The 71,819-nt window shown below is 38.8% G+C and overlaps 3 protein-coding genes and 2 long non-coding RNA genes across 8 annotated transcripts in view; 3 read left to right on the forward strand and 2 right to left on the reverse strand.

The window, feature by feature from the left end:
* The first annotated feature begins 1,059 nt into the window (after positions 1-1,059).
* sppl3 (signal peptide peptidase 3) lies at positions 1,060-37,998 on the forward strand. 2 transcript variants are annotated; one of them, XM_037752756.1, is made up of 11 exons: positions 1,060-1,619; positions 21,385-21,462; positions 25,612-25,721; positions 25,828-25,947; positions 26,172-26,250; positions 27,467-27,579; positions 28,933-29,039; positions 31,023-31,186; positions 32,186-32,364; positions 32,596-32,705; positions 34,949-37,998. In XM_037752756.1, exons 1-11 carry the CDS (start codon positions 1,594-1,596, stop codon positions 35,018-35,020), a joined length of 1,158 nt encoding a protein of 385 aa, XP_037608684.1. In that variant the 5' UTR covers positions 1,060-1,593; the 3' UTR covers positions 35,021-37,998. The 2 variants fall into 2 exon arrangements, with proteins under 2 accessions (XP_037608684.1, XP_037608685.1); XM_037752757.1 differs by having other exon boundaries at positions 1,061-1,619; positions 25,612-25,703.
* A 14,791-nt stretch (positions 37,999-52,789) lies between these two features.
* LOC119478635 lies at positions 52,790-64,871 on the forward strand. Its single transcript, XR_005204470.1, has 3 exons — positions 52,790-52,799; positions 56,187-56,193; positions 64,663-64,871. It is a non-coding gene; the product is annotated as an uncharacterized LOC119478635 (long non-coding RNA).
* Positions 56,600-66,688, reverse strand: nt5c2l1 (5'-nucleotidase, cytosolic II, like 1). Of its 3 annotated transcripts, none has more exons than XM_037753510.1 (18): positions 66,332-66,683; positions 65,226-65,299; positions 64,998-65,115; positions 63,581-63,676; positions 62,372-62,463; positions 61,220-61,277; positions 61,012-61,105; positions 60,869-60,922; positions 60,712-60,795; positions 60,585-60,620; positions 60,405-60,503; positions 60,266-60,332; positions 59,662-59,832; positions 59,535-59,586; positions 58,978-59,038; positions 57,247-57,423; positions 57,023-57,133; positions 56,600-56,961 (listed from the first exon to the last, which is right to left on the reverse strand). In XM_037753510.1, the coding sequence occupies exons 1-17, from the start codon at positions 66,403-66,405 to the stop codon at positions 57,044-57,046; spliced, it is 1,497 nt and encodes a 498-aa protein (XP_037609438.1). In that variant the 5' UTR covers positions 66,406-66,683; the 3' UTR covers positions 56,600-56,961; positions 57,023-57,043. The 3 variants fall into 3 exon arrangements, 2 of the variants coding, with proteins under 2 accessions (XP_037609438.1, XP_037609437.1); XM_037753509.1 differs by having other exon boundaries at positions 57,043-57,133; positions 66,332-66,681; XR_005204468.1 differs by lacking the exons at positions 56,600-56,961; positions 57,023-57,133 and having other exon boundaries at positions 57,336-57,423; positions 58,978-59,108; positions 66,332-66,688.
* LOC119478634 lies at positions 56,851-59,866 on the forward strand. Its single transcript, XR_005204469.1, has 3 exons — positions 56,851-57,003; positions 58,971-59,101; positions 59,687-59,866. It is a non-coding gene; the product is annotated as an uncharacterized LOC119478634 (long non-coding RNA).
* Positions 66,689-68,092: 1,404 nt separating the features above from the next.
* Positions 68,093-71,819, reverse strand: part of slc2a11l (solute carrier family 2 member 11, like) — a 7,265-nt gene continuing 3,538 nt past the window's right edge. The window contains exons 6-12 of the mRNA XM_037751873.1: positions 70,755-70,903; positions 70,486-70,673; positions 69,467-69,577; positions 69,111-69,212; positions 68,904-68,979; positions 68,673-68,800; positions 68,093-68,530 (exon numbers count right to left, since the gene is read on the reverse strand). Of these exons, the coding sequence (XP_037607801.1) occupies positions 68,315-68,530; positions 68,673-68,800; positions 68,904-68,979; positions 69,111-69,212; positions 69,467-69,577; positions 70,486-70,673; positions 70,755-70,903 (970 nt within the window). The 3' untranslated portion in view covers positions 68,093-68,314. The remainder of the gene's footprint in view (positions 68,531-68,672; positions 68,801-68,903; positions 68,980-69,110; positions 69,213-69,466; positions 69,578-70,485; positions 70,674-70,754; positions 70,904-71,819) is intronic.

Genomic DNA, 71,819 nt, shown 5'->3' on the forward strand with positions numbered 1-71,819 from the left:
CACTAAATTTAATTAATTAATTTATTTATTTATTTATTTAAGGTTTCTACCTTACCACCATGAACTATACTACTGTAGTACTTATTACTTTTAATTCTAACTAACTAATTCAATTATTTAAAAAAAAAAAATTATATTATTTTTTTCTGTAAGGTGAATGTACAGTGGAGAAATAAATATTACAGCTCCTCCAGACCAACAGAGGTTTTCTGTGTCTTGTGAAATGAAGGGGCTCCGCAGCGAGAAACGTTATCGTCTCCGACCGGGTGGCGGTCTCTCTCTGCGGGCGCAGTCGGGAGACAATAACGTTTCTCTTCCTGCTTCAGCTCTGGCACCGACCCGCTTTTCCTGCTAAAAGCACCGGAGGCTGAAGCAGGAAAAGCCAACACTAGGATCAGCAGTGATTCATGGAGAGACCTTTGTCTGGTCAACTAACATTACTGAGAAGCAGGTGAAATATAGAGTGATATTGTGGTTTTAGCTGACGTGTGTCGCCTCACTATTTGAGCGATGCTCGTTCAGGTATATTTGGAGGGAGCAAGCGCGAGCCCGATGCTGACTTTCATTGACTTAACGGCCACAGGTGTCGCTGTTAACAAGCATTTCTGAAAGTTACAAACAGTCCCTTTAATTACTGAGTATTTTTTATTTATTTTTTTAATTATTTGTATTCCCTTTTTTCCCAAACATATATATACATTTTGTATCATGGCACCGGTGTTATGTATGTTATGTTTGTTATGCTATGTTTGGGAAAAAAAGGAATTAAAAGAAAATATATATATAAAATATAAAATAACATATATATATATATTGTATCATGGAACCGGTGTTATGTTTGTTATGCCATGTTTGGGGGAAAAAATGAATAAAAAGAATTTTCCAATAAAAAAAAATGACTCGGTAATTAATAAAAATAGTTTTACCATTTTAATAATTGACGTAATGCTCTTGGCTTTAGTAGTAGGTGTATATATGATAGGTTGCACTGCATGCCAGCTGAAGGGAAAAAACCATTGCGAGCATTTTTTCAGTGCACAAAAAGCGCGTTTCCGTGCACGCGTCCTACTTGTAAAGCTCTACAGCAGGGCGATTTTGCGCGTCCCCGTGACTCGCCATAGAAAACAAAGCTGAACGTCTTCTTCCATAACAGCGAGAGAAGAGAGAGAGAGGCTGCAGACTGGGGGAATATACGAGCTTAATGTGGATACATCGTGCTTTAATATGGATCTACAGTGGCTGTAGCATCGTGTGGAGGAGACACCGAGCCTTCTTGGGCTGAGGGGGTGACGGCAGGACAATTAGATAAAAAATAGCACCAGTGTGTTTTTTCTTCTTCTTCTCGGGGTGCTTTGTCTTGTCCAACCTAACGAGAGCAGAAAACCATCATTCCCATTAACATATCCAGCTAGTGCCTGCTAGCTGCTGCCGGGATGTATCATCATGTTGTCACCTAGAAAGAACTGCTATTGACTGTGGATTTGTGAAGGATAAAACAGTAAAAACCTTTCCCCCATCGGGTTGTCACCGGGACCTGGATCTGTCTGTGTTGAGCCACACAGTCGCAGGAACCCACCACTGTTTGTCGGCGCTATGGCGGAGCAGGGCTACACATCTTGGTGAGTTGCTGCTGCGCACAGGAGGCAGTTAGATAGCTGCTAATCCTGCTTCATATAGGTCACTAAACTAATGAATTATATGTGTGACAATTCACAGAAACACACGGCTTCTTCACACACATGCACTCATCCTGCAGCTCTGGTGTCGCTAACAGCTAGCTTGGAACAGGCTAGGTTAGCTTAGCAGCGGCTAATCACCAGCTGACGCTATGCTAACGGTAGCTTCCAACGGTGCTAACGGTGCTAGCTGCCTCAGCTAGCGGCTTGATAAGCTCATTGAATTATCTGACTAGTTCGCTCACATTATTATCTGCTTTCTGATTATTTTATTCGTGCACATTAAGCACACCGTTTTGTGACAATGTGAGGCACATTATTGAGCGTTAACTGTGCTAACAAATGAGTGTTAGCTGATTAGCATTCGTCGTCGATCCGCCTGCACACAATAACAAAGGTTCTGCTAAGCTAAGCTAACTGGCATCGCAGTCATGTCCCCAAAAATGCCAGTTTTCCAGTGTGAGCTTGGCATTGTGTGACACACGACAGGTTGTCACACATCATATGTAAAGGATTGTGAGGTGTACACACTTGAAGCCAGGTTAATGTTACAGTGTAATGTTAGTGCTTGGTTAAGAATAGATTAAATACAGATGATGTGATCACTGAAATGCGTTGTCCCCCCCATGAATGAATATATCCTGATTTAGTTGAGGCCTAGTAAATAGTATAGGTTAAATTGTGCTTGTTTGATTTCCAGCAACACGGGTTCAATGTTTTTTTTTTATGATCATTTTTTAGAGCAGCATCTTCTTATGTCTGAATAGTTCAACTCTCCAACAGCAGACTATAGGTTCATTGAATGGATGTCCACAGAAATGCTGTGTTTTTTGATCTTATGGGTTTCTCTAAATCTCATTTAATGTCACACTTTTTGTGATTATTTTCTGGGAATGCCAGTCATTTTTTTATATTCTTTTCATATATAGTTGTATGCCTTTTATCAGTTTGACATCAGCTTTTTCTGATTTTTTTTATTTTGACAAATTTATACTGACTTTGTGTCATTGTAGTTTTCCTTAATCTCATTTGCGTTGTCCCCCTCATGAATGAATATGTCCTGATTTTGTTGAGGCCTAGTAAATAGTATAGGTTAAATTGTGCTTGTTTGATTTCCAGCAACATGGGTTGAATGTTTTTTTTTTATGATCATTTTTTTAGAGCAGCATCTTCTTATGTCTGAATAGTTCAACTCTCCAACAGCAGACTATAGGTTCATTGAATGGAGGTCCACAGAAATGCTGTGTTTTTTGATCTTATGGGTTTGTCTAAATCTCATTTAATGTCACACTTTTTGTGATTATTTTCTGGGAATGCCAGTCATTTTTTTATATTCTTTTCATATATAGTTGTATGCCTTTTATCAGTTTGACATCAGCTTTTTCTGATTTTTTTTTATTTTGACAAATTTATACTGACTTTGTGTCATTGTAGTTTTCCTTAATCTCATTTGCGTTGTCCCCCTCATGAATGAATATGTCCTGATTTTGTTGAGGCCTAGTAAATAGTATAGGTTAAATTGTGCTTGTTTGATTTCCAGCAACATGGGTTGAATGTTTTTTTTTTATGATAATTTTTTAGAGCAGCATCTTCTTATGTCTGAATAGTTCAACTCTCCAACAGCAGACTATAGGTTCATTGAATGGATGTCCACAGAAATGCTGTGTTTTTTGATCTTATGGGTTTGTCTAAATCTCATTTAATGTCACACTTTTTGTGATAATTTTCTTCATTTTTATAGTCTTTTCATATGTAGTTGTATGCCTTTTTATCAGTTTGACATCAGCTTTTTCAGCTTTTTTTATTTTGACAAATTTATACTGACTTTGTGTCATTGTAGTTTTCATTAATCTCATTTGCGTTGTCCCCCTCATGAATGAATATATCCTGATTTTGTTGAGGCCTAGTAAATAGTATAGGTTAAATTGTGCTTGTTTGATTTCCAGCAACATGGGTTGAATGGTTTTTTTTTATGATCATTTTTTTAGAGCAGCATCTTCTTATGTCTGAATAGTTCAACTCTCCAACAGCAGACTATAGGTTCATTGAATGGAGGTCCACAGAAATGCTGTGTTTTTTGATCTTATGGGTTTGTCTAAATCTCATTTAATGTCACACTTTTTGTGATTATTTTCTGGGAATGCCAGTCATTTTTTTATATTCTTTTCATATGTAGTTGTATGCCTTTTATCAGTTTGACATCAGCTTTTTCAGCTTTTTTTATTTTGACAAATTTATACTGACTTTGTGTCATTGTAGTTTTCATTAATCTCATTTGCGTTGTCCCCCTCATGAATGAATATGTCCTGATTTTGTTGAGGCCTAGTTAATAGTATAGGTTAATTGTGCTTGTGTGATTTCCAGCAAGACGGGTTGAATGTTTTTTTTTTTTATGATCATTTTTTAGAGCAGCATCTTCTTATGTCTGAATAGTTCAAACCAATAACTCTCCAACAGCAGACTATAGGTTCATTGAATGGATGTCCACAGAAATGCTGTGTTTTTTGATCTTATGGGTTTGTCTAAATCTCATTTAATGTCACACTTTTTGTGATAATTTTCTTCATTTTTATAGTCTTTTCATATGTAGTTGTATGCCTTTTATCAGTTTGACATCAGCTTTTTCAGCTTTTTTTATTTTGACAAATTTATACTGACTTTGTGTCATTGTAGTTTTCCTTAATCTCATTTGCGTTGTCCCCCTCATGAATGAATATGTCCTGATTTTGTTGAGGCCTAGTAAATAGTATAGGTTAAATTGTGCTTGTGTGATTTCCAGCAAGACGGGTTGAATGTTTTTTTTTTATGATCATTTTTTAGAGCAGCATCTTCTTATGTCTGAATAGTTCAACTCTCCAACAGCAGACTATAGGTTCATTGAATGGATGTCCACAGAAATGCTGTGTTTTTTGATCTTATGGGTTTGTCTAAATCTCATTTAATGTCACACTTTTTGTGATCATTTTCTTAATTTTTATAGTCTTCTCATATGTAGTTGTATGCCTTTTTATCAGTTTGACATCAGCTTTTTCAGATTTTTTTATTTTGACAAATTTATACTGACTTTGTGTCATTGTAGTTTTCATTAATCTCATTTGCGTTGTCCCCCTCATGAATGAATATATCCTGATTTTGTTGAGGCCTAGTAAATAGTATAGGTTAAATTGTGCTTGTTTGATTTCCAGCAACATGGGTTGAATGTTTTTTTTTTATGATCATTTTTTTAGAGCAGCATCTTCTTATGTCTGAATAGTTCAACTCTCCAACAGCAGACTATAGGTTCATTGAATGGAGGTCCACAGAAATGCTGTGTTTTTTGATCTTATGGGTTTGTCTAAATCTCATTTAATGTCACACTTTTTGTGATTATTTTCTGGGAATGCCAGTCATTTTTTTATATTCTTTTCATATGTAGTTGTATGCCTTTTATCAGTTTGACATCAGCTTTTTCTGATTTTTTTTATTTTGACAAATTTATACTGACTTTGTGTCATTGTAGTTTTCCTTAATCTCATTTGCGTTGTCCCCCTCATGAATGAATATATCCTGATTTTGTTGAGGCCTAGTAAATAGTATAGGTTAAATTGTGCTTGTTTGATTTCCAGCAACATGGGTTGAATGTTTTTTTTTATGATCATTTTTTAGAGCAGCATCTTCTTATGTCTGAATAGTTCAAACCAATAACTCTACAACAGCAGACTATAGGTTCATTGAATGGAGGTCCACAGAAATGCTGTGATCTTATGGGTTTGTCTAAATCTCATTTAATGTCATACTTTTTGTGATTATTTTTTGGAAATGCCAGTCATTTTTTTATAGTCTTTGTATATATAGTTGTATGCCTTTTATCAGTTTGACATTAGCTTTTTCAGATTTTTCTATTTTGACAAATTTATACTGGCTTTGTGTCATTGTAGTTTCATTAAAATCATTTAATGTTATACTTTTTGTGATTCTTTTCTGGAAATGCCAGTCATTTTTTTTATAGTCTTTTCATATATAATTGTATGCCTTTTATCAGTTTGACATCAGCTTTTTTAGCTTTTTTTTATTTTGACAAATTTATACTGGCTTTTTGTCATTGTAGTTTTCATAAACATCCTGTCGTAAAGCTGCACCGTTGGGATAAGGAAAAGCTCAACCTCTACAGAATTTCCACTTTTATGTAATATGAGGCCAAATATTTCTCATTCACACAGACAATTCACATTTATGAACTGTTTATTCTTCATCTCATTCGCCTGGCATATTGATACAGGATTTCCTTTTTTTTCTTTATAATATGTTTTACCGGAATTCTGTAAGATTTGGGGGAACTGTTTAGGGATGCACCGATATCGGAGTCAGTATCGGGCCGATACTGACTCAAATAGCTGGATCGGGTATCGATGACAATGGGGCCGATCTATTAAATTGAATTTTAAATTTATATATTTAATACATTATATACTGGAATTTTAATTAATGTTTAAGTTTTGACCAAATTTGTTGCAGCATTAAAAAGGTTTACACTGGAATTGTAATTCCTATTGAGATTTTTTTACCAAGTTGCTGGTGTACAATTTATTATTTTAATAATACATTTCAAGACAGTAAATGTGTATTTATGTATTTATTTGTTACATTTTGTTTTAAAAAGTTAGGAGAGCGATGTTTAAGTCAAGTCTGTCGAATGATCCCAGTCACGTCCACACAGTGAGGCGTACAGCTTATTAATTAAACACTGGTATCGGATCAGTACTCGGTATCGGTCGATACCTAAGGTCCAGGTATCGGTATCGGGACTGAAAAAGTAAAATCGATGCATCCCTAGAACTGTTATGACATCCATTCTTACTATCAATATTTAGCATGTAAGGAACAGCAGAAGTTTTACCAGGAAATGCAAAGTGACAGCCATGTTTTGGAAATTCCCATTTATTGGGTTTTGATCAGAGGACAAAGACACAAACAGTGACCATCTATTCTGCGAAGCTTGTATGTTCACGCTGGAAAAGTTTTTGCTTTATAATGTAACTGATGAGTCATGTTTGCTTTTACCACTGCAGCGATTCAGACAGACAATTTAGTGATCGTATTGCCTGCTTTTTGCGCTGCATGTTAACATATTACAACAATATGAGCGGTTGCTTTTTTATGTATGTCCTTACGTTATATTTGAATTTGTTTCAGAGACATTACGTTGTGAGTGAGACTGTAGGAGCTGTAAACCGAAGTTGAAACACTGCATTTGGCGTGGTTGTAATTGTGGTTGAGAATATTGATGCCGTTGCACATGTTTAGTTAACTCTGCTACTACCAACTAACTTCATCACTTCGGCATTTTCATTTACATTACCTGTTCAGTAGGTGGTGGTTTTACTTCACACAAACATCAGTGAGGTAAAATAATTAAAGTTGCACAAGACGTGCTCTGCTATATTTTTCATGTTTAAAATTAGGTTGAACGATAGTGGATTTTTAAAGGCCGATATAATAACGATAGTTTGGAGCAGGTAAAGGTCGATTAATCAGCCGACATCTTCTTTACTTCTGCCGCAGCCTAGTTGGCTACTTTTGCATACGCAGTTTTTAATAAAACAGTTTTTGTCACTCTGAATTTAATCATTTGTTAGAAAATATCCTGAAATGTGATTTGGTGGATTACATTGTTGGAATATTTTCTATTTATTTACAATCGGCAATACGCTGTTCTGTGAATTATGACTGGTCAGAATTTCTTCTGTTGTGCGTCCTGTTACATTGTTAAATGCCACTCTCACAAACCGTTAATGTCGGTGTATATTCCCGGGGTAAGGAGGATCCTTAAGTGTGCAATTTCATTTCATGAATGGATAGTGACATGGCTGGATTATTTGGAAGAGAGAATACCAAATTGGTAAACAAGTTAATGTAACAGAGAATAATTTATTTTCCTCTCTGTCTGGTATTGTGGACAAAGAGCTGATAGTGTTGCGTTATATATTCGAAAGATAACTTTTTTTCTCCCCCTCTACTGGAGCTTCCATCCAAAACGGTGATGTTTTGCCATCGGACACATCGGAGGCAGTTCCGCCAATAACGATAGTTTGTAAAATGTCCTATCGGCACCAATTTATCGATTTTCTACCACTACTTCAAATGTACAGATAGCCGTTTTATATCAGCCTCATCCAGTATCACAAATCAAGTTGTCCTCAGCAAACATAACCGTTATTTGGAAATGTGACTTCTGCCAGTTTTGTCTGTTTTTGTTACTCTACCATCATCACATCACATCTTGAGCTATTGAACGCAACCCCATTCTCCAATTACCTCGAAAGCAAACAAAATACTAACACCCACAGAGTTGTGACATACCTCTCACCCAACAAGTTAAAGTTCTGCTTTACGAGCATTAAAAAAAACAAAAAACATTGTGCATTTTTGAAACCATTATATTGGCAACTACAGGCATTAAATTTGTATCATTTATTATGTTAGTGATACTTGACTAAAGCAGGTGTTAAACACAGACCTCTAATGACAATGTGTGTGCAGACATTCGATTTGGATGCTTTGCTTGGTAGCATTTGCATGTTCTGTTCGCACAATTAGTTTTATAGCTACAAATCACTGCCTGGATAAACTGCTAATAAGTAAACCACAGCAAGCCCTGTTTAGCCTTGTGATGACTAACCGGCTAATGTACTGCTTTGAAGGTGTCTTGTTTGAAAGCTTGTAAGCTGTAGTTTGATGCCACTTTAAACCACCGGTAGGTAACCTTATGTTACCATCACACTGGTACATCTATTTGCTAATGGAGTAGTTTTCTCCTAGTTTCACTTCCTCATTCAATGTCAAACGCACACTGTGTAAGTCACAACTTCACAATCATCATATTTTAGGTGTAATTATGAAAGTAGTGCTTCCTGAGGTGCACACAGCGATATACAGTCACACAGATATATTAGGTAAGAGCAGGCCTACGCATTTCTCGCATAGTGTTTAATTTTACTTGTCCATCAAGGCAAACGTCAAATGCTGTGTGCAACTCTAATTTGTATTTAGGAAACATCGATCAATTACTGCACTTGTTGGTGCCATCATGTGGAAGCTTTTATTCTGTTAATTTGGAGTGAAAGAAGAAATTATATTTATTAATAAATCATTGTTTCACAAACCCAGTGTAGACATTGTAAAATATTGGCCTTCACTCTTTGTAAATTTCATTCATAACTTTTGCTCTAGCCATTGCCCAATTGTTAAGTGCCTTTGCTTTGCTTAAGCATCTCAGTTGAATGCTTTGTTGAACAGCCAAAAGGGTCTGATCTATATTATCTTCGGGGCTGGTGGAGTGGGATTATATGGAAAAGTGCACATAACAAATGTCCCAGTAAGGTTTAGGAAATGGCTGAGAAAGACAGGACTTTTCTGATATGGAGAAGTCAACAGTCAAAGGTTAATATGATGTGAGCGCATGCAGTTCTGTTCAGCTCCATTGGGTGTCTGAAAACATGGACACGTTCACACATGCTTGTTGGTACTGAGCAGAAAACACTTCTTTGTAACACATCGGTAAACATAGGCACCACCTCGCACCACCTCATGACCAAGCTCTCACACTTGGTTTAATAAGGTAGAGGATAGAAATGAGACCAAATGAGGGAGAGAAGGTCATATAGTTGAAACCACTGAGCCCACACTGCCAGGTGTAATCTCCAGTTTGAACACAGCAGCAACCACATCAATCAAACTGAAAGTTTGTCTACGTGTCAAATATAATGACGAATACCCACAAGAAGTTGTAACCAGCGATATTATTTTGACTTGATAAATGACTTACATGGTTAATTGTTTATCAGCTAATTGATTGTTTTAGCACTTGTGTTTCACAGTTAAATCTCTAGATTGCATGGAGGATTGAGTCGTAAGCGTTGCTGTCCATGTGTGGAGAAAATCATTTCAGTAACAAACAGTGATCCCTGTTTTTCAGTATCACAAGCAAAAACTGAGCATTTTACCATATTTGTGCAGCTACCTGCTAAACTCATCAGTGCAGCTTGTTTTTACTGCTTTGCAAAATGTTGTAGAAGCTTATCGTGGTTCTTGCAAGTGTGGCTGAGGTTGTTGTGTTGTGCGTTATGTTTTCAACAGTCTTCTGTACTGAAAGCAGAGGATTTATTAGTTAACGTGTCAATATATTTGCCATCAAGCACTCAAGAAATCAAGAAATAGATTTTCTTCTTCTGCAATCCCATAACACACCGTCCTGTAGTAGATATAGGGAGGTTTAGAGAGATTTTTAGTGCCCTCGTTTTTCGGAGGAAGATCATTAAATTAGCGAAATAAAATAACAAACATCGCCCAACCCCATCGGCTACTATTATCTATATTTTAGGGACCCTCTCGCCTGCCTTCCTGCTTTATCACGCATGGCCGTGCAGTTCAGAGGATGAGTTCAGAGGATGAGTTCGGCGCATGCTGCGCGCAGATACAAATTTCGGAGGCGGCGTTGAACCTGTCCTTTCACAATTACTCACTGACTGCTAAGGTTACTCGCGTTTAATAGCGGTCCACTTCTGTGTTACGGTACGGATGGCTTTCACACCTGATGCAAACCGTACCCGAGTACACATGAACGGTGCTCAAGACCACCTTTTCAAGAGGACGCAAGTACGGATCGCAAACTGTGCCTGAGTGTGGTACAGAGCGCTCACACTAATCAAACAAACTGGACTTTGGGGTCAAGTGTACTCGGATCCAGGCCCAGGCCCCTTATGTGAAAGCACCCTTACTTTTATGGTCCTTTTAATAACGTTTCAGCCACCGCATTCATCGCCTCTATTACAACCCCACCATAGGCAAAGGGCTTTTTGTGTTTCGTTAGGATGTTCGCCACTAAACAAAGCCTCTGTTGCTGCGTTGGCCTTCTTCAGTAAACAGAAACCGTTGTCTTTTTAGCATTGTTTTCGGCTCCTTTACCTTTTCTGTTCGTAGACTGCCACCAGCCGGAAAGTCTTGTGAAAAGTTGCTGTGGACTTTGGTGAAGTAGCGCTTGACGTCACATCTTTTACTGACTGACACGCTCACATTGCAAATGAGACACACATTTGTCATTCACATTTGTGAAAAAAAAACTCTTGTTACTCTTGTTAGTCTTGTTGTGTAATAGTACACTTTTTCCAACATCCGCTAAGTAGTAGTCCAAAAGTATCTTTTTCCTTTCTCTTTTTATTACTGAATTTAAGAAGAATTCTACCTCAGGACACATGATTAATAAAATCTAATCCCAAAATACTATTATTCAGACTATCCACATTGCAATCTCACTCAAGCTCAGTCTTTCTAGGCAAAGTAAGTGATGTTAACTTGAAAATGTTGACTTCTGCACATTTAATATAAGCCGGTTTATGTAGCATCTGTAGTCTTTTGTAATGAGAATCTGTGGTACACCAAAAAAGACAAATGACAGCCAGCACTGTCACATACTCACTTTTAGATTTTCTATGTAGACACAACTAATGCTGCTGTGTTCTCCGCTAAGACACACATTGATCTGTTTGAATCTGACAGATTACTGAACACCTGTTGCCTGCATCTTGAACAAAAGCACCACTTAAGATTAGCCTTCAGAATTTCAGCGGAAGATACAGAGGCCTAATGCATCTTGAATTCTGAGGCTGAGACTTTCCCTTTGTGTTCATATGCTCTGAGGGAATTAACAAAATGATGTGTGACCAGCAGCTAATATAGATCTGCCTTTTCCTTAAACTTTTCTAAAACCATTACTCTGCATGGCATCCGTGTGCCTCTGAAACCCAACCCAGGATCCTTACATGCCCTCTACGCCAACCTGTTCTGTATGTTTCTATGTTGAGACCTTATCGACTCTGAATCAAACAATAAAAATACCAAAGAAGGGTGTAAACACACACCAGAGCAGCGATGCAGGTGAGGTGTACTTACTTTCATGGAGTCAAAAAAGGTCACCGTTGATCACAAATCACTTTGTGGTTCCTGAAGTATGTAACCCATTACATCTGTGATTGGATGAGAAAGTGGAGGCAGATACATGTTAATTCCCAGTAGGGGATCCATCAACAACCCAGTGGCTGTTGTAAACTGAATAATAGTGCGAGTAAAGTTAATATATATGCAGAGTTCTTCAGTTTGCGTAATCTATCTCTATGTGTATAATCTGGTGAGAACAGAGTAAGATATTATTTTAAATATCCACGCCTCACAGGGCAGCGTTTTGTAAAAGTCTTCATTGTGGCCTGGTGACCTGGCCCTTAGTGGTCAAGTCATGCATGCAACTGCTTGGATGGAGGACGGTATTTGGAATTGTGTTATTGAAAACCTAGTCTGTCAGCGAACAAGGACGTCTTATGGCACTTTGGGCTGCCGTCCAGCCCTCAACAGTCCGGGATTGTATTTTGTTTTTAAATGTTTCCATTCATCTATCTCACCCATGTTCTACAGGCTTCTGTGCGCAGAATTCAGACGAACCAGCTCGATACCAGAATATGAATTAGGTCTGTGTTAGATTAAACTAGCTGTCTATCTGCTCGCTGTGTGTTGACAGCGAGGCAGTGACATCATTAGTGTGTAGGAGAACAAGTTTCTTAATCACTTTCTTAATGCTTGAGGCCAAACTGTAAAACATTTAACCTGTTTAGTTTAGAACTCACAAAAAAGAAACACTTGTCTGAATAGGGTGTCATATTAGGATCGTCAGACATTTATTATGACCTACCTTATGGGTCAGGTATACTGGTCCCTTTGTAATATGACGAATCTGATAAGATGATGCCTGCTGAGTGTGTTTTCAGTCGTTAAGGAGAGGCAAACAAGATCAGGGCAGAGCTACTTGATGCAGTATTGTCCCGGTGTCCTGTTTCCACAGTGAACTACATGTTACCCCTCCCCTCCCCTCCTAGACACCCTGTAGTCATTCCTGTACTACTGAATGAATGAATGAATGAATGAATGAATGAATGAATGAATGAATGAATGAATGAAAGAGCAGCAAGATTCTTGCTTTTTTTTTTTTCCCTCAGCATCACAATGAAACCTGTGAATTCCTGCGTCACTTCACTCACATTCACACCAGAATGAAAAAATGATTTGGAGCACAGAGTCTTTTTATGCAAGGGCTGTTGTCTGTCAGTACTTGAAAGAAAACTAGTAATGCAGCCCAGCGATACTCAGAACTGAAATATTATTCACTGCATGCCAGCAGAAAAAAAAAAAAAAGCTGAGTTCAGTTGCAGGCCCTGATATTTCTACAAATAGTGCCTTTTTTAATACCTTGTTAATGAATTAGGCCTAACCTTTGCTGACCAAACCAAAATGCATTGACTCATGAGCCCTGACCATGTTAGTGTTTGTCCTCCATTATAATTTTCCTTGTATAACTATTTTGTGGATTTCTATCTTGCCTAGAAATGCCTTTGCTGGCATTGCCAACACACACTGAAAATGCAGCCTGCATGATACAGTATGTTGCAGAGGAAACCCATTTATATTCACTGTGTGTTGCTTCACTATAACCAAGTAAGGTTGGAGTTGCAGGCTATACAGTTGTAGTAGACTGGGAGACATTTTTGTCTTCAAAAAGATGACCAGGAGCTCAATAAATCAAACTTGAATAACAAAAAAATGCCAGAGAAAGTATTACAGAAACTGTTTCAGTGGTTATTTTTTTAACCTTATCTTGTAGTGTAACAGATGTCCTGTTGAACGTCTTTTGGTCAGTGTTGGCGGGGGACAATGTATGACTATTGTTCCCTTTTATTAATGTAGTTTTCCGGTGTGGTGCATCTGTCATGACTGGTAAGATTCTCCCTCTGAAACTTTGCACCCTCTGTAGCCTTGGCTCTTTGTCTCATTTATTATTCTTAATATAATAAATACTCAATAATTTACTCTTTAGTGAGCAGTAAATTCAGCAATTAAACATTTACGAATACAGCCCAACCTATACTGAATGTTTGAGTCCCATACGGATATGAGCGTTTACTAAATCTGCTAAGGATCGCTTTAAATTAGTGGGGGTGTTTGTATGGACATTTTACAACAAACTTGTGGAGGACAAACTATGTATTTAGTAGCTACCTCAAAGATATCTTTGGCATTTATGTTCTGCAATTTGTTGTTTTCTTACTGGCCGACATATTCATCAATACGATATATCTGCAAACTAATATAGCAGCCTAACTCAGCAGCAGTGTCACACGAGGGCAATTTTGTATAAAATGTGATACATTGCATTTCGATATTGTTAGCAAATGTAGTTTACATGCTTTGGGCACTGTTTGTTTGTTTTTCGCGTTGTGTGGCGTTTTTTAGTAAGGGTGCTCCAATCAGGATTTTTGGGGCCAATCGCTGGAGGCAGCGTCAGCCGATCACCGATCAACTATCACAGGGTCTATTTGAAGCCTTCTATTTATCGTGTAGCATAATTTATTTATTTAACTATTCTTAACAACATTGTATATTAAGTATTGAAATTAGAAAGTATCATGAATTGACAACTTAATTTATTGGCAGGCAGCAAGTGAAATAGGGGTGTAAATTACAAGTTTCATCACGATACGATGTTATATCCATTATTTGGACAACGATACTATACGATATTTGCTGATATCACAAAGTCTGCCATGATATGATTTTGATTCAATTATATTTCCATTTAACACAATGAGTTACATTTATATAAACTCACATAAAAAAATTATGATCTGACAATTTTTTTACTGAGCTCTTCCAGACTTTTAAGTCAAAAATCAATTTGTTCATTTTACTAAAAAATAATAAAAATAGACCTCCTGTTCATTCTGAAGTGCCACATTTCTCATGTTTAAGAACTGTTTGAATGTTTAGGAAGGAGGTGCACTCGGACAGAAATGTTGACACTGACGTGCCATGGGAATTTCATTGCATCAATGATATTGGATCGTTGTTCTTTGAATCGATATAACGATCCATATCGGTGTATCGTTACCCCCCTAATGTGCAACGTATTCCACTCTCTCTTAGAGATACGCTCTCTCATAAGCCCCATTTTTTTTTTTTTTTTACATAGGTCCTGCAATACTGCTGTATAGGAGACCTGTCATTACACCAGCTTTGCTTTTTTACACTGAACCAAACAATGCTGCCCTAGTTCTGATTTTAGATTGCATTCTGGCGTGATGTGTAACACGACAGCGTCGGCGTCTAGTGTGTTTGCGTGTAGTCCCGCCATGCCTTTTACAGAGACGTCGATTAGGCTCTGTGATCTACCTCTCTGCCTACCCTGCCAGCTTAGCGGCGGAGCAACAATGCCCGACCCATTCCGTGTTCGTACCTTTTATACAGAACAGCGAGGAGGAATAACGGCGCAACATTCCCGCCTTGAACAGGCCGTGTAAAAGGGGCTTTAGAGACATAACTCTTGTGAAGCCATTTTAGCGGCGCATAGAGAAATTGACTTGTGTGTTTTTCGTCATCTGATCGGCTCTTCTGATCGGCCTTTATAAAGAGAGATTGATAGGAGCCCCCTTATTTTTTATGGGACAATAGTGACTTCGGACACTCAAATAAAATGGTGGAAGGTAAATGTAAATGCACTAAGTAGCAAAATATGGACAATATCAGACATAGTCCATGATTGTGTTTATACCAAAAAACTTGGTTGAATAGATCTGATAAGCCAGGCACATGGATCTGCTGATAGCTAATAGATTTCAAGACACTGATGAAATTGGGGGGAGCTAAAATGCAGACTAAGATGGTGATGACATTATTGGGGGTCACTGGTTTTGTTTTGTTTTTAACGGCAGCCTGCATTCCTCACCCATAGCCAGAGAGTTTGACAGGAGACATACAGGTCAGGATCGGGGTCAAATCTGCACCTCTCAACTGAAGGCAGCCACTTCACAATGCAAGCCTTGTCTTTGCCCCAGAAAAAGGCCTGCATTATAAGGTTGCATGTCAAGTCTACGCTACGTCAAGGCCCCAGATCATTGATATGGGAACAGTTTGGTGCTTAGACGCAGCATCAGTCTGCAAACTAGAAGCCTGATTACACATGAAAAAAAAACCCTGAAATTTTAGGATTAGTTAGATGTGTAATCTAACAACCTCTTGTATCTGAGAGCCCAGAAAATCGGTTTGTTTGAATGATTAACAGACTTAAAAATGAGCCGGATAAGAAGGATGTTTTTAAGCCATATTCATTATTTTTCAAAAAAGTACATTTCATCTCTCCTGGACCAGAACTAAGATGCCACCATCTTCAATCTGAAGAGGATACTCTTTTTAACAGCAACCATCAGCCGACGACTCGCATTATGTCCTTCATCAGCTCCTGTTTATTTTGTCTAGTCTGTCTCACAAAAACACAATAACATGTACAGATTGCAAGGGGAGAATGTAGGTCAAGAGGTATTTAGATTATTTGTGGCTGGACCGCAGCAAGGCGAGCCCTATAAATGCAAAAGTCTGTCACTGACTGACTGAGACACTGAGTGAGTGATGAAGCCACACCATTGGTCGGTCGAGTGTTGTCGGAGTTTCCTCATTGGCCGTCGCTCTTTCAAAATTGAATAGGCGCGACGATGTTACTGCCAATAGCGTCTTTTCCTTCGAGATCGATCATCTGATCCACCTCCTCAATACATACGCGGTTGTTGTTGCTGTGCAATGCTTTTGTTACCAGGGCTGCCTGGATACGTACATGCGCGACAACTTACGTGCACATGCATATTGATTTTTAGAACAAACAGCTGACAGCTGCTTAGCCTACCACTTACTGTGTGTTGTTTTATTCAACATGTTGTTAATGATGCGCATGTTTCAGATGTCAGAATCAGGTTTGTTTTTATCTCTTTACCTCCACAAGTCGACGGTTAGTTGCTGCTCTGTGCACACAAGAGGACACCACGGGCTCTATTTTTTGTGATCCAGTGGCCAGATCGCAGTCAGTTGCGCCCTGCCAAGTGCATCCGGAGCGTGCCAAACACACTTTGGGTAATTTCGGGGGGCCGGGGTCCCTTGGCACACCTGTGGCGCGCATTTGCACCCGAGGTGGGATCAGTAAGAATGCATTATTATAGATGGGCGCATTAGAGGCTGTGACAATCGCATTCCGTACATTCACCCCCTTTAATGACGGAGCTATCCCCGTCATGACGCACTGCCAGTTTGGGAATCCTGTAGAGTTTTCCTCAGAGGAATCTCTTGTTTTCTGGGACTTGAGATGGGAATTATTTTTAAACTTAAGTTTTGAACTCGAAAACAATCTCTACCGCATCATGTTGCTCATCACAGCCACACACCTACCTGTACTATAATTAAAATGTGGAGCAGCGGGTCTGCTGTGTGTAATTGTGGCTTGACAGCGACATCATCACTCCAGCTAGAGACTGCAGATGGGACAGATACCTGCTGCCTCTGATGGCTGTAAAGAGAGTCACCAGTATAAAGGATAGGCCGTCAGGATTGTACTACTAACTGTCTTGACAGACAAAAAAAAAAAAATCTGCATTATCATGTTGCAGTAAAATTACACATGTTACCAAACTAATTACTTAGTCACTGAAATAGGACAGAAACACTTCAGATGAGTAGTCCGGAACAACAAATTGTTGGGAAAAGCATGAATTTATTGTTACATTTATTAAATTAAAACAGTCCTCACTTTGACGCAAATGTAGCTTAACCATGTCATGTGATGCTGCTTCAGTACACTACAGAACAAACATTACTGGGATAACTACACAAAATTGCAGATGAACATTTAATATCCAGGACTCATATTATAGACACTGAATTAGGCCTTATTCTGAATGGAGCAATTTCCGATTAAGACGTGCGATATGCCAATATTATTCAGGTTTTTCGAACAAGTCTGCAACAGGTTACGCTAATCAGAGTATGCGCGGCTTCATGTGTGTGTGGGGGGGCAACTGTAGATTCGGTGTTTTTTCCCATTAAACTCCAAAGCACACTTGGCAATTGTTGGAAAGAGTAACGACGACGGTTTAGGTGAGTTTTATTTTGTTTCTGTCCAGTTTGAATGACGCGTTTTTATACTATGACAGTTTTCCTACAATTAGATTAAAAAAATTGCAATATATGTCCTTAATTACAGTATCCCAATATATTGAATCGTTACCCCTGTATCGTGATACGTATCATATCGCCAGATTCTTGCCAATACACAGGCCTAATTTTGTGCATGTACACGTAGTCGGTGATCATTCACGGTCCAGCCATATGCTAGGTTTCAGCCTAATCTTGTTTGCTGTGTCGCTCGAGTAATTTCAGTAAGGTCCACAGGTTTCTTGCGATAAGGTGTGCTGTATTTTGTAACGCAGTGTTTGTTTGCTGTACCAGATAGTATAGAGAAGACAGATTACTGTATGTCTGTGGGATGTTTCAGGATAGGATCTTGATAGTTTTTCATTAAATATGGTGCCTTCAATATGCTGTGCCATACAAATTATACAGCTTTATATTGTTTATACTGTTTAAAAAAATAAATTAAAAAAAAGCAAAGTGCTTAACAAAAGACAGATGTTAAACATTATAACAAAACAATATACAAGAAAGTATTTGGGCCTGTGTGTGTGAATATAACAGAGTGAAAAAATTGTCTTTCCCCTTGTGGGATTAATCACAAATACTGTCTTTTTCTTCTTTGCTTAACAATAGAACAATTAAAATAGCATGTTTTCAGTGCTTTATAAAAAACAAAGCTATTTGATGCCTATTTTCCAAACTATGAGTGAGTCATACAGTATGCTCCCAAATTACATCAATAGGTCTCATTAAAATTTAGAAGACCATACATAGCAGAGAAACCCTTTCCTTTGTAGACAGTTTCCATTGTGCCTAGAAACGGTATGGATCACATTTGCCTTATTGATTTTGGTAATCGATTGCTTGTTTTTCTCCAGTTCTCCTTTTTAAATGCAACAAAATTTGCAATTCTTATTTTACTATCGAATTGTTTCGCTTTCCTTTCTTCATTGCTTTCCTGCGAGTAATCACAAAGCCCGCTGATCTCAGGGGAACAGAACATGTTCGGCTCTGTGCAACGCAGCAGCATCTTCTTGTAGCGTGCAGCATCAGCGTGTTGCATGTTGATTCAAAATGTCTTCACGTTGTGTTTGATGTTCTCGTAGATAAATTCTTCTAATCTCATCACTTTGACTACAGTGATAATAGTCCAACGCTTAAATTAAACTGTGCTGACCCAGTTCCCCTTATATACACAATGCACAGGTCAGTTGACCGTTGTATGAAATGGATATGGTGCTCGGTTAGTTAAAGCCTCTGATCACCCACCCAGGTGTTTTCAGTTCATCTGGCTGATTAGACCTTTTTTCAGGACTGTGTGGGTGTGTATGGACTAATTGATTGACATCTTCCTGAGTCTCCTGTTAGCTTTGTTGCACGTCTAAGGGCGGGACAAATAGCACCTTTATTGGTGCCTTCAAATGGGGCCATGTTTATCCATATGAACGCCCCCCTCTTGTGGTATTCACGACCTCGTAAGTGGAAAGTTTCTGAAGGCTCCGAGTTCACGAGTTGTGACGTGTTGTCAGAAATGGTGAAGGCCAGGGATAATAAGTTAATATACTGTAATTTTAGTCGTATATTGTTTTTCTTCATAATTTTATAATATGTCTGAGGAAAATGTTGATATTCCCAATGGCCTCATCTTTTTCCTCCGTCATTATGCCTTTGCATTTACGGCATTATGTTACCCACTTAGGCTCCGTTAATATTGGCGTTGCTTAGCAGCGGTGTTCTCACGACTTAACCACTTGAAAGCCAAGCATATCATGTACACGACTTCCTGTGTTGTAAACACAAGCTCACGAGTTTCATTTGAAGACACCATATCATTTATTGGTAGATGAAGATTTGTGACCAAATAAATTCTCATCAAATTTCCACCAACGTTCAACCTGAGCAGAGGTCTAATCAGCCAAAATAACTGAAAACACCTGTGCAGATGAACAGAGGCTTTAACACTTGCTGTTATACTTACTGTGCTTCTAAATCTTGATTTCTGATATAGCATTTTCTCCACTCACAAACCAATTTTTGTTGTCGAAAGTAGGTTATTTTTGGCTGTGTGCTTTGGAGGGCGAAATGTGCCTCGTGTACCTGCAGAGATTCAACGTGGTGGTGATAAAATTACCAAAACCGATGTGAGATTGTCAAAGTGCAGCATCTGAAATGATTGACTGAAACTCCAGTTGGCATACATGTCTCCATTTTTCTTACTTTCCACGGCATGGAGGTATAAAACCAATTATGGAGAGAACTAGGCCTTCCAACTCTTATTCGATTAGTCAACTAATCGGAGTTGTGGTCTTAGTCGACTAAGATAGAAGATTTAGACGAAGATTTCTTTAGTCGGTTTAGTCTTTTTTTTTCTTGCTTTTTTCATGCTGAATGGCTTAATTCCAAAAAACTTATGAGCAAATCTCTGGTAAACACAAGATTTAAAGTGGTGCTTTTGTGTGATTCTTTGTGGAAAAAACTCAGTTTTACAGATCTGTCGATTAAATCAACTAATCGATTGAGTGCTAGTTGACTAAGAATTTCTTTGGTCGAGGACTATCCTAGAGAGAACTGTGCGATCATGATTTTGAACGGCTGGTTTGTAGGTTTGAATTGATTAGAAAGTAGGTGGAAAACCACCCTTATTCAAAGAGGAAGGGATACCGGTGCAATTTAACACAGTAAAACAACTCTTTGGGTAAAATTTTCTGCCCAGATTTATTTTCAGATTTATTTTCTCTCATAATTCAATTTAAAGTGGATGTGGCTAAAATCAGGTCCACTCTGACTCTCTCTCTCTATTCTGAAGGTAGCCTCTAATAACTTGACTTGGGCTCTATATTGATAAGTCTTTTTGCTGGTGTGCCACAGTGGATATTTAGGTGTATTGTTAGAAATAATAAATGTGTAGTCAGGTAATCATTTAACAGTTTTCTGTAATAAATGAGTGTTACCTTTGGCTAACACCTCCACTGTCACGCTTGGAAAAGCATCATGCAGGGTAAATTGGCAGAGGGACATATTTTTCTCTTTCAGAAATGTTCATAGATGCTTATCAAACATTAAATGACATACTGAAAAACATTTAATTGATCTGAAGGATAACAGGAAGTCTGAGCGCATCAGATGGGGATTGAACTCAAACAACAAAATGTGTTGTCACTTACCTCAGCTTGTAATGAATCAGCAATATGGTCAGAAATAATACGGTTGTGTTTTGGGGGGAAAATGCCAAATCTCACATAATGATAATCATCAACATCAAGTCGCAGTCAGATAACTGGCTTCAGTACAACTAGCGGTGTGTAAAATATTCCTGTCAGGAGCAACAAAAGGGGGAAGCAGCAGCTAACAAGGGCTTGAAGTCTGGGAGTCTTTTCACAATGCCATTTGTGTATTTTAAGGCTGATTTACTTTCCTGCTGTTCATGTGATGTTTAAGGAAGTGACAAGTTGTGTTTAACAGAAAAGTAAACAATACAAGTTGGCATAATTAATCAATGTAATGTCAGTATAAAGACAGTTGTTCTGGAAACTGTTTTGTTTTATAGTTGTCCAGCAAAAACACTGTACTTTGTCTTCAGTATTGCACTAAAGGAGCTTTTTTTACTAGATTCATTACATAGATGTTTGTGCTCAGAGTCTCATGTTTGTATTTCTCTCTCTCTCTCTTTTCTCTTTAGGGCGTACTCCCTAGTTGACTCCAGCCAGGTGTCCACCTTCCTCATATCCATCCTCCTCATCGTCTATGGCAGCTTCAGGTGAGTGTCACTAAATAAACAATCACTTCAGCTGTGACTTACAGAGGGCGTCTTGTGTGCCACACGAGCAAGGACCTATAGCCTGAAGTATAATTTCCTAAACAACAGTTAATACTCCAAATTCAGTCACAGGCCTGTCACTATTGCTGCGCCCCACATAACAAAAGCTCTTGTATGTTTTTCTTCATAAGCTTTTGCACCAAAGGATCAATTAAAATGTCCTTATTTTGGATCCCAGATTGCACGAATTTAAGAACCTAAAGAAAATATGTTTGGTTTGATTTGTTATAGTGAATAAGTGTAACTGGTAATGTGTTTATTTACCATGTAGCTGATAACTGGAGACATTCCTCAGGGTTCAATCTAGTAAAAAAAGTACATCTTCAAGTAGTCCATGAGCCAGACCCTTAAAATGTGTCCGTCGTGCCACTTTGGAGGGACCAAGTCTCATAGTGATTCTTTTAAAGGTCTATGTCCCTAGTGTTGGAAAATGCATGATAGCATTGCAACAATGGTAGCTTTCTATGTGCTATCACTCCTTTTTTCATCCCTCCATCATTAAAATGTTTCCATCTTTTTTCGCCATTTTACACATAGATCCAGTATAAAAGAGGGTAAACAACACACAATATCATGAAGTTCTATATCGTTGTAAAGCTTAGACTATAATTTATCCATCGGTCACATTGCCATGACACTGAGGTCAAGAGAAATTGACCTTTGACCTCTAATGCTGCAATTGGGCAAATTCTGAATACCACTCCAAACGCCCTTATAACTAACTTCATATTGATCTTCTGTGCCTATGGATAGTTCCAACATAAAGAGCACAAAAAGAGCTTTAAAATGATATATTACATGAATAACAACGATAACATCTCTTGTGAGAATAAACGTAACCGTGTGCAGTTTGTATCTGATAGAATGTCAGAACTTTGCATTGAATTCTGTTATTGGGGCAGTTTGTAAATGGCTTTCTAAGCAGCAGAAACACAAAATAATACAAAAACTCCGGTTCACGGTCTCTGTGAATAATGTCATCGACATGCGCCAGCAGAGCATCTCAGAAAGACGACAACAAAACGAAGTAGGCTGATGGCGAGGAAGAGCCAGACAAGCGAGAGATTCTGCAGACAGCGAGAGCATTATCAAGGACATCTCCCTTTTTGCCAAAGCCAAAATGTTTCCACAGGCTAGACCTCAAACACGGCTTGAAAATCTCTCCATAGAGACCTTCATAGGCCATAGAGAAAGGCCATCAGATCCATTACTGAAGCTGCAGAGAAAGCCACTAGACTGACTAGACATCATCTTTTCTGTGTTATCATGATTGGTTCAGGAGATATGATGCAAAATACATAATTTGGTTATGGTGGAAAGTAAAATGACCACCATGGCTGCCACAAAGCGTTTTTGCGATGGCTCCATATCTGAAAATGTTCAGGGCTCCAAACTGTTCAAGTGTACCAAGTTTTATGCCTTTACAAAAAAGTGAACATCATTTTCACATATCACCTAAAATACAATCCATTGCTACTGAGTAGGGGCCTCCTCAGTTGTAACATGTTTATATTGACAATGAGGTAAGAGTGGGAAAACATAAAATAATGGATGGAGAATTCATTTCTTAAGAATTTTTTTTTAGTTTTTGTATTATTTTGTGTTTCTGCTGCTTAGAAAGCCATTTACAAACTGCCCCAATAACAGAATTCAATTCAAAGTTCTGACATTCTATCAGATACAAACTGCACAAAGTTACGTTTATTCTCATAAGAGATGTTGTTATTGCTGTTATTCATGTAATATATCATTTTAAAGCTCTTTTTGTGCTCTTTATGTTGGAACTATCCATAGGCACAGAAGATCAATACGAAGTTAGTTATAAGGGCATTTGGAGTGGCATTCAGAATTTGCCCAATTGCAGCATTAGAGGTCAAAGGTCAAATTCTGATGACCTCAGTGTCATGACAATGTGACCGATGGATAGATTATAGTCTAAGCTTTACAACGATATATAACTTCATGATATTGTGTGTTGGTTACCCTCTTTTATACTGGATCTATGTGTTAAATGGCGAGAAAAGATGGAAAAATTTGAATGATGGAGGGATGAAAAAAGGAAATGAGAGGGACTAGGGACATAGATCTTTAAAAAAAAATCACTGGTCCCTCCAAAGTGGCACGACCAACCCCCTGGCTCATAGACTATTGTTAATGTGAGTGAAAAACACTTTGTTGCAGCAGTGTTGAACTCTTTCACAGTCCAAGTGTACCCGGTGAATGATAGGCGTAATGTGATTTTGGTGCATTGAAAGAATCTACAGTCCTGCACCTAATGGTGTTTTGATGGCTTTAGTTGCATAAGGATATTGACCCAAACACATTTGCTTTTAGAGGAGTCTTATGATCAGGTAAATGGCTAGATAGAGTTTGATTCTTGGGCTGAATTGAGAGGCAAGTTTACTATGTTTTGCTCATCCATCTGTTATTTATATGATTAAGATGCACAATCAATCAGGTGTCAGCTCTCAGATAAACTATATCTGCAAATATATGTGGGCTATTGATGCTGTCTTATCTACCATGCAAATAGAAAGTGATAGAGGACCAATATGATGCTCCATCCTCACTCCATGTTAGTACGGCAGGAGAAAAACACATCAGGCAAAAAATTGTGGTCGTCGGGTGGATATTGATCATTATTTGGAGGTCTCGACTGATCAGATCGAGCTGCACTGAGCTCATTCTCATCTGGGGCTGTTGCTGTCAGGAGGAGATGAAATCATTTACAGTCAGTGCCTTTCCATCCTGCCGCGTTTCTATTTTTAAATTTTGTCCACAAAAAGTTGAAATGCTGTTAATTCAGAAAAGATGAAGCAAAAAAAAAACTTTATACACTTGAGGTGGAAAATGTATCAATAAAAACAAAATACGACTTCTTGTCAATATCACTTTTTTCGTTAACGCCTCTCCTCTGTCGAACAGAGATTTCTCAGCTTTATAGTTTCTGTCTCAGCCACACTGCACTCTGTGTATTGTAGGGATGCACCTATCCAACTTTTTCAGTCCCGATACCGATAGTGATACCTGGGCTTTGGGTATTAGCCGATACCGAGTACCGATATGATACCAGTGTTTAATTAATAAGCTGTATGCCTCACTGTGTGGAAGTGACTGGGATCATTCTTTTATGTGTAAGGCAACGTCAGGCTTGACTTAAACATTGCTTTCCTATCTTTGTTTAACAAGATGTAACAAATAAATATATAGATAAAACCACATAAATTAGTGAATTTTGATTTATTATTAAAATAATACATCGTACACCAACAACTTGGCAAAAAAATCTTCAAAATTAACAGGAATTACAATTCAGGTGTAAATCTTTTACATCTGATACAGCGATTTAAGATCTATCTATCTATCTAAACATTAGTGGATGGGAATACGCATACATTTGCATTTTCTTTTTGCAGATTTTCTGGAAAATCTGTTAAAGTGTGTGCACATTTGGTTGGAAATGTGACTATAGTGATGTTTAAGGATTCTACTCTGCACTGGGAGATGTCTCCAGTCAGGCACTTTTTCACAGCAGACATTTTGCCTTCTCATAATAACATTAATACCGCGCTTTATTTAAGTGTCTCTGTAAACCGTGACAGAGTGACTGTGAGCCAGCATGCACAACGCCAGGACCCTGAAACTGAAGCAGCTAAATACAATTCAGCCATCATTCATTTTATTATTTACACCTGTGCTTTTCCTACTGTGACATGTCTTAATATCTTCAGTGGAAAAAGGCCTACCCCTTTTAAGATGGAAATATACATGGAGAATGATGAGGGAAGAGTATTTTTATAAGCATATTTGATTTTTACAGCTATCTGTAAAGGCCGTGTTTATGACAGGAGGTTTTGAGCAAAGGAAATGAGAGTAGTTTGTGGGATGACGTGAGATATTTTCAGGTTGTGGTACAGAGCCACAGTTCGGCTGAAGGTCAATGGCCTCCCACTAGTTGCAAAATTTAGCCTGCGTTTCAACATTTCACCCACACTTCCTTCCTTTTTCACAGACCGATTCAAACTAAAGTCTACACTAGAGATTCTGATTACTGATGCCCAAGTCTCTGTCTTTCCCTCCCTCCTGCAGGTCATTAAACATGGATTGTGAGAACCAGGAGAAGGATAAAGACGGCAACCCCATGCCAAATGGGGCTTTCAATAACAGCAACACAAACAACAGTGAGTGTTGCATACCTGGTAACTAGAAAAAAAAATTCAGACAAACTTGTCTTCTTGGATCAATTATAATTTGTTGTTGTGTGTTTCAAATCGCCCTCACTTCGCTGTTTGTATTGTTTTGCAGGTATTCAGACTATAGACTCCACACAGGCCCTGTTCCTGCCCATAGGAGCCTCGGTGTCTCTGCTAGTCATGTTCTTCTTCTTTGACTCGGTACAGGTGGTCTTTACCATCTGCACTGCAGGTGAGCGCCGCTTTTGAACGCTCTAAAGCGGTAGAATTACTGTAATAAGGCTCTCACGTTTCTGTTCAGTGGCTACTCACTGGGGCAGGCCTCTTATCTGCGTTGATTATTGAAACTGTAAAGACCATTAGCTGCCCCATTAAGCTGGCAGAAAACGACCGCAATGAGCAATCGAGGTGTGTAAGGCCTTTGATTTCACTGCTCTGCTTTGTTCTTCTCTGCAGTTCTTGCAACAATTGCGTTCGCATTCCTCTTGTTGCCAATGTGCCAGTATCTGACCAGACCCTGCTCCCCACAGAACAAGTAAGGAAACCATGTGATGATTCTGTGTGTCTTTAGATAATGTCTGTTGTTGCTCAAACTGCTCCACGCTGTCTTGTTTGTCTTTTAAAAATAGTTATTAAGCTCTGTGCTTCAGCATATTCGTAAATGAGCTTCCTGTCAATTAAAACGGAAACTGTCGGCAAGGCTTAATAATACTGCTGGGAACAAATGGGAAATATATTTGATTATTTGGGGTGAAGTAGCCCTTTGACAGTTATTTTTTTTACTGCATACAAATCATGTGTAATAGCCTCTGGGCTCAGGTGTCTGGACATCTAAAGCACAAGGATTCACCAACAACACAACCCACCTACTCAATAACCAATATGAACGCCTCCTCTCTAGTTACAGATTCAGAGCCTCCTATCTGGTTTCACTTAACCCGTTGTCTGCTTTACAGAACCTGTAATAACACAACCCTCCAACCCAAAAAAAACTTTCTGCTCAGTGTTATTTTGTGTATCTTAACATTGTTCACAAATAAAGGCTGCTCAGGCTCAGGTCTGTCTTATTAAGATAAAATCCAGATGAGATTTAAGGCACTTTTATTTAAGGTCCTGACATATACCAAGCCGATGGTCGGCCTAATTTTTGCGGTTTGTCCCGCACCGTCCGCCCTAGTCTGCGTATTTTTGGCCAGTTCGGCATGTTGAATCAGTAGCGGAGCTCGTCGGTGAGAGAAATCACTCTGATTGGCTGTTCAGCTTAAACGAATCACATTACATCTCAGGCAGGCGCAGGACGTACATGGTAGTTGGCCGTTGGCTGTAGTCTTTGTGGTGTGTTCGAGTGCAACTTTTTGGCCAAGACCCAGCGACGTGAGGCGATGCAACAGGTGTCTTTGTCACTGCTAGTTCTCTGATGTCTGTTGGGTGTGTCTGGGCTTTAATAAAATCCAGAGTAGATTTAAGGCACTTTTATTTACACTTACACATTCAAATCCGGGTTAGCGCCACTCCCTCACCCATACAGAAAAAAAGCTCTATCGCCCTAGTTGTTCAAGTATGCAAATACTACTCGATGGTGAAATATACAGTATCAGCCTGTAAATGATTGCCTGCAAGTATCACATTTTCTTTTGCTGAAAATCTAACAGATGCTCTGTCCAGGAAGCTCCACTCGTCTCTCCTCGTTACCTTTCTCATGTTGTTTTCTTATCTTAGTCTTGACTGTCTTTTATTTGTCTTTATTGCAGGATTTCCTTTGGTTGCTGTGGGCGTTTCACTCTGGCTGAGCTCTTGTCCTTCTCCCTCTCTGTCCTGTTGGTGCTCATCTGGGTGCTGACTGGACACTGGCTCCTCATGGACGGTGCGTCTCTCTGTCACGACTCGTGTCATTCATTTTAGCACACATCAGAAAGTTTCTTTTCAGGGGTACCCAGAAAATAGTTCTGCAGCAGGCTGTGTACTAATGAGGATCCAAAGATTAGTAACGTTTCTCTGAACTTCTCTGTTTTTGGTTCACATTTAAGGACACTGCACAATTATTAGACAATGAATTGAAGTTCTGTTAGCCTAGCTGCGGAGCAGTAAAAATATATTCAGCCATCTCAGTCTTCAATAGAGTCTGGACAAAATTCAGTTTTCATCATCTCCTGTGGAAGAAGGAACTTGACATCATGACTCAGTATGAAGATTTTAGCAACACTATTTTCAGGCATCTTACTGCAGTGTGATGCATGCTGACACAGGAAGAAGACACTGATGTTAGTCAGCTACTAACTGGCATTTAAGCTAACTGGTCTCGATCAAAGTTGGGATCTTAGTGAAGCACTGACAAAGCAGAGCAAAGTGCGTGGGTGTGTGCATTTATTTTATTTGACCCAGTTGACTTCAGTAATTTGAAACATATCTCTGGCAGTCTTCTTCAATAATGCAAACAACGCAGCCCTGACACAAATGAAAACACTTCAGCATCAGAAAAAAAACAAAAAACACTTGCACAGATAAAACTCAAGCGATCCCAAGAATCAAAATCTGATTATAAAATTCACTCTATCATTTAATCATAATTTTTAGAAGATTTTGACACGAGCTTGTAGGGCTGTACCAAATAGTTTGGAAGCTTCGTTCATAACGTTATTCGCATTCTGTGCACCTTTTTTTTTTTGCATGTCTATTCATTTGGTTTATCCTGGTCATAAAATATAATACGGCAGACATTCAAAGCTTCATTCGCAAACCTCAACAGATGTTTTGAATATAGAAAAAATGACATTGGGTACAGCCTTAAAAGCTTGACATATTGTGTGTCCCTGCATTTGAACCAGTAAAATAATGTCACAGTGCCCCTCTGGGTTCCTGTCACCATTACACCTGCTTAGAATAAACGCCACGGTATACACATTACTTTTAACATGCAAAATGCAGCCATTACAATAAGCTCAAATCGTCTGTGCATGAAAACCTTGACATGCTCCCGTGTTTAATATCAACACCATCTTGTGTCTTATTATCAAGTCATATCGTGCACCCAAAAGAGAATTAGGACAGAAATTTCATCAGAACAGTCTGACTAATTAATTAGGCCTGTGTGCACAGTAATTAATGTTTCTTAAATAAACTTGCTAAAATCAGTTCCCATGTTGCTATTTCAGCTCATTTCCGCTGAAACATTGCATAACTGTGTTTTTAAATATCCTGTTCTTTTTCCTCCCCGCAGCTTTAGCCATGGGCTTGTGCGTCGCCATGATCGCCTTCGTGCGGCTTCCCAGTCTGAAGGTGTCTTGCCTGCTGCTGTCAGGACTGCTCATTTATGACGTGTTCTGGGTAAGACGTGCATCCTGTCCGAGACTTCGCCTTCACAAGCAAATACCCCAGCTATATTATTTGCTGATTAGGAAGTGATGCATTTCACATTGCAGCAGTGTGTTTTGAAGGAACTGGGTAGTTAGCCCATTCAGACGCAGTAATCACCACCATGACTGAACAAATACAAGAGAGCTACCTTCATCAACCGAAATGAACAAGATAAATGGTGAAGAGGAAGGCGAGCAAAGGATATCAGGCGTCTCCCTGAGCGAAAAATTAGGATGAACATCACGATTTCCTCTGAGAAATTAAAAAACGTTTATGTGTAGCTGTCTTTTTCTGGCACTGGTAGATTTAGGTGTGATTTAGTAGCCGTATCTGGCATCGTCCCTGCTTTGGATCAGCGCCTGCAATGAGAGCAAAACACAAAAGCAATGGCCACTTAACAGCTATAAAGTCAAGGGGGACCAGTATCATGAATGGTGATTTTAATATGACGATGTGTATCAGTGGGTTAGTGAGTGACAGGAGGTAGGAAGTCATGCTTTTATTTGAGTTGTTTGATGAACTGCAGTGTGTATTTTCCATAATTTCATTAAAACCACTGAACCAAATAAGGGTAGTAGAGCTCAGGGGGATCTATGAGCACCTGGCTGCTTTCTGTTTCATTCAGATAATAATACGTTTGTTTGAATAATTGCTGCCGTTACCTCTTAGAAAGGATTCAAAATGAGTAACATTGTCATTTGAAAAGAAATGACGCCCACGAGAAATGTTCCTGAGTTTCTCTCAAATTTTGAGAGCAAAAATGTTCTGCACAAATAAAAATCAAATTCAGACTAAACAACTAATAACTGACATAACACAACAAACTGCTCCTGCTGATGTTCTACCAGCGAACACATTTACTACAATTACTCTCATCTTTACCATGCTGGGCGCCTAGCAACCTGCCAGCACACTACTGCCTACAGTGTTATTTCCCCACTGACCGTTAATGTTCACAATGATGTTATAAGAGACAAATATTAGATGGATTGGATAAATTATCTCCACATGCTTTGAGAAGATGTTTGAAGCAGTGATTGAGTCTACTCTGATACAAATCAGGTATACAGGCGATGAAACGGCAGAACATTTGGAGATTTATAATCTAGAGCTGAAACTATCAATAGGAAATAGATTTATGCTCATTCTGATGATCAATTAATAAAGTTATTCAAATATTAAACTGGCTACAGCTGCTCAAAAATGTTTTTTTTTCTTGCTCGTCTTCATACGATTATAGATTGAATACTTTTGAGTGTGAACGTACAGCGATATTTTACAGTAATGACTCGCGTGCTGTACATTATCTCGCTTATTACACGGCTAATTACTAAAGAGATCAATAATCTGACACAAAATATTGATTTAAAAAAATGATTTTATTGCTTCCACTTTCATGATGTCAGATTTTCAGTACACGATTAAAGTGGCCAAAAAAATTAATGATAACAATATTATCGTGATGGCTATAGAAAATTAAATAATAATAATAATGCTGTTAGTCAAACTCATCTATAACTTTGTTTATTGTGTGTTTGTTTTTTTTGGCAAATGAAGAGCGTAGGGAGGTGGAGAGTGAGTCTGTAACCATAACTGTATATATAAAATGATAAGTGGCACAGGATTATTTACACAGTATTATCACGTGTATTATTAACATGATATCAATATTTCATTTTTAAATATCACGGTTATCGTCAATACCAGTATATCGAGACACCCCTATTTCTACTAATGAAATCGTCCTCTCACTGTGTACGGAGATCAGAACTGCGTCCATAGCAACGGTCTTTTTTTTTATATAGCAGCGGTCTGCTATAAAGAAATAACAAACTGTAGAATGCTGTCATTAACCAATCAGAATCGAGTATTCAACAAAACCGTGTAATGTGTAATAATAAGACATCATTGGGCCTCGGGTAATAATAATTTGTTCCTCCTTCTCCCCTCCAGGTGTTCTTCTCAGCCTACATCTTCAATAGTAATGTGATGGTCAAAGTTGCCACCCAACCTGCTGAAAATCCCATAGACGTTCTGTCCAGGAAGCTCCACTTGGGGCCGGGGATGGGCCGTGACGTGCCCCGTCTCTCCTTACCTGGCAAACTGGTCTTTCCCAGGTAAGACTGATGGAACCACGACGGGGGAACAATCCAACAATTTAATTTTCTACTGTAAAGAGCATTACAGCCTCTCAGGGCTGCTAGCGTAGCTGTAAATCTAGTCAGGACTAGGGATGTCCATAATTAACCGTTTAACCGTTAACCGACATTAAGCATTTTAACCGATTTAACGCTATCGGTTAAAACGGTTAAAAGAAATGTTAATAATTAACTCAAAAGCTGAGCGGCTCAGAGGAGCGGCTCGTCACTTTAAGGAGAATAGCTGGTCCACCTTAACAGCCCACTTTAAGAGGTGGCGCCGGAGTTGCAGGATACAGGAATTCGGCTCCGGTCTCTGGCTCGCTTGAGCGAAGCGGAGGAGTTGTAGTTTCGTAGCATTTATTCACCGACAAATAAACTGTACACACACTGCTACACCTACGTTCACAGCTAGAACGCCACCAACAACCTCACACTCACCGCCAACACACGGCCTGTTGGAAACTCACTAAAGTTACGCAGACTACGTGTGCGGCGGCGAGCCTCCGGTAATGCTAGAGCTGCTAACGTAGCACAAATACACACTGTTTGTTGGCCACTCGCTAAAGTTATGCCGGGCAGACAGTATCGTTACGCCGGGCAGACAAACAGCTGACAACCTGCTAAACTTCACTAAGTGTGCGGTGAAGTGGCTCGCGACACTACACGCAGCATCGTAGTTGCTAAGTTAACGCTCCCGGACGGGTGAACTGGGGACTCCCATCAACGAATATCTGTTGTGCTCCTCCTGCAGCTGGTACGAGGCACAAACCTTGTCGGTTAGCGGTTAATAATCGGTTAACGAGGGTCGGTTATCGGTTAAGAAAATGTTTCAAAATGAGCATCCCTAGACCTACATTGGTGTACAGAAACGAGTAATGAAAATCAAATGGTACCCATGGATTGCTTGCGACTCGGTGGTGTACTTGCTTTGGACCACGTTTCTAACGTATTTCTACTTCTTTCCCATGTGTGCAGCTCCACAGGAAGTCACTTCTCAATGCTGGGAATAGGCGACATCGTGATGCCGGGGCTGCTGTTATGCTTCGTCCTGCGCTATGACAACTACAAGAAGCAAGCGAATGGGGAAGTCCCGTCGGCCGGACGCATGCAGCGCGTCTCCTATTTCCACTGCACTCTCATCGGATACTTTGTGGGTAAGCAAGCAATCGATGGACGGATGGATGTGAAAGGTCGACGGTTTTATTGTTTCAGTGTTGGGGATGTTTCGGGGTGATAGTTTTAGTTGATTGGGAGCCATTATTGTTTTAAGTATAATCTTTCAGAAAGTTTCCCGCCTTTTCTCTTTCAAGGTTTTTGAGCATACTTTAAAAAAAAAAGAAAAAGAAAGTATTATGTGATTGATGGTGATGTGACTCTGTCTTCAGGTCTGCTGACCGCCACAGTGGCCTCCAGGATCCATCGTGCTGCTCAGCCCGCTCTGCTCTACCTGGTGCCCTTCACCCTGCTGCCTCTGCTCACTATGGCCTACCTGAAGGTACGAGATGAGACAGAAACAGTCACTTATTTACTAGAGATAAAAGTTCAGCTGTAGCAGTTTTACAGAGTTCAGCAGTTTGTTTGAATTCTTTACTGTTCTTAACCAAAAGGGAGAGAGGGATAAATATTACAGGTAGATTCCACTCTCTCTTTTTATGTTTTCAACAGCTTATTTTATTGTTGACTGAAATATTCACACATACAGTACGTTCTATTAATGGTAACACATCCTGTTGAAGTGCATACGGTTTTCTAAACTTGCGAAAATGTCTCCTGTAGTAAGGTGGTTGTAATCGTGATTGTAAGTATTGTGAAACTCAAAACACAACAGATGAATTATCAGACAGGTTAGCAATACGCCCCCACCAGTGTCGTGCATGAACGCGCTAAAAGAGCGTGTTCATTAAACGTGCTCATGCTTTCGGTGAACAGAATGCCTCCATTTACAACTAATGAGCGTGAAGATGAGCCTCGTTAACTTTCGGGGCAGTTAACGACGTTCGCGCACTCTGTGGCCGGCATGCTGGCATGGCAGTGAAATCAAAGTAGCGGAGACAGACATCAGCCAAAGTCAACTTGACAAAAGTCAACTTGACAAGTGAGCGGGTGTTAGTTGCGAGCGCGTAGGGAGGGTCGAGCTCGCGCTCGTTACAGCCCCGTGCTCGCAGGACCACATTTGTGCACGCGGAACATGAAACGCTCCCTGGCGAGGATTCTTTTCCTCTCCTCTTACTGTTCTGTGCGCTCTTATCACGTGCACACGCCTGGTTTTTATGTGTACTAGTTTTGTTCATTGTTATCATATGCACTTGGCCCTGGAATCTCTGCCTCCCTTCAACAACGCTCGTTAAATATATATATATATATATAAAAGGAAAATCGCACAAGTAAGACATAAAATAGTGAAAGTTCAAATATACGGCTAAAATATAAACATAAATAAAATATAAAATAAAGTAATATCAATTTGTGGTAGACAGTATTTCAAATGGAAAACTGTGTGTGTGTGTATATATAGCCTACAGAGATGTAGTTATATAAGTAAAGTATATAGAGGTAAAGTGTCATAATGAGCTCAGGAGTTCAAGAGCTCAAAAGTCTAAAGGCCTGTGGTATGTAGCTGAACCAAATGCTGAAAATAAGTTTGAAAGACTAATTAAACATCACAGCATCCGACCAGTTCAAAAGAAAAAAAACATTGAAATTAACATGAGTTGTTAATTTTTTGTTAGTTCAAAATTGTTACTTCAAAATTCAAAATTGTGAACTATAAAGTTGAACAAGTTAATTTCAATCTGTGTGAACTGAACTTTGAGCTTTGAGCTCTTGTTAAGTGTGAACTTGTGCAACACTGGCCTCCGCTACAAATACTCTTCTAACTGCAGCAAAAAAAGTGTCTCATACTTGTATGCGTTTCTTTAAGGGCTGTCAATCGATTCAAATATTTAATCACGATTTATCGCAAATTAATCACAATTTGTCTGTTCAAAATGTACCTTAAAGGGAGATTTTGTCAAGTGTGTAATACTCTTATCAACATGGGAGTGGGCAAATATGCTGCTTTATGCAAATGTATGTATATAGTTATTATTGGAAATCAATTAACACAAAACAATGACAAATATTGTCCAGAAACCCTCACAGGTACTGCATTTAGCATAAAAAATATGCTCAAATCATAACATGGCAAACTGCAGCCCAACAGGCAACAACAGCTGTCAATATGTCAGTGTTCTGACTTCACTATGACTTGCCCCAAACTGCATGTGATTATCATAAAGTGGGCATGTCTGGGGGTGGGAGACTCGTGGGTACCCATAGAACCCATTTACATTCACATGTCATGAGGTCAGAGGTCAAGGGAGAGTTTGGAGCGTTATTTAGTCTCCTTCGCGACAAGCTAGTATGACATGATTTGTCCCAATGAATTCCTTTGGTTTTATAGTCGCCAGTTAAATGCGTTAAAGAAATTAGTGGCGATTAAATGATTTTGCGTTAGCGCGTTATTGTCTAGGTAACTTTGACAGCCCTAGTTTCTTTACTTTCCTGATCCAAGAAAAAAAAAGTTTGAGGCACATAGAATGAAGGAATATGTACACAGGAGTATAAATGATAGTTTGTTATTTTTACCTCAATAAAAAGTGGAACAAAAGTTTTTTCTCAGCTGACCCGGTCAGCGAAGACGCATCAGGAAACATTTGATTCAAGACTCGTGTCCAAACTGCTGTCTGTGGTCCACAGGGGGATTTGCGGCGCATGTGGTCCGAGCCCTTCCACACCAAGGCCAGCAGCTCCCGCTTCCTGGAGGTATGATGCACCCTGGGACAAACGACCAGTGCGGGGAGGACTGCGGATCCTTTACCTTAAATTAGAGGGAAGGAGAGAGAGGGGCGCACTCACAGTGAGGCCATGTTGTCATCACTTGTTCATGCTTTCCGCCAATCTTCTGTGAGAAAACCCTCAGAAGGACACCAGTGTGTGGATCACAAACGCCCCAACACGACTCATCTATGGTCCCTACATCCTCCCCGTTTCATCTCCGTTTCCTCTTTTCTGTTTATTTCCTCTTCATTATAGCACATCCTGCCTAACGCTGTGTTTGTTCTGCCCCCCACCCCCCACAACCCCCCGCCTCTCTTTTTTTCCCTTTTCCTCTATAGTTAGTTTGCCACTTCCCTCCCATGGCTCGCTCCATCCGTCAGGCCTCTTCTTTCTCTGCGTTTTTCCTTCTTTCTCTGCGTCTTTCATTTTTCTCTGCATCTCTGTTTTGACTCAGATGAACTTCGATGGGCCAGGCCTCCCCCCTTTTTGTGGACTTAGGGTTGTGAGCCATGGCTGGGGTTTATATATATTTTTTTAGCATTGTCGTGGTCATTATTATTAATATTATTATTATGGAACGATTTAAACAAACGGAGAAGAGGCGGAGGAGTGTTGCAGTGGCACAGGACAGTGCTCGGGAGCAGCGACACAGTCAAGGAGAAGAGTCTTCCCCCTCCATCCGTCTCCCTCTTCATCCCCCACACCCCACCCCACCCCACCCTGCTTTCTTCATCTGTCCCATCATCCCCACCACCAACGGCTCCTTCCCAGCACTCCCGACCTCCGGTGACACTCCCGTCGAGCCCCCACCCTCCTCCTCCTCTGTTCATCTGCTGTCCCCATTCCCCACCCTCACAGATAACTATGTATTTTATTTAGAAAAGTTTTATTCTTGGCATATAAAGAAATGATGCATTATAAATTGTTAAGCTGCCCCCGGCGTTTGAGGGGCCGCTTCTATTTGTATATATGTGTATTTGCGGTATCTTTTGAGTTTGTATTTGTGTTGGGGAGCATGTTGAAATAGGGCGGGAAACTTGACGCCAGCCAACAGCCGAACTTTGGTGACCTTTGGCTGCCAGTTTGTGTCGAGTAAGACTGGTGGGGCATCCATCATTTAGAGGTTTATTTCTAAAGTTTGTTGGCTTGTGTGATAGAAAACGTAGCTGATGGATCTTTTGGGAAGAAAAAAAAAAACATCTGCATCGGTGGCTGGTCGATGAATAGTTTCCTGCTCTAGTGTTAAAGTGTGTGTGTGTGCGTGTGTGTGTGTTTGGGAGAGCGAAACAGATGAGTGAGTGGTTGTTTTACTCGGTTTTAATTTGAAATCATGAAAATGTTTAAAAAACAAATGACAATAGTCAGGTTTCCATTGAGCTGGGCGTGTTGGATCAAACGGTGTCGTAAACACATGATAATGGAAACAGTTTGTGTCGAACTTGTAAAAAAATCAACTCAACGGGGGGAGATTTTCTGTTTATGAGCCTTTCTGCAGACAGGTGGAAATGTAAACAGTGTTTTTTTGGGGGTTTTTTCCAAATAAATGAATGTTGAATTAATTTTAAAGGTATGCTATGTTACTTTTCATCATGAAACTACATCATGCTGGGTTTTGTACTGAATTCCTTCCTAAATTTACACGTATTTATGGCCATGGATGGAAACACTAAAAGCATCTATTTTAGACACAAATGTCTTGAGCATGATGGGTTTTTATACGTTTTGACAAAAGACAAGTCAGTGGGACAGCACAACAGCACATCTCATCTGAACTTCACCTCCGTCGATGAAGACCTGACTATTGTGACTCAAAACCTGGTGGATACTGTGGTTGGTTAGATTCATGTGTAGTTACAGATGAAGGCTTCTCCTGGTGGACGGTTAAGTGTATGTGTGCGTATGAGTGTGTCATCATCACATAACAAAGTATGTTTGGACCTATAGGGAGGGGAGGAAAATCAGCTATGCCCTTCAGAAATTGAAAATTAGAAAGGAAAGCTAACCCATAGGATGTTCTTACTGTCACCATTTGGTCCCTGACAGTCTGTTTTTTTTATTGTCCTTCCACTTTTTCGTGGTGCTTGTCAGTTAATATCTAATGTATACTGGAAACCGTGTGAGTGATCGCACGGCAGGAAGCCGGAGAGACGTACGGACGACGCAGTTTGCTGTTTTTTTTTTTTTTTTTACTTTTTTATGCTATCTGGCCGTGCATGTTAAGTGTACAGTGTATCATTTCTCAGACTGCGCCGACAGGGCTACTGCAGTTTTGAGTCTCTGCTGGCCGAGGCGCTGTCTGGACCTCTGAGCTCGCCTACAAAGAGCAGCAGTCAGTGGGTGGGACAAAGGCTGCAGGTCAGAAAGACTGCGATTGGTCAGCTCTGACTGAGGCTGAATATTATGACCTGAACGCTGTCAGGTCGGGGACCTCCGGCCTGCCACTCAGTGCAGTCGTCTAAACTCGGACATCATGGAACTACAAGGCCCCTTCACCTCTTCATGGACATGGCAAGAAAATATATAGATTTATATACATATATATACATATATATGTGTGTATATGTACATACATAAATAACTGATGACGATCATGGTGATAACAACAAAAAAATGTTTTCTTTATATATATATTTATATATATATATATATATATATATATAGAAAATGGATTTCTTTCTACCCCCTTGTTTGTATTTTTTCTTTAGTGCTTTTTTTTAATTTTTCTTTCCACCTCTTCTCCCCTCCAGCAGAGGACTCCAGCTCTGTTGGTGCATTGATATTACGGCTGAATGGATTCTGTATAGAAAAATGGTGAATAAATAAATTAAGAACTGTGTAGTGAAACATGAATCCTGAAGCGCTTGATCTAAAACACTTTGTCTCCTTTTAACCCCCGTCCCTCTGCCCTCTCCCCTTCTGTCCCCCCTCGTTCAGGATTCTGCTGTAAATAAACATGACTCTAACTGTAACACCGCTGCGTCTCTTTCTTTGGGTCTATTAAAGACGTATCTGCATTGCAGCCGCCACATTTATTTGACAGCTATAGTTCTGATTAAAGGGGACCTAATATGCATTTCTGTTTTTCCCCCTTCCCTTTTATATAGTTTTTTGTGCATGTAAAAGGTCTGCAAAGTTATAAAGCCCAAAGTCCACGCCAAAAGGAGTCACTCTCCCCCACAGAAACACTGCTCCTGAACTGCTTGAAACGCCTTCCTTGTAGTCCTGCCTTTTCTTCCGTAGCGTGGTGATGTCACCAAGTAACACATTGGCAGGAGCTCAAACGGAGCATTTTGAACATTAAAGCATGTAAACATGTTCTAGTAGAAACCCAAAATACAGGTATGAACCTGAAGATAAGCATAATCTGCCCTCTTTAATAGTCTACATAAAAAAACATGCGATAAATTAATAATATACTAATTATTGTTAAAGATTAAACCAGTGGTTCCCAACCGCTCATAAAAATGTCATGTTTCAGATCTCTGTGAGCTGTTAGTGATTCCACTGAAGAGAGATTTCCCCTCTACCTGCTCAGATGGTTTCATTTGAATAACTGAGCGACACAATAACTATAGATTTGTGTAGTAGAACAGAACCACTAAACTACTTACCAGTATATAAAGCAGTTAAAGCTACCGTATAGCTCCACCTCAACCAGTAATATGCTGCGTACACATTTTTGCATTATGCATAAGTGTCTACAAAAATATGATACTCACTGGTTCTTTTAATAAAATGCTTCGCTTCGCAAAAGGAGATACCGTTAACTGGGCATGATAAAACCTCACCAGCGATCTGGATTTTAAATAATTCAGTATCATCACATGAAAAAGTATTTTGAGATATCAAATTTGTAAAGACAAGAGTTGACATATAAAAGCATTTTATGAAGTACTCCATAGCTCACTGGTTCCCAACCTAGGGGTCCTGACCAAGCTTCCCAGGGGGGGGTCGCGAGACCTTCTGGATTTTAAGGAGTGTAAAAAAAAATATGCAGTTGGCCTATATCTCAGCATTTCATTCATTTGTGTGAGGAAAACTAAAAGTTTGGGTTATTATTAAAGATATAAACTTAAAAATGAGAAAAATCCGCCGTTAAAACAACCAAAGAGCTAATAGAACAATGGCCAAGTGTCGGGGGGGAAAACACTGAATTTGTCAAAAAAAAAAAGGTCTGTTTCTGTGAAGAAAAAAAGTAATTGTTGTTTTTGAAGTTTGGATTATTATTTTAAGATATAACATTTTAAAAAATATCACAAGATAAGGGCGGAACCTGAACACAAGCTATATTCACAGAACCGTCACTCTCTGTTTAACAGTCTCGTCAACCAAAGAGCTGATAGAATAATGGCTAATCGTCAGGGGAGAAGAAAACACAAAAAAGAAGCCTATTAAGTATGAATGATTGGTAAATAAAATATAAAATTATATATATATCAGAGAATTGTATTAAAAGTTTCTAAAAAAATAACAGGAAAACTCATCTCTGATGAAATATTCACAGGAAATAATCATAAGTGTAGTAGTGTGTGTACAGATTATTTGTTGCTGAATAAATGCATAATAAATAAAATAAAAAAAAGTTTTACACAAACTTCCTGCAGTTATTGCCTTCACTATTTGGGTTAATTGTACAGTTTATCAGTTCTGTACTGTTATTGCTATGCATTGAATATAATATGAAATATCCATAAATTGTCACTTAGTCAGGTGTCGTCAGTTTACTCAATGATAGAAAAGGGGTCCCTGAAGGAAAAAAGGTTGGGAACCACATCTGTGAACTACACCAACATCCAGTAGTATACAGCATACACAAGACCCTGCCTATATGAGGTATTATAACACATAATTTAACAATGTGACATCATACTTATACTTGTGCCAAAGGAAAATGATATACAAAATGTAATTTCTGGCTCAAGTCTGGTTTGTTTGTCATTTAGCATTTCTACTGAAATGAAAAAAATCTAGCATTCCCTACAAAAAACTCTAGCTGAAAGAGTTTTGAATCTACTTTGAAATGAGTTCCCTTATCTTATGGAGCTTTTAAGAAATTTGTAGAAGCCAAACAACATCTGCATTACTTGAAGGCATCACCATCAACTAGCAGTTTGCATACATCTGTGCTAATTCATCTTTGTCCAGCAGATGGCGACACAGTACAAATATCTGAAAATGCTGTCAGAGAGGTTTTGAATTATGAAATGCCTGGTGTAGTTTCTGTACTCAAACACACCATGCTCAATATGTTTTTATGTATGGAGACCTCAACCAATATTATAAGCTCCTTTTACAGAAGTGAGCAGCAGTGTCTTTACAGTACTAACATGCAGACAAAGAGTTCCCGTTTCCACAGCGAGCCTCTATATTAGACATGAGAAGCTGTAGAATCAGAACAATAAAAGAGAGAAATCACTCCTGGATCAGGCAGTTAACTGAAATGAAAAGCTCTCATCAAGGAAAGGTAATTGGTTCCTGCGAGGCACCGGGGGGACAGATCTTTGTGAGCCTTCCTTCATGGGAAAATGGCTGCCTCTCAATGACGAACCAAAGACGCTGAGTCAAGAGTTTTGTAGAGAGGCGGCTGCAGAACAGGAACAACAACCAGAAATGCTTCTCTCTGAGTTCATATCTGGAGCAGATATGAAGCCTTTCGTTGTGTTTGATTCACTGCTCAGTGATAACAGGTCTGTGGACAATCAAATGACAAGTAAAGGATATACAGGCTTGTGTGTGTGAGAACGGAGAACAGCATAAGGAATGGCACTTCTCTGGAAAATGTGATTACACTCATTGAGCAAATCAATTTCACCTCCCATGATGATCTTATTGTAGATGTTTATTGCTTCTTGTGAGGTTCAATCTGTGGTTTCATCCTGAAAGGAGTCGGATTTCAATATTTTGTGCTCTTTATAGACGGACAGCCTGACCTACTGACTGCTTCACTGGATGGATGGTTGGATGAAGTGGACAATGGGTGGATGAGGAGCAGGACACTGGGTGGGTGGTGGTTGGTGTGGGGGGGCGGGGGGGAGTCGGTGAGGTCAAGGCAGGCAGGGTCCACCCCTCTTCACCTATTGGCCAGGCCGACCGACGAGTCCTGTGCAGCGTTTGAAGCCCCTGAAGTGGACAGAATTCCACCACGGCCATGGGGATTGTAGCATGTCATTTGTAGGAAATTTTGGCGAGATGGTCCTAAAAACGGAGAGGTCGGCCCACGCTCGGAATGCAGGGTTTTGTATTGAGAGGCGCTCGTCGGGTCCTCTCCCATTGATCCTGAAATTACAGACGGGCAGGTGATCGGGCAGCCTCAATTAACCAACAAGCACTGCAAGAATCAGTGTTGGTTTTAAATCTTTTTTTCTTCATTTGCAGGTTGATGGCTTGAATTTAAAGTTTCTAATATTAAGTAAATTGAAATTGCATGTGAAATAAACGAGCATTAATCCTATGTGTGCAATTTTTTTTTTTTCCTTTAACTCTTTAAACTTTACCGGTGACTCAGTCATTTCAAACTCACACTAAGCAGCCAAACCTTGTTCAAACCCCAAAAAACTTCACTTTAAATTCAAGAGGAGATCCTAAAGTTGCTAAATCTCACAAATGTGTAAGAAAATGATGCAAATATTTCAATTTCATGAAACGGTGTATAGCCGTAGAAAACAGAGCAAGAACAAGCCTATATGGTGACAGGCAGCCTCAATGAACTAAGAAGTGATGCAGGAATCAATGTTGATTTTAAAGAATATTTCATTGAAACTGCACTTGAAATAAACAACAATACGAACACTTGTACTATGTGCAGTTTCTTTTTCCTTTAACCCTTCAAACCTTACTGATGGATCAGTCGTTTCAAAGTCATTTAAAAGTCAGCCTCCAAACATTGTTCAAACCTGAAAAACTTTCAATTCTCATGGAGATCCTAATGTTGCTTAATGTACCAAAAATGGGGCTGAAATTTTGGGAAATGTATATAAAAATGATGCAAAAATTTCATTTTGTAACGGTGTAATGATAGAAAAAAGAGCAGGAACAAGACTATACAGATATGAACCCGTCGAGGCGCTCGTCGGGTCCTCTCCCATTGATCCTGAAATTACAGTGTTGGTTTTAGAGAATTTTTCATTAATCCTATGTATAGATTCTTTTTTTCCTTGAACCCTTTAAACTTTACTGGTGGGTTAGTCATTTCAAACTCACACTGTGCAGCCAAATAATGTTCAAACCTGAAAAACCTAACTTTAATCTCTACAGGAGATCTAAAGTTGCTAAATGTACCAAAAGGTGTGGCTAAAATTTGGAGAAATGTGTATAAAATGAAGGCAATATTTCAATTTGATGAAACTGTGTAGCGATAGAAAACAGAGCAGGAATACAGAATATATATATATATATATATATATATATGAATCTGTCAGACGGAGTGGAATAAGATGTTTTTTCCAACTTTAAAGCTACTTAAGGGGAAAATAGGCAAAGTGTATGTTTCAGGGGTTTTGACTTTCCAGGATTCCACAACACATTAAACACATTCAGTGATTTTTTTACCTTCGTCCCCGGTCTAACTGGTGAATATATAACCAGGAAATGCTCCTAATAAATTTCAGAGTCAGTAGCACATGAAGTCAGCCAGTGCAGGTAATTTAAAAAGTGCTGGTATTTATTGGCAGTGGCCCCTGCTCATGTTAATGGCAGAGAGGTTCCTTCTTCTTCTTCTTCTTCTTCTTCTTCTTCTTCTTGTTCTTCTTCTTCTTCTTCTTCTTCTTCTTCTTCTTCTTCTTCTTCTTCTCCTCTCTCCCAACCAGGCATTCCTGGCTTGTTTAAATAAGGCCTGCCTGCCTGGGCGCGGGTGGATTCCCCTCTGGCCCTTTGCCCTTTGACCTAAAGTGCATTCCGTATGTAAAGTGAGGAATTCCTCTGAAGTTCAGTTAATGGGGTTGAGTTTTTTTTTCATCCTTTGGACTCTGCTCATGCACTCGCCCGGTGGAAAAGGGGGAAAAACAAGCTCGATGTACACTCGCCGGGGCGGCTGTGAGTTATGGATGAGGTTTGTTGTTTATCGGCGGCGGTTCAGAATCGATGTCTCCCACCAGCAGATCGGGAGCTTCAATAAAAAGAGTGTGTGATAATCCTCTGGGATCATGACTAATTGATTTAATGCAGGATATTGTGGAGTGAAAGTGTGTAGGTTGGAGGAAGTGGACTTTGTTTGGTTGCTGAGCCTCCACCTCTGAAGTTATCACTGTTACATAAGTCAAAGCGTTACTTGGGGAGTTTTTCATTGTCTGAATAGAGGGAGTGTTGTATGCTGAACAGCTTGTAAAGCTCCTTGAGGTAAACATTAAATTGAGGCTATATATATACAATTGACACATTAACAAGTGCAGAAGGTTTTCTATTTTGCAGTTTAAATATTAAACTAATGCTTTTTACCACTTAATCCAAGATTGACTTTGTGGAAACACACATGTTGCTTTTTTTTGCGTACTTGTCTGTAGCTCAACTTGGATCTTTGGAAATAGCAGGAAAAGTTATTTTGTAATCCAGTTATTATGGATGGAGCAGTCATTTTTCTATTTAATTTGAGGAGTATGCACAACACATGATTATTAAAAGCAGATGGGCTCATTGTTGAAATCAGCTTAACTTCCTCCGTGTTTGGGGTCCCACACTGCTGTAGTTTATGTGTAATAATAATAATAATAAGAAGATCATTAACTGCAAATTCAACCACTTTTTTCCTTTAACATATTTTTTTCTTGTCATCTAATATCATTGAAACTGAATATGTAGAAGAACATGAAGAAGTGGTAATCCTTCCCATAAATGACCATTAAGTATTACTATTACACCTAATGAGCAAATATTTCATGTTTTACATGTTATTTGAACTATGCATAAACACATATATATTCCTTTTGTTTGACAAAAAGTAATTCACAGACAAAGTATGTTATCCTAATGTTACTAATGAGAGGTTTAACTGCCTATTAGACCTCTTTACGAACTGTTTTAAAACTCTAATACCAGAAATCAAGATAGACTTATTCCAGATTTTGAACAGGTAGTTGCTGCAGTTCCATCAACACCAATCACACATATAGAGCATAAATGAAAATCTGTTGTATTCAACCAGATTTTACAGCTGGTGTCTTTAGAAATACTGTGGCGGACAACTCAGTATTCAAAATCACGTTTATAGTTTGTAAAAGTAATGAAACAGCAAGCGGATAAAATGTTTTTTAGCTGTTAAAGGTGACTTGGGGGGTCTACAGGGTTAAAGGCAAATAAGGAAATAAATATATTGTTTAGTCACTTATTGTTTTACACATCCTGCTCTATGAACTTCTGTGCCTTTAGATGGCAAAATATCCACATTTCCCAGGTTAGAACGGCGGGTAACGAGGAGCACATCCGATCTCCTGGGTGAAGAGGTGTCTCTGAAGATGGACCATTTGGTGGAGGTTCTTGCTGTTGTGCTTTAGGAGCCCTGTGTACTGTTGGAGACGCTGTAAAAGGCCGTGCCACCCACACAGCTGGAATGTCATGCATGCAGTCCATAGAGTCTGTTTCAAGAGGGAGGCAGCGGGGGGAGGAGGGGAGCCCTCTTTGGAAGAGCCAGGGTGCTTGAGGTGGGGTCTCTTACTACTACTACTACTACTACTTCATGAAAAACATGAAGCAGGAAACTCACTTCCCACTCCCCACCCCCAAAAAAACTTCTCCATTAAGCTTTTTTTTGTGGTGGGAAATTATCAATGACGATCCATCACGGTTGTTTGGTCTCTGGCCGATGAGAGGAAGGAGGGGAAATGTGGAGAGAGACGGCGAGATGGAGGGATGGGGGGTTGGGAGAGGTTAAAGGGCAGAGGAAGAAAGGAGGTACATTTTCGGAGGATGGGAGGTTGGAAAAAAACCAGAGGGAACAATAACTCCCATGTTTAAAAGGCTTTCCTCGGCCCCCATGACACCTCACACAGGCAGCAGTTTAAAGTCAGGCCGTTCAGCAGGGAGTGGTGCTTTGTGCCTATTTACCCTCAGGCTCATTTTCAGGAGAAACATTCTCCAAAACACTTTTTTTTTTGGTCTCTTTTCTCTGTTTATCTATCTGCTTTCAACAAGGTACATTTAAAGAATACTCCTAACTATATACCATCTATATGTTCCTGTAGATTTTTATTAAACACATCTGAGCTGCTTTGTTCTGTAAATATGTTTCCAAAAACAGGAAAACTTGCAAAAAGATCAAATTAAAACACAATTGTTTAATTTCTTCACACACGATTATAATTCTTTAAAATACATCTAATGAAAATTTGCTGATTTGGTTTAGATTTAGAAAACAATTAGTTCTTTATGTTACAGGAAAGAACTTATTTCTGCTACTTATATTCAGATCGTAGGCCTGTTTTCACTAGAAGTTGCATTTTCAACAAGAGTAAAATACATTTATTACCATTACTTTTGAAATTACTTTATTAATCCATTTTAAAATGTCACACTTGTGAAGTATTTTTTGAATTTGGGAAGCTTCATAAAAATAAGCCAAGTGTGGCATTTAAATCAGGAAACACGTGTTTGAAACAATCATATGAAATTGTTTTAGTGGATTTCTGCAGATTTTTAGAATGAATCATATTCATTTTCAATGTTTCGCTATCAATTAATTTCTAGTTATTTAGCGGCAATGTGATTTTCCTTATTTAAAGAATGAAAACTATTCAATTTGAATTTAACACAATTGAACGTCATGGTTTAACATATCGTTAAATATATATAAATCTCTGGATAATAACAGAAATGAAAAGATATTTGTGAATTAGACAAAGGAAAATTGTCTAATGACCTTTTTTATCCCTTTCAATTGGATGATGTTTTCATTTAAAGTGTAAATATAAAATTAATTTGACATTTTAATTACCTCTATCTCTTGTTAGCTTCATTTTGCTTTACCAGAGTAGATAAACAAACGTGTGAATTCACTTTTATTGAGTTTATTCTGTTTTAAAGCCACAAAAAAACACATTAACAACCAGCCTTTTCAACAAATCAATTATTAATATCATACATTAGTTATGTTGTTTGTGTTTCTTCTTCCATTGTGGAATGATTTTAACAAATGTGTTGTTGAAGGGAAAAGCAACTAAACTTTTTTAATAAACATTTTTGAAGGTTTATGAGGACATTATTTTCTAATAGATAATGATTCATTTTTATTTTTCTATGAAAGCAAATGTCTAATCTATGAGCCAATACTAAATCACTTCATTTATTTTAATACTTTTTGAAATTGTTTTTGTCTCAGAAATTAGGTAGGTAGATAGGTACTTTATTAAATCCTGAGGGGAAATTCCTGAGTTACAGTAGCAAAAGATAGAACAAGCACACAACAAGATTAAGAATAGCATAAGAATAAATAAGATAGAAAATAAGCATTAGCAATAAATACTCTTAAAAGCTTAAATTAACCTCATATAATGGGCTCACATATAATTAGCTTTTTTTATTTCCACATAATGTGAGGGAGATAAATAATGATAATAATCAGCGTCTTTAAATGTTCATGGTGTGTGTTTCAGATTCATTAAATTAACTTATTATTTAGGCAATTTAAAGCAGGAATCCCCTTTTATGTCTGTTTTTTATTAGTTTATGATTTAGCAAAAGAAAATTTGACACAACAGAAGATATAATTAGACCAAATTTAAAAAATAAAAATCAGTTTCAGAAGTGAACCTCACTTTAATGTCAAACCCTGATAGTCCAGATTGAGGAGAGGCTATTTGAGGCATGAAGGGGGTCATCATCACATCACTGCTCCAAACTCCAAACCTTCACCGGATCCATCATGCCAAAACATTTTTGAAGGTTTATGAGGACACTGGGAATTCTTTTCTAGTAGATAATGATTCATTTTTATTTTCTATGAAGGCAAATGTCTTATCTGTGAGCCAATACTAAATCAGTTCATTTATTTTAATACTGAAATTGTTTTTGTCTCAGAAATTACACCTATAATTAGCTTTTTATTTTCACATAATGTGAGGGACATAAATAATTAGAATCAGTGTCTTTAAATGTTCATGATGTGTATTTCAGATTAATTAAATTAACTTATCATTTAGCCACTTAAAGCAGGAATCCCCTTTTTCTGTCTGTTTTTTATTAGTTTATGATTTAGCAAAAGAGAATTTGACAAAACAGAAGATATAATTACACCAAAATTTAAAAAAAGAATGTCAGTTTAAGAAGTGAACCTCACTTAAAGCAGGAATCCCCTTTTCTGTCTGTTTTTATTATTTTATTATGATTTAGCAAAAGAAAATTGGACAATATGAAAATAGAAGATATAATTAAACCAAAATTTAAAAAAAAAAAAATGTCAGTTTCAGAAGTGAACCTCACTCTAGTGTCAAACCCTTTGACAGTCCAGATTGAGGAGAGTCTATTTGAGGCAGAAGGGAGGGCATCATCACATCACTGCTCCATCATGCCCCTCCTTTACATACATCAAACATTTTTTTTGCCGACTGGCTGCACAATCAGATCCCTTCTGAGTGGGCTGCTGGAGTCGGGTGGGTGTGAAGGGGAGTAAAAAGTGGGCCCTCTCCCACTGGATAATGCCATTATTTCAGCTCCTCTGGCCAGGAATGCCAAATTTCACAGCCGGCTACTCCTCTCTGTGCGTCAATCAAAGTGTCCGCCTCCAGCACCGTGTGATCGGATCCGGCCATTGATCCATCACAAAACCATTATCATATTACAAACTGCTCCAACTTTTACAATCATTTCCTATTTTTTCGTACTTGAGTTTAATTATTATTCCCATAAAGTTCATTTATAATGCCCAATTAGAGGCATATAGATCGGAATTAAGCGCCAAATGGTGCGTAATGTGTCCAAATTCATATTTAAATACTCTTTTGAATCGATCAATATTATAGGCCTGATCCGCGCTGCCTGCATGAGAAGATAAGCCGGGTTTAGTCCCGTATTTGAGCTAATGAACAGGCATTACTGTTCTCTCCAGAGGCCAATTAAAGGCTAATTATAATCCGCTTTGTATCCGCTTCACAAAAGCTTTTTTTTTTTAGCGCCAAAAAAAGTAAATAAAATAATTAGTGATCGAGTATCAGAGAGAGAGAGAGAGAGAGAGAGAGATGATGAGATTTTTTTGTGAATGGGACACACAGTTTAATCAGGTATTCGTTGTGTGCGCTCTGACGCGTCTTTGCGCAGCAGCCAATCAGGAGCGCGCCTGGAGAATGTTGAACACGGAGAAACCGAACCAATGACGCGTCACATAGCAAAGACTAGCGCAGGAAGAGGCCAATCAGAGGAGGGCATGCAAAACGAGGAATTCTGCTCCGGCAAAGGCTCTGAATGTCAAGTAGTCAAAGATGGAGTCCGGATCTGCGAGGCCGTGTGCTTGTGCATGAAGACTTGCCATTTTTTCTCCACCTCCTTCCTTTGACTCCTCGAGCTGCGCGCATTTTGCTCTCGAGTCGCTCGCAGCCTTTTTTATTCTAGGAGACGACGGTGAGAATCCACGAGGAGCTGCGAGGAAGAGGAGGAGGTTTGTGGAGAGGGTTTTCTTTGTTTTATGGACAACTTTTTTTCTCCTTTTTTGCCTATAACGGATTGTCCCTCCCTTGGCTTAGATACTATTCATGCTTTTTGGAGGAGGAGGTGGTTGTGCAGAGAGAGGAGGAGGAGGAGGAGGAGGAGGATGAAGGAGGAGGATGAAGGGGGGTTGGGGGGGGGGGGAGGGTGTCCACTGTTGAGTTGTAGCCGATTCTTTTTTGTGCGTAAATTGTCAGGGAGCTCGGTGCAAACTTGGAAGTTGCAAAAGGTCGAGATGCGAAGATTGAGTGTTTATTTCTAAGACTTAAAGGCGATGAGGAGTTAGGAGTCAAATCCCACGCGCTGCGCATCTGGAAAGCTCGCTTCAAAACTTGATTTGAACGCCTTGTGGACACATAGACGCGTCCTGCGCCTTCCTTTTTATCGTATAGTGTAATGAGTCTCTGGGTGCTGGCGTGTGTGTGTGTGTGTGCGTGTGTGTGTGCAGCCTATAGGCTGTTGTGCAATCTAACAAGTCGTCAGTATTGTGCTGTGCTGTGGAGGCTTGTGAGCTGGCAGCTTTGCAGAACAGAGCAGATCCGAGCGTGAAGTGAAGGAGGCGTTGTATAGGCCGCTCACACACACTCAGACAGATGTATGGCGGAGAAAAAACGTAAAGCTTTCATACAAGAACAGAACAGGTAAATAACCAAGAACACCTTGTTGTGTGTTTTTTTATTTATAGGAATAATGAAGGTGGATGAGACACGAGGAAGCTGCATGGTGTTTCTAGAGGTTTCCTCTTTCTCTCTCTCTCTCTCTCTCTCTCTCTCTCTCTCTCATGGTATAGATTCTGTATGTTGTGTAACAACGCGTTGATTGTGCAAACTTGCAGGACCTTTACTTTGCTTTTATTTTATTTTTTCGGCGCTGTTGCAAGTTAATTGTTAAGTATAATTTCACTGTAAACTTTTTATAAAGTTTTTTTTTTCTGTTTTTTGTTGAAGAAATACTTTATTTCGTCGAGGCCTGCTTCTGTGTTTATTCTCAAAGATGATTCTTAGGGAATAATTCTAATAATGAAATGATAAAAAACTGTATTTGATAGTTTAAAGTGTGTAGTTCTCTGAAAGCTTTTGGGAGTGTGCCCCCCACCTCCCTCCTCCTCCTCCTCTTCCTCCTCTTGGTCTCCAACCTCCCATTTCTCCCCCCAAAATTAGAATGCATGTCATTCACTGGAGAGAATAGTATGGGCCCACATGCTGGGAAATACCCATTCTCCCAGGGAGAGAATAACCAATGCTGCTTAATTTAGGAAGTCTAACTCCGCCTCTGAAAAGTTAGATTGTTAAACTGTAATATCCTCTCTGCCTCACAGAATTAAGGGCTAAAAATAATTCACCTTGATGGGGCTGATTTTTGTGCAGTAAAAAACTACAAGTTTGCAAACTTAAAAATCCAGTTTAACTTTCTTCAAAATAAAAGTACATGAGTTTATAATTAGGATAATTTATGTGATTTTTTTTTTTTTTGTGGAGAAAAGGGTGGATGTGCAGTGGAGTCTGATGGTGTCCATGTTGTTGTCCACTGCCCTTTTTCTGTTGCACTACTGGACATTGAGATGAGCAGTGCAATATTAAAAGGGCATTGGCTGATGAAACAGAGACACACACCTCCCTTTACTGCCTTAACTCTTAACCTACACATTAGGGTGTCATTTAATGTGATTATAGGTGAGTGTTTCTACTTATTAGCATCATAAGGTTTAAAAAATAATAATAATCTCCCCTCTGCTTTATTTTGTAGATAAAAAAAAGTCAAATAATTTCCTTTTTATCCCACACTCAACAGCCATTATCACTTCAACACCAAAGAAATAAGCTAAATTCGAAATTTCAGCTCAATACCTGCCTTTTTCTTTCTTTCTTTCTTTTTGTATCAACACCCAACAGTCGATCCATGCAGGCAAACAGCATTGTTGCTTATTTAAATGTAATTGGGAGTTTGGCAGTGAGGAATGGCTGTCCCCATGTCCACGTGCTGACACATGCTGAGGTCAGCTGCTTTGACAATGTTGCACTACTGTACCATCCATTCTAGCAGTGCAATAGTATTGTCATAGCATTTGGCCCCAGCTCACACTTTAAACTGGTGCTAAAGGGCTCGTTTCAAACGAGTTTGTGTAGAAGTGGAGCTGATGACTAATGGCAGGTGGTGGCGCAGAGCAAAAAAAAAACTAAACTGTTTACCCAGTTCTGTATTTACAGAAGAGAGCTTATATACATTGACAAGCCCTTGTGACCTAAAATTTAAAGTAAGTGCAAACTGCATTTTACAGGAAGAAATTACACAATCTTTTCCAAACATTGATTTCTGTCCATCTTGTGTGATGGTGCATTGATTGGGAAGCCACCTTTTTTAATTTACACCACATGAAACATGTGGCTAATTATGTAAAGTGACCAACAGAAAAAGGAAATCAATAGGTGAAGACAGATTTAAATAAAATATATATATATATATCTAATGCATTTTAATACCTTTCCATTATCTGAACTGGATTTTCAAGTTTTTTAGATTTTATGAGTTCACAGTTTTTTTCAATGGAGTTCTGTTTTTTCTTTTTTTTTCTCTTTACCTGTGTGTTGTTTTGTCATCACACCAAACACTGTGTCACAGTGTGTATCAGTGTGCTGATGGTAAAATAAGCAGATGGAAAAAAAGAAAAAAAAAGAAAAGTGGGCGGGAGAGGTTGATGTGTGTTTTTGAGCATCCTCAGTGGTAGCAGGTCGATGGGGGGAGGGGAGGTTCGGGAGGAATGTAGGGAGCAAGGCCCTCTCTTCCCCCTCGCCTTTTTGCCTTCTCTTCTCTGTCTTTTCTTTCTTTCTGTGTTGAGATTAGGTGTCACTGCTCCTGTGTGTGTGTGTGTGTGTGTGTGTGCCTCGTGTTTGAACCAGAAAGTAAGAGAGTAAAGAGGTTTGTTTGTTTTGATGACTGTCAGCAGACCTCTCCGGGTGGAAATGTTTAACCACACAGGCCAGTTTTGCTGTTACAAGCTGCAGCAGAAGGACACACGTAAAAACAGAATAAAGCAAACACCTTTTAGGCAAAACAATGCTTTAGGTGAAAGATTGTGGTGTTTAAATGTCTCATCATATTTGGCTTTAAAAAGTATATTTATTAGTAGTAGTAGTAGTAGCAGTAGTAGTAGTTTCAGTGCATTTATGTGACTGCACACCGAAGGGAAGGCAAAAAAAGGAGACCTCAGTCACTTGACTGTGTGAAATTCTCCCTGAGTAAAGAACGTGACTTGTTTAGGCTTGCTTGCAATGCTTGCTGGGAAATCCTGGAATGTGTGGAATGGGGGACGGTGGTGCTTCTGCAGTTATCTGACTGCATAGAGCAGCAAGTATCCTGCACTGAAACCCAACATGTCAGCGGTGCTTTTCAGCAGCCTTTTCATGTGCAGATACAGAGAATAATGAGATTACGACATCTGCATTTCATTAAATACATAAAACATACTCAAACAGCGACGCATGAAGCAAATGTTTTTGTTTCTTTCCTTTTTGTAACGTGTCTCTGGGCCTGCTGTTCATGAGTGGATGTGTTTTCATTGCACTATATGGAGCTTTTTAAAGAAACATAAATTAAATCACTGCTACAGAATTTGTTGGAACCATTTTACAAACATGTGATATTAATATGGAATAAACAGAATTAAATGTATATATGTTTTTAATTATGTTTTTGTGGTTTATGAAACTCATGAAAGAAACTGCTGTTGTTTTTCTCTGACACACTTCTCTCTGAATAAAGATCAATAAATTTAAGTTTTCCATTGCTCATCGTTATTTTCTTGGAAAAACTAACTTAAAAAATCTGAATTTAATGTTTAAAAGAAATCAATTGATTGGCTATCAGATGTAAAAATCTGATATACACTGACTATTTATTTACTACTATTCTATTGTATTAAAGAATTAGAAAAACTGAAAAAACAAGAATAAAAATGTTAATATGTCTTATTATTACATGGAAACATTGAGATCTCAGGCCCGATGACGGCCTGCTCACTTCAGAAAATAGCACAAATATATCATCACAGTGTGAATGAATGCATCTTTACTCTTGTGACTAATGTCACTCAATAAAAGCCTTTTTCTTTTTAAACCTCTACATTTATTAACTCCTGTAAACTCAATCTGTGCAGCCAAACTTTATTCAAACACACACAACTTTATTTTGACTTCTAGAGGAAATTATAAAGTTTCCAAAGACACCAAATGTTCAGATTAAATTTTGGGAAAGTTTAGGGGAAAAAATGATGTTATATATGTCTAGAATATGTCTGTTTGATGTAACGGCACAGCTAAAAGAAACATGAAGTTTGAATATTCCACTCAGTGTGGACAAGTAGATGGAAAGAGCAGATACAGAGAACCAGAGGGGCATAAGTGACATTTTAGATGAAAATTAGTTTAATATATATTAAATGAAAGCTCTTTATGAGCTCTTTCTGCTGCTAAAATGGCACACGTGAAGTCTAAACCAATCCAGAGTTATTAATCAAAAACCAAAAGACCTACCACTGAACACACAGAACTATTTGGGGCCAAAAGGGTGTACATAAGATAAAAGGAAAATATATATATATTTGTCAAAATATTATCCATTAAGTATATTGTCATCTGTTTGTTTATTTATTTTTGCACAAATCAAGACTACACAAACACAACAAAAAAATAATAAGAGCAGAGCAGGAAGAGACCAAAAAAAATCCACTAGGCTTATTCGAAGCCTCCACCTAACATGACCACATAATAGTGATGACAAAAAATCTGAATAAGATACATATAATAACAATAACAATAACCATATCAAAACCACATTTGCATGTTTATGAAGTTTTATTATTAAAGATTGAATCTAATAAGCAAATTAGACAAACTACAGTCTGTTTTTCTGTTGGTTCTCCTGTAACGTTGGTCACTTATCTGGTTCTCACCTCTAAAGGTGTTAAAGTTAAAGTGAAATATAAGGAGAAAATCACAAGTTGAAAAAGAATATGAAGTTGTACAGACTTATTGCCTCCCATAACTGATTTCTACCCAGTTTCTCTCTCAGAAACGCTAATATGTACACTTAAGAACACAATGATGTCCATTGCAAAAATGTTTCCTCATTTTTTTGTAATATAATACATTAAAGTTGTGTTCAGGGACGTCCTCAACACCGTGCAAACATCCTCCTCCTCCTCCTCCTCCATGTTAATATCATTATCAAAGGTGTGATGAGTATCATTTTAAAGTAAGCAGATATTTCTGCAGAGTGACATGTGGGTGAAACTCTAAACAGCAGCACAGAGAAACTGATACCTTTCACACCTCTGCAGTATACAGATACGCTGTCTGTGTGTGTGAGAGGACAGCTCTTATATCACAGAGCAGTGTATTGTCTCCAGGAGAGGGAGGAGGGGTCGTAGTAGAGGGGGAAAAAGGTGTTTTTGTGTGTGTTTGTCAGGAGCAGTTTTACAACTCTAAAAAGCAAGACTTGTTTGCAGACTAAATATTACCAGCAGGATGTGTGTCAGGTCATTTCCTACAGTTCCTCGCAAGAATTGAGTTAATTCAGAGATTCAATTCAGTGTAAATTTCCTGACTATCTGCTCACAGATAGATAGAAGTTAGTCTGGTGTATAGGGCTGATCATTCAGCTACAGAGTGGAATCCTAATCCCACCCAAAGGACAAGATCTGACTACATTTTGATGACTAGTGATACAATTGTTCATTATTCACTGATAAAATCACTAATACATGATTACAAATTAAAGTTTAAATAAAAAACACTGTAGCAAATGAAGGATTGGGTTAGTTTGTGTACACATTGTGACAAAATGTAATGAAAAAGCGATTAAAATAGCAGATGAAATAGTAGCTGGGAGAAATGAAAGCTGAGGATTAACAGCAGGTGGAAATAAATAAAACATGACAAATTGAATAAAATGAAGAAGAAAAAAAAATAAGGAAACAAACAATAACAATAAATCCAGGTGACACGCAGACAATGACGAGGGAAATACTTATAGACTGAAAATAGCCCTGATACAGGAAATGAAATCATCGAGGAAACGTGTGTGTGTGTGTGTGTGTGTGTGTGTGTGTGTGTGAGGGGGAGGTGCTAATAAATGCAGTGGGTGGCTCCTAAATTGGATTTGCCTGTAATGTTTAATTTGAAAGAATAATAGTTATACGATGATGTCCTTATAGATGCTCAAACAGTCCACACTTGAAAATTATTTCTTAATTTTTCTCATTTTTAATAAACACAATAAGTCAAATTCAGCACTGGATCTTATGTTTTTTTCTGCTTTCCCTCCCATGAGTTGAAGCCAAACTTTAAGCGGTTTCCTGACGTCGGTGGAGGCTCCATCATGATGTCTTCAATGCCAACATCAATATCAAATATGACACTGATACTTCGTATTATCTGCAGAGTGAAATGTGGGGCAGATGTTTCTCTGTGCAGGAGCACAGCAGGGAAACAGTGATACTGTGCACACTTCCACCCTGCAAGAACACCATCGCCTCCTCTTATACATGATCACATGTGAGCACTGATATACAGAAAGGAAGAGACAAAGTGTGTGAGTGTGAGAGAGAAGCAACAAATTCCTCTCAGCTCTCTCTTGATAAAGGTTCAACTCTCGTGGGAGCGGGACTGTCAGAGCCAAATAGGTAGAAACAGTGTGTGTACTATTAGAGCTACACAGGTGTGTCTGTTTTCACTGTGAGAAGAGCATTTTATTAGGGGATATACGGAAACATGCAGCAGTTCAACCTGCCATTAGATGAGTATTTACTGTTGAGGTTTTAAAGCATGCATTTTATTGTAAACACAGTGATTTATGTTATCAGGAAAAGAGAGATGGATCATTGGTCTGTAAGATAAAGCAGTTTTAACTTGTTTGCGGGTTTCAGTCAGTGGACACACACACACTGACACACACAGATTGATCTGACCCGAGTCTGTTGCCGAGGTGATTCACTGCCATCCAGTGGACTACAGATGTAGTACAAAAGGAAAATCTTAAAAAGCTCAGTGCACCCCAGCTTGTCTTCATTCCCAGGGCGTTAAAGGAGCAGTGTGTAGGATCTGGCGGTATCTAGCGTTGAGGTTGCAGATTGCAACCAACTGAAACCTCTCCCGTGTGCCAAGCGTGTTGGAGAGCGAAAACGTGAATGGTCCTCTCTAGAGCCAGTAAATAGTAAATAAATAAATAGTCCCCTTGAAAAGTGTCTGTGTTGGTAGCCTACCTATCCATAGGGGAGTTTTTTATCGTGAGGGATCGCGTCGCTTCCCAGCATTGAACGCTTGATGGGCTGCCACTAGGCCTCTGATCGGACGAACGCTCTCCCCAGTGGGCTGCTGCTCCCGGCTTTCAAACCGGAACCAACATGGCGGCTCCTTTAGAAGCTTTCTTCTCTTATATTATGAAAATAATTCACTGAAATGTGTTTCTGAAATAAGAAACAAAGAGATAAGCCACGCAGTTGCGGAATCTTTCTTAATTTTAGATCGACAACAATTAGTTTAAAAGTTTCTAGGGAATTTCCAGAGGCGGCGAGTTGTAGCGGACGCCCCTGATTTGCATAAGGTAGCGACGCTACCAGAATGCATTGCACAGCTGCTCACATAGACCATGAATGGGAAGCGTAGAAAGGACTGAGGCTGTGGACACGTACCATGTGAACACAATGTAATAATATTATGTGAGCACGTCCTTTAATATTAGCCTCTAATGCCATGTACACCTGCATGTTTAGTTCAAGTTGTGTTTTTTTATTATTATTTAATTATTTTTATTTTTCATTTTTATTTTTATTTGTATTATGTTGGGATCATGGGGTGGGGTAGGATGGGATGGGAGGGATATGTATATTATACATTTGTTTGAGAACTATGTAAGGGATCACAATTCAATAAATAAAGAGTATGAAAAAAATTAAGTTGTTGTACTTTAATGAAAACAAATAATATGAATGATTCATTGAATTGACTCAGCAGAGGTCACACAAACAACAAATACATTTATTTCTTAAAAACCATTACACAAACCTCAGATCAAAAGTGCACATGCACACACATATTAACACTCATATATACAGTAACCCTGAGTCTGCTTTAGCTTTGAATCCTGAACTCTTGTTGCGTGGAATAGCATTTCATGTCCACTAAGTGGAGCAATAATAGTTTTTGTAAAGGAGGCGCGTCATGGCTGCAACAAACCCTTTAAACAAGCACAGGTGCAAATGATCACCTTCATCAGTGACAGGTAGGAGAACATTAGAAGATTCCTCTGGAGCGCTGCAAGAGAAAGAAAAGTTCATTAACTATTAACAGAAATCAGTAAGTCGAATTTTAATACTACATCATAATGATAATAACCTTAGTTTCTGTTCATCGTGACAATATTGTTGGTGACGGTGACCTCTGATGAAGCAAATTCAGAGTTTTGGGACAGTGATTCATGGGGCATCTGAAAGAGTTCAGGAGTGAGAGTGAGATGAAGAATGATTGTCATGATGAACCATGAAAGATTTATTTTCTGTGCAGGTGTATGTATGCATGTGTGTGTGAACGAGGGCTGACCAGGAGCGGGGGAGCCATGAAGAGGTTATTATAGGGGTAGTGCAGCAGGTTGAGGCAGGTGGAGGAGTATAGATCAGCGTAACGCATCAGCTGGCTGGCAAACAGCGTCTGTCTGGGGCCGCTGCGCAGGAGGCTGCCCATCTGGCCGTAAGACATGTCCATCCTGTAGGTCAGCACCTGCAAACACAAACAACAAACCACATCAGCAGAAAAACCTGCACAGAATACAGTTTTCAGACACAAAAAAATGGTACTTGTGGCTCAATTATTTATTGATTAATGATATAATGTATTGTATGCCATTAAGCACTCTGTCTGCTTTACACTAAGTTTGAAATTCTAAAACACACTTTTTGCAAATAACTACACATATTAGACACATCATTTAAAACTAAAAGTCTGTGTGTTGTTTGCTAAACACCTACACTCAATTATCAATCACCTGCACCCAGAATGCACCTGTGAAAACACCTGTAGGCAATTGGATCACTTAGAAATCAGAGCTTGAACACTATAAATAGGATTCAGGTGTTTCACAACAAAGGCCAATTTATGAAAGAGCGGCTCCCAACCTTCTTCCTTAGGTGATCTGTTTCTATCATTGAGTAAACTCATGACCCATGACTAAGTGACATATTTTATGTATATTTCGTATTATATTCAATGCTTAACAGAAACAGTACGGAACAACTGATAAACTGTAGAATTATCCCAACATTTGAACGCAATAACTGCAGGAAGTTTGTGTAAAACGAGCGATTTAGATTCATTTTGAGCAGGGATTTTTAATACAATTCTCTGCGTTGTGTATTTATTTTTATTTTTGAGTAACGATCATTCATACTTAATAGGCTTCTTTTAAGACAGATTCAGTGTTTTTCTTCTTCCTGCCGCTTGGCCATTATTCTATCAGCCTTTTGGTTAATTTTAACTGTGTACTTTCCTAATGCAGGACGAGGCTGTTTAGCTCTGTGAATATAACTTGTGTTCAGGTCTTCACCATGCCATCGTCCTGTTTATAGCTTAAATAATAATCCAAACTTTAAAAACAACAATTTCATTTGGTTTTGTTCACAGAAATAGATGAAATACAGAGACATAGGCCAATAAAAAAAGTGTGAATGAAGTGTTTGCTTTTGCAAGAGATTAAATATATTTTATTTATATGTTTTTGGTTTTGGTGTGTAGAGTTTCAACAACGAGGGCCCTACTTTCAGAAATTGTGTTTTAGCAGTTGCAGGAAACTGTAGAACATCTGAAACACAACTGTTTATAACAGCAGACGTCCTGTTTTTGTTTCTTATTTCTGTTGCAATAATGCATCCAGAACAAGCTCTTTTTTAAATGATTGTCCTGGTCTTGTGAAGCGTTCCAACAATGGACAGCGTAAATTATTCTTTGGTTTTACATACCTGTCACTAAAACTAAGAACTTTTTGGAAATCATTATTCTGGAGCCGTGTCCACATTTGGCATCATACCTAGTTTATACCTAGCCTCGTAGTAGGAAACAAATGTCCCTTTATTATTCATGTGTCATTAATGATCTAACTATCTAGTTCTCACTGCAGTGCTTTGGGCTGTCAATATAAAGGGAGGAGGTAGAATTTGAATGGACAAGCTTGAATATATTTCTAATCATGAGTGAAGCTGTGTGTTAAACCCCTGGGGACTCTAAATGCTGAAAAGAAGTTTAATATGAAGTTGTTGTGTTTGGCTACATAGAGCTCACCTTCATTCTCGTCTGAACGGCGCTGATGTTAGGACTCTCCTGACTGTCGCTGTCCAGGTGCCTTCAGACGACCAACACAAAAAACAAAAAAAACAGCTTTGTCATCGCTTCATGTGACTGTGTCGTAAGTTCTTGTAGAAAGTGAACAATGAAATGCTGATGTCATGGCAACAAGGTTACTAAATGTTTGATAAATATCACGTGTTGCAGCTGGAAACAGGGTCTGCAAAACCTCAACAAACAACAAATATTCTAGAGTAAATAAGTTCAACTTAATTATTAATACATGATACACATGATGATTTGTTCGTTTTCCCTTAACAGTTTTACATGCACTACAGCTGATGATGATTTACAAATTATGACTTACTAAAAGTATGTGCCTTTAATAATGTTATTAGAGAGTAAATGCTTAGGGTATGAATGATAAATCATATGTCATAATGTATTCATCAATTCCATATGAACTCTCTGATTAATTCACCATCTATTAGCTGTTTATGACTTCATGAACATTCATTAAGTGTTAATTAGGCAACAAGTAAAGAAGAACTCACTTGTAAAGTTCAGCTAAGAAGACGTCGAGACGTTTCAGCTCCTCAAACAGATCTGTGAAAACCAAGAAAGTCATCAAGACTCTGAAATGATCAAAATAACAACAAAGTTAAGTCTGCTAGTTCTTACTTTTCTTCTGGTCCCACACTTGCAGCTCCTTGGTGAGCTCCGGTACGACCAGAAACGTCTTCCAGCCCTGACGCTTCTTAGATTTGAGGATGTCGCCGAAGATGTGGTCGCCAATGTAGAGGATGTTTTTCCCTCTGACCTCCAGCAGATCACAGATGACGTCTGAAGATCCTGCAAACAGACATTTGTTTTAAAAAAAAAAAAAGGTTAGTCTGTGCTGTTTTAGTGTTTGGTGTTTGTTTATGCGTCTGTTTTTTTGGTCTTTTGTACTTGTTAAGTAAGGGATAATGTACAACGAGCCGGTCAGGGCAATGCAAGACCCCTCCGCTTTGCATCAGGGTCGACCGCATCGCCCTGTCGGGGTTTATTTCACAACGATGACCCGCTAGCTGTACATTATCCCGCTTATTACACGGCTACTTACTTGTCCAATACACACAGAGGAAGAGTGGCTTCATTCTCTGCTCAGGCAGACATTACTCCTCTATATTTTTACATAGCAAATAGCTGTTTGCTGCTATATTAATACTCTGGATATCATATAGAGAACCTTTAAAACTCGACCAAAACAATGAATAAATAAAAACACATAAATGAATCTCACCTCCGGAGTAAACAGTTCCATGTTGGAGGTCGCCCGTGTACGTCCCAATCCGAAGCTTTCCTGTGTCCTGCGTCCCAAAATACAACATATTATTGACACATTAACACGTAAACCTTCAGTATGAGAGACTTTTTCCTACCGTGTCCACTTGTCTCAGCACCGTCCCCTCTGCAAAGAACAGAGGCTTTTTGGTGTCCACCACAATGAGGTCGAAGAAGGAGCGCCAGGAACTTCCAGACTAGAGATGATGATAAATTCACACGATTCAATTAAATGGACAATTTTCTGAATATTGAAAGCAAAGATAAAATTGTCTTACCTTAGTATTATTTTCAAGCAGGTATTTCATAATGACCTTGACGAGGAAAGAGAAAACACATTTTGAATGTCTCCACTCTGTTTTGTTTAGTCTTGGTACAGTACATGTATATATGTATATGGCTCACCTTGGTGTAGCTGTAGTCACTGTTGGTGGCGAGGAAGACCTTGGCCACCCCTTTAATCCGGGTCAAGAGTACAGGGAGGTTTGGCTGTAAAGAATACATTCATTTGTTGAATATTCCAACCTTTTTTCTTGGTGCATAATCTTGTCAGTTTACTCACATCTTTGATAACGTATTTCTCCAAATTCTTGATAGTTTGTCCTTTCAGGGTTCCCTATATAGATACAGCACAAGAGTTAAAGACAAAGTTGATGCCAACAGTGGGACACAATTCTACATCTTTTAATTGCTCATTTAATTCACCGTGTCGTGAATGAAGTCCATGGCGTCTCGAACATCCTGGAACATGCTTCTGTAGGACATAAACAAATCGCCGTGCTGGAAACCTTTCGGGTCCCTGGAAGGAATTTAAGTTTTTAGAGTGGTGAAGTTTGACAAAATAATTCACGGGTTCATTTATAATAGTTCAGAGCTGAAAGGTAAAAGAAAGAAAGACGCGAAGTCCACTCACTTTGTGTATCTGGTGCATCTGGTGAAGAAGTCCACAAGGCAGGTGTAGAAGTAAGTCTCTGCAGGGTGCATGGACACACGGGTCAGTTAGCGAACACTTTTAAGTTGCTGATATCATGTAAATATAAATGGATATACTTTCCTTTTTTTAAAATACTTTTTAAATACAAACAATTATTTAATTTATTTGTAATTCTCAAGAGTTTGGGGTGGCAAAAAGTACAGAATTAGAGACAAAATTAGGGCTGGGCGATATGGAAATCTTCTGTAGGTCATTTGAGATCTTGATAACGATATATATCACAATATAGCAGTCAAACATCACCGGGGGTGCACCAGGATTTGTCTGCTCTGAGGCTGTCAAAATTAGATTTGCTCATGTATAACTAAAATCAAATAAACACCCTTATAATTTATACAAAAGTCTGTATATAAAACAACTTAAAAGATATATTTTTTTCGACTTAGTCGCCAAATCTAGCTAAGAATTTACGGCTGTCAAAGTTAACGTGATAATTCATTCATTTTAACGCCACTAATTTCTTTTACTAACTTGTCACTAGAATAACGCTCCAAACTTGCGCGAAACTTTGGCGAGGAAAAACTGATTTTCAAAGGGGTCCCTTGACCTCTGACCTCAAGATATGTGAATGAAAATGGGTTCTATGGGTACCCACGAGTCTCCCCTTTACAGACATGCCCACTTTATGATAATCACATGCAGTTTGGGGCAATTCATAGTCAAGTCAGCACAGCTGTTGTTGCCTGTTGGGCTTAAGTTTAATTAAGAACTTTAGTGCAAAATTAACATAAGTTTCAACTGAAATTATAGAGAAAAAGCTATACACTGACTACGTTTACATGCAGGCACACAAATATAGAGTAATCAGATGAAGATAATAGTTTGATTTAACTACACTGGGGTATTCCCATGAGTAGAATTCTTATCAAATCAGATTTTCTGAGAATTTGAGTCAGTATGTGCTTTTCATCAATTTAGACGACATAATTGTGTATCACGATATCTTGATTTATGATTTCATCACGATATGATTCCGATAAATTACTATATTGAATTATCGCCCAGCCCTACAAAAAAATACTAATAATGTATAACTGTCAAATTCAACATGTCTACAGGTGCATTTTCTACCTGAAAGATTGAAGAGAGTGTTGAGAACGTAGAAACGGTCGGTGTCGTCTCTTTGAATGAACTTGTTGGGGTAGTCGTTGTGAATGTCTGGTCTGTGGAACACAAACATAACACAAGTTAATATTACAAACACATAAATACAAGCTAACTGAGTGGAAGCAACACAAAGCTGTAAACAAATGTGCATGATTTTACGTTTCAGGGTTACAAAAGTCTGTGTGGAAGCTTGTGATAGTCTATTAATTATCTGGTTATCTGCTGCTGTGGTTTGTAACCAGAACACTGAGTCAGCTCGTCTCAGGCGACCGTCCTGCTGCAGTCATTGTTAGTTTGTGTTTCCTTCGTCAATAAATAACTCTGAGTAGCATCCGAACACAAACAACTGCAACAGGCAGGTTTTTAATTACACTGTAGTTGACATTTTTTCCCCAGTCACAGCAAAAATGCTGTAAAAATACAAAAAATTGTCCCATTTTACTGTTGGATCCAAACTACTTCAATGGATTTCAGTTTAATCTAAATGATACAACTCATGGTCAAAATCTAAACTTTGTTTTTTTTTTAGTTTGCATGTTTTCCACTCTTTAGAAAATAAAATTCAAATAATATACTTCTGTATTTTTTTGTTAAAATTTATAACCAGTGGTGGACGAAGTATTTAGATCATTCAAGTAGCAATGCTGGAAAAATACTCCATTACAAGCAAAAGTCCTGAATTAAAAATGTTGACTTAAGTATATAATATACTATACTATATATTATAAATGGTATACAAGTATTAGGAACAAAATGTACTTACTATATACAGGCAAAGTGGACTCTGAAAGTGTCACATTATTATATATTATATAAAGTAAAGTGTTATCTTTAAATATCTATGTGCTGTTTGCATCAACATCATAAGCCATTTTGTTTTTATCAATATTGTATTATTGCTTTTCTATTCATCCATAAAGGAAAGACACCCTGATAGTCACATCCTATACGGAGGATCTCTAATTCACCCAATCTGCATGTTTTAGGACTAATTATCTTAACTCATTTCTAATATTTCTTATAACTTTTAAAGATGGGTTTATCCATTAAACATATTGTTATCTTTGTATATGCATATGTGTCTGTCTGACCTTCACCTGAGTTCATTGTCCATAATGAAACCACAATTCAACAACATTTCTGTCCTGTATCCTGTAAAGATTCAGACTTTACCCTTTGAGGAAGCGGAAGCCGTGACTGCAGACTAAAATATTCCCATTTGAATCCACCTTCAGGAGGTTCCCACATGTGATGTCGATCACTAAACCGCTGAGGGTGGGAAAAAAAAAACAGAGAAGGAGGCGAGACATGACATGAACTGATAGTTGTAGCAGGTATAAAGGAGGCAACTATGTTTATTTCAGGACTGCAGCTAGCAGAATATTGATTAACCAAACAATTATTTCTTCAATTAGTCAATTGATCGTTTTAGATTTAGACTTTTAGACTTTATTGTCACCAAGGGGAACTTCCTCTCCGCAGCACTGTACACGGCAGACAATGATACAGTTACAACATGACAGACAACAGTACACAATGTACCTCAATGTGCTCAGTGCCTGCGCCCAGAGGGCAGTAGGGTGCGGTCCTGTTCTATTCAGACTGCAATGCAATGGCCTTTTTATCTATGAAATGTCAGAAATAATGAAAATTGCACACTGCAATCACAATATCCTAAAGCCCAAGGTGATGTCAAGTTTGGCCTATTATTTCCGTTGAAAGATTAACTGACTAATCCTTTCAGCTCTAGTTTATTTACACCTTATTTTATACAGACTTCTGCCCTTATAATCGAATTATTGGAAATTCTGAAACATTTCAAATTCGATTTTTGCCTAGTTTTTCTTTTAATTTAAATGTAGGGTTGGTAAAGATTTTAGAAATATTTTTTGTTATATTGGTTGAAATTCTCATCCTTACAGCAATCAATCAATCAAATGCTCTGACAAAAAAAAGAAAAAAATCTGGTCTCTGTGGCTGCGGCAGGACTATAATAAACCCGTCCAATCATTTCGTTCGGCCCAAATGAAATGATTGGACGGCCCCCCTACCTGTCTGTCTGTCTGTCTACCAACCTATCTGCCTGTACTAACAATAGCCATGTTTGTTGTTTTCATTCATAATGACAATTTTGAGGGAGTGGCTTTGGAAGGAGGCCTGAAGCGATGGGCTGTCAGTGTTGCAGACTTTGCGACTTTCTCGCTAGATTTAGCGACTTTTGGAGCTGGTGCAGCTAGCTACTTTCATTGGAAAAGTCTAGTGTACTCTTGCTAGTTTCTCGAAATCACCAACCCTGCCTTTAATGTTTGTTAATTCATTTGTCTATGGACCCTCATTTAAAACAAGATGGTTGATTCCATTTCGACCTTAAACTTTCTAATGAAACAAATAGCCATCTTTGGGGCAAATCTGTTGGTCGTTGAGTGCGTCACAAGTGCAATATTATAACTTCAAATTGTGTTCCCTGGGAGAGAGACAAAGAAAAGAAAAATTACTTGAATTTCAGTGCCTGTTTTTCTATAGTATGTCAGATAAATGAATCACTTTATTGCATGCATGACTTCTCAGTTACAGAGGATTTCAAACTAACCGTGTGGGGAAGCTGGGGTCGTATGTGTAGCGGAGGAGTTCATGAGGGTATCCGACAGATACCATTCTGTCTCTTATCAGCTCAAAGCCCAGGCTCTCGTAGTCAGGAGACTTATACACTGTAAACAAACACACCCACACACACACAAAAAAATCAAATAGTTCAGATCTACAACCTCCTCATGGTGACACAACATTTTTACACTCAGAGGGTCTTTCTTCCACATACTTGCCAACGTGTAGTCCATGTCAAACCCATAGCACTGGATGTTCTCCAGCGTCAGATTTCTGTTGACGAACACCCTGTGATCAAACGCAAAAACACAGCTGAAGTCTGCAGACGCACGATGAAACATGTTTGAGCACAAGACCTACGAAGTGTTACTTATGTTTATTGCACAACCCATGTTTGGAATAGACTAAGGAGGTTTCTCAGAGTAAAGTATGTTGCAGTACTTGTTTGCATCAGTCACTGAGAGGTTGGGTTCATTTGGGCCTGAGGGCAAGATGTCATACAGGGGGAGGAGACAGTTTTGTTATTGTTGTTTCTGTGCCAGTATTAGGTTGGTTTAATGCTTTATCTTGTTTGAAATTCACTAACTTCATCTACATTTCAACCTTGGTTGTTGCAGTTTTAGCTCCTTGGATGTATTTCCTGTGTGTGGTTTCAAATGACTGCAATTTACAAATAAAAGGCTCCATGATGTATTTATAGCACAGGCTGTTGTGTGGACCGGTGTAACTGTACATGGTTTCCTGTGTCGCTCTTTATCAGCGACACCCTGACAGAGACAGAGAGGCCTATCTGCAGCACCTCCAGTGTGGACGGCTGCAGTCTCAACCCGCCCTGACAGTTCATACATATAAGGTTGCTGTAAATAATTTACACCTGCAAGATCTTGTTTTGGAAGTGTGTTGCTGCTGCTGAGCTATTGGGGATCTTTCTCCTGAGATCAATCCAGCACATAAAAGCTGTCAGGGTGAGCGAAGTGGGGGCGGCTGTACAGGTTTCAGGATCAGCTGGTTAAAATATTTAGTGATGGGGTTTGCAAACGCACATGAGGAGGGTCAGAAAGCATTTTGTGATTTGAGGGGAAGTTGAAATAACCTGATTATAATGACTTGTTAATAATGTAGAAATAAATACAGGAGCTTCTCTTGACCTGTGACCAATGAGACACAAATTACAAAAAAAAAGGACTATAAAAAGTATTTTTTCTGAGAAAAAAATTACAAAACTTCAAAAAATTGTTAGTGTTGACTATGTTGAAAGGATATAAAAAAGCATTAGTGCTGCTGTTGCCATTGCTATGACCCTAAATCAAATGCACTCACATCTGGTCAAAGCCTCTCTTCGCCCTGGGCCCATCAGGGGAGCTGCTGGGATCTGTCTCCTCCAAACTGTCCATCCTCGTCCTTCACACTGTAAACGAAGCCTGCTGATCTCCAATCTCCTGCTGTCAGTTTTATTCACATGCAACCGCTGATCTGCTACTCAGTATTTTTTGTTGTTGTTGCAGCCAGTCAATCAAGTTCACCCAAATGTTGTAGGCGTGCACATAGACTACAGCGTCAAGGTGTTTTTCTCTATTTCGCACGCACGCAGGCTGGAACTGAACTCCTCCCTGAGACTTTTTTTGCCCGTCGGTGATGTAAACGACTGCTCCCTGTGTGCGTTAGTCACGCACTCCTGCACGTCCATGCAGGAACATTTAGTACAGTAAGAGGCTTTGAACGTGTAGATTGTGTTATCAGAGGCGCACACGTGTGGTGGGGCTGCACGCCTGCGTAATAGCAAGGAGTTTCCCCATCAACGTCAGTCCCTGTCTGTGTTCACCCAAAGCAAAACATTTCAGATATTTGAATCATTCATTTGCCTTTATAGTTTCACCAAAAAGCTGCACTGAACAGAACCCTCACAAGAAGTATACTTCAAGTTTATTTTAAGAAGTAAACTTAAGTATCTTCCAGTATATTCCCAAGTATACTTTATTATTGTTTTAATCAATAAAAGTATACTTTGAATGTAAGAGTAGTAAACTTTTGAGTACACAACTAGTTTACATCCAAGTAGTATTTTCTACTGCAACTATAATATGAACTATAATACAATTGAACTTATAGGTATACTCTTAATTTACTAGTTATATACTTGTAGCCCACTTTTTAGTTTATGAAGGTACACTTTAAAGTATACTCTCAGTAAACTACTTGTTTAATAGTTTTTATTGCAAGTATACTTGTAAGTTTTCTTTAAGTGAACTACTTAGCCAAATGTACTTGTACTTTTCAGTATAAGCCAAGTATACTTGGGTTTTTCAGTATACGTTTCCAAGTACATTTAGACTTTTCTGTATACTTGTCGGTATAAGCTAAGGATACTTAAGTATAATTTTGTTAAGTGTATCACTGATGAGTACATAAAAAGTAAACTGGAAGCATACTCTCTTATTTTAAGTTTAAAAGAAGTATAGTAATAGCATACTTGAATAAACTTATTTTTTGTAAGGGTTGTCAGCACCTAAAATAACCTAAAATACAAACATAGACCTATTGTCTAATTAAAAACATCTACAGTGTAGACATGTGGAGCAGGACTAAACCAAAAGTCAAAGATCTGTGTGCACAGGTATGGAAACATGCAGCTTTCATGATCTCCCTGAAGAGAAAAGACTTTATGTGATTTAGGGGAAATTGAGAACTAAAAAGCAGTATACTTCAAGATTATTTTATGAAGGTATACTTGTGTAAAATTCAAGTATATTTCCACAAAAAACAAAAAGATGACAAATAGTGAAAAATTAATCTTTAGAGTAGTACTGACAGCTGTCAAATAATGCAGCAGATGAACACATGTCTTGTACACAAACACAATCCAATTTGTGCTGAAGTTAGTGCAACTGGACACTGGATGTTTTGATCTCTATCTGTTCAGCCGGGAGGTTAAACATGCACACCACTGATAACCAAGCACAAAGATGACCACAGCCTTGCGTGTCTGAGTTAAAAAAAAAGAAGTTTACCACTAAAGAACACACAAACACAAAACAGCAACACACCAAAAAATTATGTCACAATGAAAACAAAGAGAAAAAAGTCATAAAAGACAGTAAAACCACTTTTATTAAAGTCATGCTGCATGGTTCACATGGCTGACTTAGTAAAAACAGACAGATTTCTCTAAACTGTATGACTCTATGAGTTTTATCTTGTGTTTCTGCTACATTTAAACTATTTAAATCTTCTGCGTGCGATATAACATGACTTCTTCAAGCTAAATGTTTGCTGTTTGACCCTTTATGACCTTTGTGAATGTGATCACCATTCGGACAAATCGTCTGTTCGGTTTGCTTCAATTCCGTGTTCGGTGGAGTTTTTCCTCTCCCCTCCAGATTTGGAGTGCATCCTCTCAAACTCTGCAGTAATCTCCAGCGCTGTCCGATTCTTGGTCTCGGGGACGTTGAACTTCACGTACAGCCCGCAGGCGACGCAGAAAAACAGGAATATGAGAAAACAAAAGTGTTGCAGTTTCTCCTGGAAAGGAAGCATTTTTGAGGACATTTATGAATCAGTGTGAGTGATGCATTCAATCTGATTTCACCTGGATAATCATACGGAATCTACTGGCCTGTTGTTATAAATATGCCAAATGTGACCAAGATAATAATGTGCTTACCACTAAGACAGGGAAGAGCATCCCCATTAAAAACATGACTGTCCAGTTGGTAACACAGGAGAGGGCGCTTCCAGCTGCTACGTACGACACAGTAAATATTTCCACTGCAAGAGAACATGTTGCTCCACCTGAGGGTCAAGAACACAGGAGGGATGTATACATTGCATTAAGATGTAATCACTGTTGAATACTGACATAGAAATCCTTGATAAATAGCTATACAGTACATACCTGGTCCACCGGTAAAAAAGAAAATAAAGATGAAAATGAGGGCCACGCTGCAGTACGGCATCCAGGAGACCTGACTCTGAGGAGAATGAAAAGATCTGGTGGATTGCTTAAGTTTATGGGTTAAACTCTGTTGTTTTCAGTCATCATTTGTCATCTTTTAAGCATCAAAATATGCAGTAAACAGTGTCTGGTTTTGTGGTGACTCACTTGCAGGTACAGAGTGATGGTGAGGAGGCCCAGCGTTGCAGCTACTCCCATGTATCCTCCGATCAGCAGGACTTTTCTGCCACTATTCTCAATAATCATGAACTGCAACATCAGAGCACATTTACAGCAGTGAACCACAGAGGGGAGCTCTAACTATACAGTAGGACAGGTGTCATTGACGGAGAAAAGAGCAGAGGAAAGGCTTTTTTTTTCCAGAATTGTTTTCCTGAATGACAAAAGAAATACTAGAAAAAACAAACATCTTATGTCAGGATGTCTAAGGGATATTACACTCAAAATTTACTGATATAACAAATGTATAAACAATGATGGGATATCAGTGAAAGGGGACTTACACAGGCTACAGAGGTGATCATCTCACACAGCCCTATTCCCATGTTGGCGTAAGGTAACAGGTGTTCTTGGATCCCTGCCGCACGAAACACCTCAAAAGCATAAAAGAACACCTGGAAAGAAGTATTTGAATTAGAGCCAAATTACATGTCTATATGGAAATTAATTTTAAGATGTATACATGTTCCTAGTTTTGAGTTTAACATGCACAGCAGGCTTGAGTGCAGTGAGGAGTGGGTAATGGGATGTTGTTACTTCAGCAAATATACTTACTTTAAATGTCTAGTGTGCTTTGATTGGAAAAAAGGGAGGCTTTTGGTGAAAATTAAAGATGCAGTGTGTAGGATTTGGCAGCATCTAGTGATGTGGTTGCAGATTGCAACCAGCTGAGTACCCCTCCGCTCACTCCTCCCTTTCCAAGACTGCGGTTAGATGAGCCGCAAAACCGCGGTAACACCGTTCGCCTCGCTCAGAGGCCATCCTTACCATAATAACACTACTTTAGGAGCAACGGAAGTCAGACAGCGGCTGGCGGTACCACGGTTTTGCACTCAGCGGCTCACGTTACTGCAGTTTCACAAGCGTGTCAGAGAATTACGGTGGCCTTCAGGTAACGTAAAAACGTGAAAGGCTCTCTCTAGAGCCAGTGTTTGGTCGGCGGAGCCTCATGGTGGACTCCGTGAAGAGGACCCGCTCCCTATGTAGATGAAGGGTTTATTCGAAGCTAACGGAAACACAACGATTCTTAGTTTCAGGTAATTCTACACTAAAACATTGTTATGAATATTATATTCCATTTCTGCTATTAGATCTAACTAAACTAAATGTTACACACTGTTCCTTTAAGTATTAATGCCAACTTGGGCGTAGTTCACAATTTTTTTTTGTTTTAACTGTTATCAAATGTCCCTGATCAAAACTCATTAAATAAACATCCAAAATGAGCAAGAGCAAGAGCAATTAATACATTTTACTACTCTTGTGCAAAAGAGTGTTCAGCGTAGTATTACATGTCACTCACGCTGCCGACGCCACTGAACTGTAATGTGGCAGTGATAACGATTATGGTGAGGAACTGCCAACGGAGCTCTTTGGTCTGAATCAGCTCCATCAGCGAGTGGCTGCGAGTGTACTGCGAGGCAGCTTTCTCCTCCAGAATCTCCTCCACCACCCTGCTGTGGTCCTTGTTGCCCCATAGCCTCTTTAGAGCTATAGGGGAGGGTCACAAAGCAACAGATTAAAGTGGTAATACTGTAAGGAACCCCTGAAGCCAAAAGTGCTTTCTCACACCTTTCTCGCAGGCCTGACGGTCTTCTCTGTGCAGCAGCAGATAGATGGGAGACTCTGGCAGGAAGGTCAGGGTGGAGAGCTGGAGTAACGCTGTAAAACCATTGAAACCAAGCAGCCAGGGCCACCTCTCCCGCGTACCAAGCAACTCACTGCAAGGTGCAACATCATCAAGCAACAGCTGAGCTATCACAGTGCAATATAATGATATGAACACTGACTGGTAAAGTGTTTTATCTTGTTTAAATGGACCCATGTTGTAAAGGGTTATTACGGTACAACTTGGGCCTAATTTTAGGCCTTTATTTTCTTATAACTGCTGGGATCTGGGAACACAGTAACATGACTGAAAATAAGTGATGATTACAATGTTACCCTTACAGAAAAAAGTATACTTCAAGTTTATTTTACGAAGTAAATTTAAGCATAGTTCAAGTATATTCCCAAGTATACTTTATGTAATAAGTATACTAATATCAGTGTACTAGTAGAATGCTTGTAAGTGTTCTACTTTAATACTTCTGGGACTAAATTGGCCCACTTTTTAATTAATAAAAGTACACTTTAAATATACTTTAAATGTAAGAGTAGTAAATGTTGAGTACACAACTAGTTTATATCCAAGCTGTATTTTGTACTACAACTATAATATGAACTATACTATAAGTAAACTTACAGGTATACTGTTACAGTAGTTTACCAATTATATACTTGTAGCCCACTTTTTAGTTTATAAAAGTACACTACTCTCAGTAAACTACTAGTTTAATAGTTTTTACTGCAAGCATACTTGTAAGTTTTCTTTAAGTGAACTTATAGTACTTAGCCAAATGTACTTTTATGTATGCTTTTATGTATACAAATATGTTTTTGATCCCACTTGAATTATGCCATGAATCCCACATATGATTTTTGACTATTTAAAACAATTTTGCAAGTCAACAAAGTCACAGTTCGTCATGGGTTTGTCGTAGTATCATTTAGTTTTGTGTAAAACACCTGACTTTTGGGTGTGTAGTCTTTCTAATTATGTATTTTCACCATCTTATACTTCAACAGTTTTGGGAC

This window comes from Sebastes umbrosus, chromosome 19, assembly GCF_015220745.1.
Source record: "Sebastes umbrosus isolate fSebUmb1 chromosome 19, fSebUmb1.pri, whole genome shotgun sequence".
Classification (NCBI taxonomy): domain Eukaryota; kingdom Metazoa; phylum Chordata; class Actinopteri; order Perciformes; family Sebastidae; genus Sebastes; species Sebastes umbrosus.

Excerpts from the sequence above, each read along its gene's own strand:
- sppl3 (XM_037752756.1), top strand. The coding sequence starts at position 1,594 with ATGGCGGAGCAGGGCTACACATCTTG. Across the intron at positions 26,251-27,466 it reads CCCTGCTCCCCACAGAACAA|GATTTCCTTTGGTTGCTGTG; the intron begins GTAAGGAAACCA and ends TCTTTATTGCAG. Across the intron at positions 32,706-34,948 it reads TCACTATGGCCTACCTGAAG|GGGGATTTGCGGCGCATGTG; the intron begins GTACGAGATGAG and ends TGTGGTCCACAG.
- nt5c2l1 (XM_037753510.1), bottom strand. The coding sequence starts at position 66,405 with ATGGACAGTTTGGAGGAGACAGATCCCAGCAGCTCCCCTGATGGGCCC. Across the intron at positions 59,833-60,265 it reads TGGAACTGTTTACTCCGGAG|GATCTTCAGACGTCATCTGT; the intron begins GTGAGATTCATT and ends GTCTGTTTGCAG. Across the intron at positions 59,039-59,534 it reads TTCTTAGCTGAACTTTACAA|GCACCTGGACAGCGACAGTC; the intron begins GTGAGTTCTTCT and ends GGTCGTCTGAAG.